Below are 72089 nucleotides of genomic sequence, written 5' to 3' on the forward strand. Positions count from 1 at the left end.
CAATTCGAGGTAATCCCTGCTGGAGCAATTGTGATATTTGGAGAAACCCAAAGCAGTTGTAATACACCACATTACCATATCAAATGGTCAGAATCCTCCGGAGCCTCCTTACACAGTGGACAAGCTTTATCAACATATAGCCTTCGCTTAATAAGATTGCCAAAATAAGGCACATAATTATTGAATAACCTCCACATATGTATTTTCACTTTAGTTGGTAGGTGAAAAGCCCAAATTAAGTTGTAAAAATCCTTGTACTTCTCTGCTGTAGAAGGGTTGTAATCAGTATTTTGTAATTTTTCTGTAACTAAAACCCTATATCCACTATTCATGAAATACTCCCCAGTGGCTTCGTGTCTCCAAACTAGCATATCATGAAATCTGGAGCTAGCAAGAGGAATATTGAAAATGCGTTTCGCTTGGTCTCTATGAAAAAGTCTACAGATCACTTCCTTATTCCAGGTATTTGACTCAACATCAAGGAACTGGTTCACAATAATCCAATAAGGATTTATACTCCAAACTGATAATCTACTACTTCCAAGACCAGGCAGCCATGGATTATTCCAAATATTCATACCTTCACCACTACCAATGCGCCAAATTAACCCTTTTGCAATCAGATCCCGAACACTACTAATACTCCTCCAGGTAAACAAAGGTAAGAACCAACTTTTGCTGACAAAATATTTGAGAATGGATAATAACGGGCTTTTAAAACTTTTTTTAAAAGGCGACTAGGCTAGAAAGATAAACACCAAACTTGTTTTGCTAATAAAGCTTTATTGAACAAAAAAAGATCCTGAAATCCTAGCCCACCAACAACTTTGGGTTTACACAACGCACTCCAATTACTCCAATGAATGTCTTTAGTTGATTTGTTATTAGACCACCAAAATTTATTCAATATACCCTCCAACTCACGACATAAAATCTTCTGCAAAGCAAAACACTGCATAACATATACAGGTAGGGGTGAGAGCTCGATAGAATCGAATGAAAAATTTCAAGTTAATCGAGTTCACAAATCATATTTTATCATCCTAATTTGATTTGAAATTTTCTCGAATCGAGTCGAGTGTGATGGAATTTGAATCGAATCAAATCGAATATATTTGTTCAAGTTAAATTTTAAAAAATAATTTTGGGTCCTTGTAACCATTGTCACCCATCGTAACAAAATTTGTTTACCTTAATCAAAATTTTTATTAACTTTCATCACCTCATAATTTATTTATTAATCTTTTATATACGGGCTAGCTTCTTTTCTTGCTTAGTTGTTTCAATTATCTTGATTCTTGTCACTATGTATTTTGGAATTAAAAATATATTAAATGTAAAAATGTGATTTTTAATAAAAGTTATTTTAAAGATAAAATGTGAAATTGATACCAATATAAAATTTTAACATGAATATTTAATGGCATAATTAATAATTCAATTTGAATATAAATATTCAATATGACAAAAAATTCAATAATATAAATAATATAAAATGTGAAATTTAATTTAATAATATAAATAGTAGATATAAATAAAATTATTACTATTTATGTTTAGTGATTTTTTGGATAATTTTGGTTTTTATTTGAGAGTAAAGGGTGAGAAGTAAAAGTTTATGGGGAAAATAAAAAGTTTTGAGGAATAAAAATTTGAGGGAAAGTAAAAAGGGGGAGTAAAATTTTGGAGGAAAAATATTAAAAAAAATTGAGGGGGGGACTGGTTTGGGGTAGATGAAAGGTGGGATGGGAAGGAAGTAAAAATTTTAGGGGGAAAGTGGAAGGGAGTAAAAATTTTGAGGGAAAATAAAAAGTTTTTCGGGTTTTGGGGAGTAAAATTTTTAGAAAAAGTAAATGGGAGAGTAAAATTTTTGTGGGAAATGGACTTTGGGTAGATTGGGGGTTGGGATGGAAAGGGAGTAAAAGTTTTGGGGAAAAAGTGGGAAAGAGTAAAAGTTTTGAGGGAAAAGTAAAAAGGTTTGGGAGTTTGGGGTAAAAATGTAAAATATTATAGTTTGATATTCGAATTATTCAAGTTATTCGAATTCGAAAACTCAACTCGATTCGAAGTCGAGATTCGAAAAAAATTCGAGTTGACTCGATTAACTCGAATAACTCGATTCGTTTAAATCGAAATTCGAATTTTTTTCAATTTTTTCGAGTCGAATCGAGTATTTCTTACCCCTATATACAGGAATTGCTTGTAAAACTGACTTAATGAATACTTCCTTACCCCCCATCGAGAGATAACGCAAACTCCACCCATCAATTCTTCTTTTGAACCAGTCAACAAAATTTGCAAAAGCCCACAACTTCTTTCTTCCAACCATCATTGGCAGACCCAAATACTTTTCGGGGTTTGTACCTACATGGACACCAAAAGTGTTGGTAATTGGCTCCCTTACATTAGACTCCACACTTGCACCAAAATAAATAAGCGATTTATCAAAGTTAACCTATTGCCCTGAAACCTGCCCGTACTCTAGAATAATGCTTCCAACTATATTTGTTCCCTCACACGAGGCATCACCAAAAAAAATACAGTCATCTGCAAAAAATAGATTATTAATCGAGAGCCTTTCCCTTTCAATTGGAGCACCCAGCATCAGATCTTTCTGTTTTGCATCATGTAGTAGTGTAGGAAAACCCTCTGCACAGATTAAGAGTAGATAAGGACTGAATGGATCTCCTTGTCTCAACCCTCTCGAAGGTGAAAACCAATCGCTAATATCCCCATTGATACCCACAGTATAGGAAACAAAACAGATGCACCTCATAATGAGAATAACCTAATCAGTATGAAAACCCAACCTAAGTATCATTCTAGCCAAAAAATCCCACTCAACACGATCATACACTTTACTCATATCGAGCTTAAGCGTAAAATTCCCTTTTCTACTTTTCTTTTTCATTTTAAGGGAATGTAAGACCTCATAAGTGATTAAAACATTATCTGAAATATGTTTTCCTGGGATAAAAGCCCATTGGGCTTTATTAATACAACATCCCAACATTGCACTCATACGCTTCACCAAGACTTTCGCAATAATTTTGTAAACCACATTACATAAACTTCTAAGTCTAAAATGTGAAAGATTTTTCGGTTTCTCAACTTTAGAAATTAAAATAATATGGTTTTTATTAATCTCACCCATTTCAATCTCACCTTTCAAAACAAACAAGCAATAACTAGAAATCTCAAGTCCAATAATATGTCAAAACCTTTGATAAAATATTGCTGGAAAACAATCGATTCCCGGGGCCTTTAGGGGTGCCATCGTTTTAACTATATGCCCAATTTTTTTATTAGTGAAAGGTTTGAGCAGCTCGTTATTCTTGCTCTTTGTGATCCGTTTCTCCACTAACCCAAGCAACCTTTCATCATCATCTGTCTCTAAGGCCAAGGACAAGTTTTCAAAATACTTCAGAGTAATCTATAACATCTCTTCATCCTTTGAAACCCAACGTCCATCCTCCCCTTCTAATCCAATCATCGGACTACGATTTTGGCAAGTAACAGCTACTTTGTGAAAAAAACTTGTATTTCGATCCCCATTTTTCAACCAGTTGACTCTATCCTATTGTTCCCAAAAGATCTTCTCTTTATCAACCTCCAAATTAAGGCGTAATTGAACATCTGAAATTTCGGCGAAAACCTCATCAGATGGATCCTTAAAATCTATTCGGGTTTTCCTTTGCTCCTGGCTCCTTAAGCGACTCCATTATTGGAATTGTTGTCCCACTTTCGCTAGCTTAACCGGAATACTAACAGATGAATCAGCTCAATTCCTTTTTACTTGCTCTTCGAAATATTGTTCTAAAAACCATCTAGCCTCAAAACAAAAAAGCTTGGCCCCATATCTTTTATCATCCCTTCGCTTTCCTATTGTATCCAAAAAAATTGGACAGTGGTCCGAAAAAGTATGACTTAAATGCTCCACTTGATAGCCTAAAAAAATATTCATCCATTCCAAGGTCATGACTCCCCTATCAAGTCTTTCCCTTATATTAGTTGACAAGAATCTTCCTCTCTCCCATGTAAACCACTTACTAATGAAACCCAAATCATTAAGCCCTTAGTCATCCAAAATGCTTCAAAACTCAGCCATCGTCGTTCTGATCTAAGACGTTCACCCTTATTTTCAAAGGAACTTTTGATCTCGTTGAAATCCCCAATCACAAGCCAAAGGACCTTTTGATCATTTCTTAATTGTCTAAATAGCTCCCATGACCTCTATACCTACTTCGTTCATCAGGATTCCCATAAAACCTGTTAACCTCCAAGATTCTCTACATTCATTATCATGAATATCAACATCAATATGGTAATGAGAATAACTCTTAAGCATAATCAAAGAGTTACCTTTCTAACCCAAAGATAAACTTTATTTTGATCTAATTGCCCCTATATCAATACCGTTTTCAAAACCACATTTCAACCTAACCATTTCCATCTTATTCTTTTTTTTTTAATTTAATTTCGTTTCCATAAGAAACAAAATCCTAGGATTAATGGCCCTCAACTTATTTTTGAGCCTATTAACAGTCCATGGTCTCCATAGTCCACGAACATTCCAGCTTAGAAGTTTTATTGCATTCAGCTGCCCCGCTCTGTAAAGCTAGCCATTATATCGTGAAAACCTCCTTCAATATTATTCCCCAAAGAAATTGTCGTATCACCCACTACCCGTTGTCGTTTCTTGCCTTCCATAGAAAGTAGTGGATCATTTTCCTTAGTCAACATTAGATCCATAGGCCCATTATCACTATCAGCCCCATTTAACTCCTTACTGTTCATGTTTCTCCAGTTGTCAATCCCTTTAGTTAATATCTTTTGTCCAGATCCTACAGGAATAAAATTCAGATTTAGATATGATTTCTCCATATCAACCCTATTGTTACGCCCAGTATCCTTCTCTTCCCCTGAAATTCGGCCTTTAGTGTCTCTTTCCATATCCAACTATCTACATTCTGAACCGTCTGCTTCACAGAGCCATTTGCTCACAGTTGCGTTTCGCCGTCGCACCACTACACACAATGAAATATCCAACCCAAAGACTATTTTTGAAGGCTCAATTCAGGTCTAAAACGGGCAAAAAACTCTCCCCATGACCGAGTTTACCATAGATAAAGCAAAATAAACTCAGTTTCTCATACTAAAAACGAGCATAGACAGTCTAATCCTTGCCAATCTGAATCTTTTTCTTTCTTTTCAATGGAATTGTCACATCCAAACGAATCCGAGTGTAAATAAATTTTTTGATTCCTATTGTTAGAATAGATGTATCATATTCAATAAACTGACCCAAAAAAATCGCAAATTGTTTGGCCATTGTTTCCGTCATCAAACCTGGAGGCAAATCATGTATTTGGACCCAAAACTCTGATAAAAATAACGGAACTCATAGCAGATCTTCCCCCATTTGAATTTTGTGAAGGATTAGTATATGTGTAACAACCCAAAATCCGTGAGCACCAGAAAAGTGTGTTATCAGGCCTCCGTCTTAGTGAAATAAGTTCGAAAATAATTATTAAAAATATTTATGAGTCTAGTAGTGTGTTTAATTAGGTTTTAATTAAGTAAATTTAGCTTAATTTAGAGTAATTAGTAAAAAGGATTAAATTGAATAAGGGTAAAAGTTTAATTATAGACTAAAGAAAAATTAGAAGGACTTAAGAGGAAATTAAACCATTTCCTATAGCTGAGGCGGTTTAACGTGGAAAATATCAAAGATTTTATTGATTAAAAAATATATATATATTTATTTAATAATTAAGTATATTATATTATATTATATTATATTATATTATATTATTGTTATATATAAAAGAAACAAATAAGTTAAAAGAAACAGAATGAAAGCAAACGAAACAGAGAAGAACAGGGGAGAAAGAAAGGAAAGAAGAAAGAAAAGGGGAAATAAGGTTTATGAAGATTGGAGTTAATTGGTAAGCTCAATCAAGTCCTTTTCTCATAATTTTGATATTTTAGAAGTCTTAAAACAAGTTTTTGATGAAATTAAGTTGTTAGTTTGGAAGGTCTTAGGTTTTTAAACAAAGTTCATGTTGAATAAAATGATGAAATAGGGGTTTAATTGAATGAAATTCAAGTTAGAATAGATATAAGGATTGAATTGCAAAGTAAGCTATAAGTTTTGTGTTTTAGGAACTAAATTGAGGAAAATTCGGAATTAAGAAAATATTTTGAAAATTTAATAGTTAAATTTGAGTTTAAATGAAATTTGAATAGGAATAAGGTGTGAATTGGTGTTATAAATTTGGTTATTAACATTTTACATCAAAACAGTTTTGGGAAGTAGCAATGGTCTGACTTTGAAAATTCACTAAAAATTTTATAACTTGAACTAGAGAATGAACAAAATATGGAATTAAAGCTTATTGAGTCTAGTTTCTTATAGTAGAAACAGTGTAAGCAATTAATTGATGAATCAAGAGATATTTGAAATTTTGTTATACTGGTTCGGGGTGATTTCGAGATGCCGTGTTTTAATTTTGGAAAATCATTAAAAATTGTACAAAAATTATTATGGAGTGTAATTTATATATGTGAACTCCTTAATGAATCTAGTTTCAAAATAAATAAATAAGAACCTTATTCGAGTTCTGTACAATGAGATAATTTATTTTTAGTAGAGAGAGGTCAGAACTGTCAAATGAAATAACAGGGGAGTATTTAACGAATAAACTGTACTAAATGGCTAGACCAAAAATTCTGAAAATTTTATGCTTAGAAGATATATGAGTCTAATTTTAAGAAAAATTTACGGATATTAATTTAGAGTTTCGTAGCTCAAGATATAAATAATTTAGTAACAATGACTCAAGTAGACAGCTTAATGGTGAAATTATATATATACATTAAAAATGGTTAAATTTGCATGTTTAGGCTCATGAATTAAATTGAATCATGTTGTATTGATGATTATAAATTATTATTTTCATAGCCAACAAAGAACCTGAAGCATCAGCATCGAAAGGAAAGGAGAAAGTCATCAAGGACTAAAACGGGAGAATTACGGTGTGTATTACTATAATTCGAATTTTAATTATTATTGATTGCTGAATTTTTTATTGTTATGTATGGTAAGTAAGACTTGAGGTAAGTATGTGAAATTGATATGAATATTGAGTGAAAATGAAAGTGATGCAAATTGAATCAAATTGAATTGAATAAGTGAATTATGGAATATGTAATTATTTGAAAAGCGTATTGATTGAAAAATGATTGGTGATTTGAATTGTGAATTGAAAGTGATATAGGATTGAGAAAGTGAATTGAATACCCTATTAACTAGTCGGGCTGAGTCGGATATAGTTGGCATGCCATAGGATTGGAAGTGTTCAGGGATACTTCGACCTCGAGTCGATGAGACACTGGGTGTCACTATATTTCTTCGGATAGATTCGATGAGGTACTGGGTACCAACTTTACTTCGGCTAGGCCGATGAGACACTGGGTGTCAACTATTACTTCGAACTATCCGATGAGGCACTGGGTGCCATATTGGTGTGTTTGGTTGGATCCGTGTATCCGCCAAAGTCCAAGTTACGTTAATAGGGTGAAAAATTGAAATGTGAATTTGAGGCATTGAAGCGAGAAAAATAAATTGAATTATGAATTGAAATTGGAATTGTGATAATAAGAGAAAAGTATGAAATGTATATTCATAAGTGATATAAATTTAAGTTTGAGAAAATACATTGATTTATGAATTAGTACATATGACATTAATTGTTAGGTATTTTAATATTTATGTTTTTACTATTGTTGATATAATTTGAATTATGGTAATATCACTGAGTATATCCATACTCAGCGTACGGTTGTTTCCGTGCGCAGGTTAGTAGAAGTCAAGTGTCCCGGTTCAGCATCCAGAACATTCCCGACTCCAACACAAATTTGGTGATGTATATTTTTCTTTTGGGTAAAGGTGGCATGCACATAGGTGTTATATAGTCACTTGAATATGCATATTACTTTGGGTAGTGAAGGTTGAATTATAAGATTTAGATGGTTAAATGAAATGGTAAGAAAAGTATATGATATTTTGATACATGAACATTAAGTTGTTAAATGAATGAAGTTTTTAATCAATTTTGAATGATGCTATGATAGTTATTAAGTTGAAATTATGTTAATGATATAAATATTAGTTATATGAATGTGAAAATTGGTGCTGGTTGTTTTAGTTTGAATTTGCGGGAGGTTTTAGGTAAAAATAAGCGAAATGTCTGCCAAATTTTTATAAAAAAAATTTAGAATATTCGAACAAGTCCCGTTCTACTTTTAATACGTGCTTGAACTTTGAGAATTCAAGATAGGGACTCAATTATTATATTATACTATGAAAATTTTTAATAATTGTAAATTATTAGTAAATTGTCCGATATGTCCAGAATGCCTCATAACCTCGTTCCTAATAGTTTGGGGTTAGGAGGTGTTACAATTGTTGGTATCGAGCTATCGTGTTTAGCGATTCTCGGGCTAAATTGGGCTCGAAGTAAGTTTAGAAGTACATGCCACCGTCGAGTCGAAATTGAGTCGGGATTTTGGATGCTAATGTATTTATTTGATTTTGTTTTATAGATAAAATGTCGATGAAAGAATAGATAATGTTGAACAGAAATGTATCTTGGAAGTCGAGAATTAGAAGAAATCAATCGCTACACCTAGTGTGAATCCGTTAAATAATTAATCTCCTAACGTAGGGAGAGAAAGAAATACCTCACAAGTGTTAAGAGATATAGCGATGCATTACAGCATATAGTGAGAGCTATACCTGCTACTACATCTGTACCTACTGTCAGACAGGCCCCGATTAAAGAGCTACGAAAATATGGTGCCACGGAATTTCAGGGATTAAAAGGAGCTGATCCATCTGTTGCTGAAAATTGGATAGAAACAACAAAAAGAGTTTTGCAACAATTAGACTGCACCCTCCGAGAGAGTTCGATATGTGCTGTATCACTGTTACAAGAAGAAGCATATCTCTGGTGGGAATCTGTGGTTAGACATTTGCCGGATGATCAGGTAACCTGGGACTTGTTTCAAAAAGAATTTCAGAAGAAGTATATTGGGGAACTGTACATCGAAGAGAAAAAGCAAGAGTTTTTAGTGTTGAAACAGGGGAATATGTCAGTATTGGATTATGAGCGAGAGTTCTCTAGATTGAGCAGGTATACTTTAGAATATGTTCCAACCGAGGCTGATAGTTGTAAACGATTTTTACGAGGACTACGAGATGAAATCAAGATTCAATTGGTAAGTCTCAAAATTACTGAACTTGTTGATCTGGTCGAGCGAGCAAAAATGATAGAACAAGTACTGGGCCTGGATAAAAAAATCAAAAATTGGTAAATCAGCTGGGAAACGTATGGGAACTACTAGTTCTAATCCATTACCGAAGAGATTCAAAGAATCAAGAAGTGACTAGAAATCTATTTTAGTTCGCAGAGAGGTGGTAGAAGCGAGGTAAATGAGATGACAAGAACTACTAGCAGTGTGAGAGGTCCATCTCGAGGTGTAGAAATTCCAGACTGTGAGCACTGCGGAAAGAAACACAGAGGAGAATGTTGGAAAGTAAATAGAGGTTGCTTTAGATGTGGTTCTACAGACCATTTTATCAGAGACTGTCCGAATACCGATAGTGCTGCACATGTATCGTCACAAAGATCGTGATTCATCGCTAGAGGCGAGGGTCGTAGAGGTAATTCGGCTTTTAGAGGAGGTGCTTGGTAGAAGGAGCGTTGATATTGCTACTCAAAGAATCTGAAGCAGTACCACTAGAGCTTATGTGGTCGAAAACGAGAAGAAGGCGAAGCACATGATGTTGTTACGGTATATTTCTATTGTATTCGAGCCTATTTATGCTTTAATTGATCCGGTTCGTCACACTCTTATATAAATTCAAAACTAGTCGAATCGGGAAATTAGAATCAAATGTCTAAAGTTTTTATAGAAGTGTCTAGCCCTTTGGGACAAACGGTGTTAGTAGATAGAGTATGTCGGAGGTTCCGTTAATAATACATGATAAAATGTTTCTTGTGGACTTGTTGATCATGCCTTTTGGTGATTTTGATATCATTTTGGGTATGGACTGGCTATATGAACATGGGGTAGTTTTGGATTGCTATAAAAAGAGGTTTAGTATTCAGACAGATAATGGGGATAGAATTGAAGTGAATGGCATCCGTACCAGTGGTTCGACACGCATTATTTCAGCGATGAAGGCTAATAAATTACTGCAGCGGGTTGTCCAAAGATACTTGGCATATGTTATTAATTCGATTCGGTTGGGAGTCGGTCAGTCAAATTAGGATATGACGTGAGTTTCAGATGTATTCCCAGAATAATTCTGGGCTTACCACCGACAGAGAGGTTGAATTTGCTATTGAGGTGTATCCGGTACAACACCAATTTCTATACCTCCGTGTCGAATGTCGCCCATCGAGTTGAAAGAGTTGAAGGTGCAGTTACAAGATTTACTAGATCGTGGATTTATTAGACCAAGCATTTCACCACGGGAGTTCGGTGTTGTTTGTTAAAAGAAAGATGGTTCTATGCGGTTATGCATTGATTATCGATAGTTGAATAAAGTGACGATCAAGAACCGGTATCCGTTGCCTCGTATAGATGATTTGTTTGATCACAAGGAGCTTCATATTTTCAAAATTGATTTGAGATCCGGTATTATCACCGAAGGTGAAGGAAAGTGATGTGTCTAAAAGCGCTTTCCGTACTCGTTATAGCCATTATGAATTTTTGGTAATGCCATTTGGATTGACCAATGCCCCACCGCTTTCATGGATCGATGAACCGTATTTTCCAGCCGTTGCATAGATCGGTTTGTAGTGGTTTTCATTGATGATATATTGGTATATTCAAAGACGAGGCGAACATGATCAAGATCTTGAATAGTTCTACAAATTTTACGAGAAAAACAATATATGGAAAGCTCAAGAATGCGAGTTCGGTTATCGAAGTGGTATTTCGGGACATGTAGTATCTGCAGATGGAATCCGGTTGATCCTAAAAGATCAAGCAATTATTCAATGGAAGACGCCAAAGAATGTATCGAGGTACGCAGCTTTTTGGTTTAGTTGGGTATTACAGGAGGTTTGTAAATGGATTCTCAAGATAGCACTACCAATGACTAAACTATTGCAGAAGAATGTTCCTTTTATTTGGGATGATCAATGTCAGAAAAGTTTTGAAACATTGAAGCGAATGTTAACCGAGGCACCAATTTTGACATTGCCAGAATCGGGTAAAGATTTTGTAGTGTATAGTGATGCTTCTTTGAATGGTTTGGGTTGTGTATTGATGCAGGATGGGAAGGTAATAGCCTATGCATCTCGTCAATTGAAATCACATGAAAGGAATTATCCCACTCATGATCTTGAGTTAGCAGATGTGATTTTGCATTGAAGATTTGGAGACATTATCTTTATGGTGAAAATGCTACATTTATACTGATCATAAGAGTTTGAAGTATCTTCTTTCTCAGAAGGAATTGAATTTGAGACAAAGGCGTTGGATCGAGCTTCTGAAAGATTATGATTGTGTTATAGACTATCATCCGGGAAAAGCTAATGTTGTAGGTGATGCATTAAGCGAAAAAGTCAGAATTGAATTAAGAGCAATGTTTGCATGGCTTAGTATCAGTGAGGATGTGAGTCTTTTGGCCGAATTGAGAGTAAAACCGGTAATGTTTGATCAGATTAGATCAGCTCAGTTGGAGGATAACAAATTATTGAAGAAAAGAGAGATGGTACAGAATGGCACAGCAGAAAATTTTAGTATTGATGATTGTGGATGCTTGAGGTTTCAAAATTGGATTTGTATTCCAAATACTTCTGAGCTTAAAAAGTTGATTCTACGAGAAGCTCATGATAGTTCATTTGCTATGCACCCCGGAGGCACGAAAATGTATCGAGATTTAAGAGAATTATACTGGTGGCCAGGGATGAAAAGAGACATAGTAGAATTTGTAAGTAAATGTTTGACTTGTCAACGGGTAAAGGCAGAACATCAGGTTCCTTCTGGATTGCTTCAGCCTATTAATATTCCTGAATAGAAATGGGATCGCATCACGATGGATTTTATTACGGGATTACCGTTGTCAGCAAGGAAAAAGAATGCTATTTGGGTGATAGTTGATAGACTTACCAAGTCAGCACATTTTATAGCAGTCAGGACTAATTGGTCGTTGCAGAAGCTTGCAGACGTGTATATTCGAGAAATTGTTAGACTACATGGCATTCCGATATCAATAATTTCAGATCGAGATCTTCGGTTCACATCGAGATTTTGGAGACAGTTACATGAGTCGTTGGGTACTAGACTTAGTTTCAGTACAGCTTTTCATCCCCAAACTGACGGACAGTCCGAACGGGTAATTCAGGTACTAGAAGATATGCTTCGAGCTTGTATTATTGAGTTTGAAGCGAGTTGGGGCGATATTTGCCACTAGTGAGTTTGTCTATAATAATAGTTTCCAATCTAGTATTGAGATGGCTCCGTATGAAGCGTTATATGGTCGAAAATGTAGATCACCAAGTATGTTGGACGGAGTTAAATGAAAGAAAAATAATTGGGCCGGAATTGATTCGTGAAACAAGAAGAAAGCAGATCAAGAAGATTCAACAGAGATTAAAAGCAGCTTTTGACAGACAAAAATCTTATGCTGATCTGAAACGTCCGGACATTGAATATTCATTGGAGATAAAGTGTTTCTCAAAGTTTCTCCTTGGAAAAAGTATTAAGATTTGGCGAAAAGGAAAGTTAAGTCCTCGGTTTATCGGACCATATGAAGTTATAGAGAGTTGGACCGATTGCTTACCGATTAGCTTTACCTCCTAATTACAACAAATTCATGATGTTTTTCATGTTTCCATGTTACGAATGTACCGATCGGATCCATCTCATATTATCTCTACTAAAAACATTGATATTAGACCAGATCAGTCATATGAAGAGGAACCGTTCAAATACTAGCTCGAGAAGTGAAAGAATTAAGAAACAAACGAGTCCTCCGGTAAAAGTACCGTGGAGAAGCCATAGTGTAGAAGAAGCAACGTGGGAGCCAGAGGAAACTATGAGATCACAGTATCCTCACTTATTTTCAGGTAAAATTTCGAGGACGAAATTTTTTAAGGGGGGAGGAAATGTAACAACCCAAAATCCGTGAGCACCAGAAAAGTGTGTTATCAGGCCTCCGTCTTAGTGAAATAAGTTCGAAAATAATTATTAAAAATATTTATGAGTCTAGTAGTGTGTTTAATTAGGTTTTAATTAAGTAAATTTAGCTTAATTTAGAGTAATTAGTAAAAAGGATTAATTAGGTTTTAATCAATTTTAATTATTATTGATTGCTGAATTTTTTTTATTGTTATGTATGGTAAGTAAGACTTGAGGTAAGTATGTGAAATTGATATGAATATTGAGTGAAAATGAAAGTGATGCAAATTGAATCAAATTGAATTGAATAAGTAAATTATGGAATATGTAATTATTTGAAAAGCGTATTGATTGAAAAATGATTGGTGATTTGAATTGTGAATTGAAAGTGATATAGGATTGAGAAAGTGAATTGAATACCCTATTAACTAGTCGGGCTGAGTCGGATATAGTTGGCATGCCATAGGATTGGAAGTGTTCAGGATACTTGACCTCGAGTCGATGAGACACTGGGTGTCACTATATTTCTTCGGATAGATTCGATGAGGTACTGGTACCAACTTTACTTGACTAGGCCGATGAGACACTGGTGTCAACTATTACTTGAAGTATCCGATGAGGCACTGGGTGCCATATTGGTGTGTTTGGTTGGATCCGTATCCGCCAAAGTCCGAAAGTTACGTTAATAGGGTGAAAAATTGAAATGTGAATTTGAGGCATTGAAACGAGAAAATAAATTGAATTACAATTGAAATTGGAATTGTGATAATAAGAGAAAAGTATGAAATGTATATTCATAAGTGATATAAATTTAAGTTTGAGAAAATACATTGATTTATGAATTAGTACATATGACATTAATTGTTAGGTATTTTAATATTTATGTTTTTACTATTGTTGATATAATTTGAATTATGGTAATATCACCGAGTATATCCATACTCAACAGACGGTTGTTTCCGTCTTGTGAGTTAGTAGAAGTCAAGTGTCCTGTTCAAAGATCCGAACATTCCGACTCCAACACAAATTTGGTGATGTATATTTTTCTTTTGGGTAAAGGTGGCATGTACATAGGTGTTATATAGTCACTTGAATATGCATATTACTTTGGGTAGTGAAGGTTGAATTATAAGATTTAGATGGTTAAATGAAATGGTAAGAAAAGTATATGATATTTTGATACATGAACATTAAGTTGTTAAATGAATGAAGTTTTTAATCAATTTTGAATGATGCTATGATAGTTATTAAGTTGAAATTATGTTAATGATATAAATATTAGTTATATGAATGTGAAAAATTGGTGCTGGTTGTTTTAGTTTGAATTTGCAGGAGGTTTTAGGTAAAAATAAGCAGAAATGCTGCCGAAATTTTTATAAAAAAAAAAAAATTTAGAATATTCGAACAAGTCCCGTTCTACTTTTAATACGTGCTTGAACTTTGAGAATTCAAGATAGGGACTCAATTATTATATTATACTATGAAAATTTTTAATAATTGTAAATTATTAGTAAGTTGTCCGATATGTCCGGTAATGCCTCATAACCTCGTTCCGGTAACGGTTTGGGGTTAGGAGGTGTTACAATATGATTATTGAAAAACCATGGAGTTCTAGAAAGCACTCTTTGAACATCAATGTCATGAAAAAATTGAAAAAGAAACATTTTTTTCTCCAAAATCTGAAATACAAATCCCCCCAATAGGACACCAAAGATCAGCCATGGTATTGCCTAAAGATGGAAAATGAACAGCACTATCAGTCAAGCAGCGTTCTACTTAACTGAATTTATAATTCTGATCCACCATTGTAGCCTCCTCATGAAACTCATCCTCCTCCTCATCAATTAAATTTAGATTAGTAAGTTCTTCCTCCATCACTCAAAAACAAAGAAAAAATGTCACACCAAAACTTCGAAGAAGAAAAAGGAAGAAAGAAGAGAAAACCCCATGTCAAAAGACAGACAAAACTTTATTTCAGACTCATCAGATATCACTTTAAAATAGCGTCGATCTTATTTCGGTCACTCTTAAATTTTTTATTTTATTTTTTTAATCATTCGCTTTAGTCTATTATTCTCATCATCTTCTATTTTGACCTTTTTTGATCTATCATCTCTGCTATCATTTTCAATCTATTACAAATATATTTAATTTCACCTTAATTTTAATAATATTATTTATAATATGTATCTTATTTCATGCTTTTAAAGATAACATATAATATTAATGTAATTAAAATAAAAATAAAATACTTTTAAATATTATTAATTACAGAAAAATAATCTATATAAATAATTACATACGGTAAAATTATATTTTAATATATTTAATTTAATATTCCTAATAATAATTTTGCTTTCGTAGTATAATTTATCTCCCTACCATCACCAGTTCACCATTACTATGTTCATCCAAATGCATATATAATCATTTATTTAAATTTACCATTACAATATTCAAAACAGCAACATAATTGAGTAAAATTGCCATTGTGTCATCAGAAGGCTTCAATGGAGGGAGAGAAATCATCGGCTATGCAGTATACCAATAAATTTTGCACAAATGGAACAAGAAAGCTAGCACTAAAAATATTTATTAATGAAAATAGGGCTCAACCGGGTTCGAACCGGTGACCTCTTGATCTGCAGTCAAATGCTCTACCACTGAGCTATGACCCATCTTTGACAATTTTGGTAACTAGTTTTATATATTGTATATTTTAACTTAAAAAGAACGAATGACTTTTCTACTGCATTACTACGTTTGCTATCACTGACACAATTCAATTGGTAACCGATCATAAATCAATATATATGTTAGATTATGAAATATTAACAGGTGAAGTTTTTTGTAAAATATAAAATTAAAGTGATTAAATTGAGGTTTTGTAAATGTTATTATAGCGGGTTTAAAATATTTTTTTATATTGTTACTTTTTTAATATAAGAGCTTTTTAGTTATTTTTCAATTTAATTTGTATTCAAACTTAATTAGAAATTTAAAATATAATATAGATTTGTTACTACTTAAATACAAAAATATTTTAATTATTTTTAATTGAGTTAACATATGATTGACTTATGACGTTAACTCAACATACAAAACATTTTTTAGTTTTCTTTTTATATTATATCTTTCAATAATATTTTAACGGAAAATGACACCATTTTAAAAATAGGCTTATGTCCTTGGAAATAGAACAAAAATCCTTTATCGCTTCTTTATGTCATTGCAATTTAAGTTTTTTTAAAACCAAAAACATATAATGGTAAATAACCCAACATAGAGCTTTCACAAATGGGGATTCCTGCAAAGTTAAGATTTACTTTTTCATGGAAATCACATCAGAATTAAGGACCAAAGGGGATTTTTATGTCTAACACATTAATCTAAATTTAGGTAATATTACTTTTAGTCCTAGTTTAACAATATTTTTCAAAAATATTTTTAAAAATTTAATTTCGAAAAAGTGTTTGAGAAAAGTAAAATATTTTTGAAAAACATTCTTAAACTAACCTAAATCAATGTTATCCATCTTAAACTTACTAGCGTTCCTTCTTTTGCTCTTTAGATTAATACTGCCTCATTGGTTCATTTTTTTAATTTCATGGACATGGAGAAGTCCCTTGCATCCTTCTAATATTAAAAATAATTAAATGTATTATTATTGTATAACCAAAAGTTTTCTGAAAATATTAAATTGTATACTTTTTTTTTCAATTTTCCTTGTATTATAATAATTAAGTTTAAGAAAAGTTTGGAATTATTATTGTAATAATTGATTATAGTAAAAAGTAGTGATATCAAAGAAATGATTATTGTAACAATTGAATATTAGTAAAAAATATAAACCTACATAGAATTAGATCTAATCATAGGTTAGGTAGATGCAAAATTTTAGGTATATTTTTAGGCTCGGGTGTAGTTTGACCCAAAAATGAGTCTAAAATTTTGCTTTAAGTTTGGCCTAGATTAAAATATTAAACTTGAGTCCGACCCAACTCTCTTGTAGATACATTTTTTTATATTATTTTTATATAAAATAAATTTCAAAAATATAATACATCAAATACACTAAAATATTAAAATAAATATTTCTTAACAAATTAAAAATACATTAAAAAAGTAATGACCCGATAGTCGGGTAATTGAAAAGTGTATTTTGGTCTCCATTTTCATAAACGGAATTATAAATATTTATTAAAAATATTTACGAAATCAGTTGTGTGGTTAATTAAGTTTTGATTAGGTGAATTTGTTTAAATTAAGAGTAATTAAGTATAAGGACTAGATTGCATATCGGTTAAAAGTTGAATTATAGAATAGAAAAAATTAAGAGACTAAATTAGTAAATAAACCATATCTATAACACTTGTATAGTAAAAAGCAAATACAAGTGTATGGTAATTGTAAAATATATGTGTGAAAATATTATACATATACTTGTAATAATTATATACATTTACTTATTATTTAAGAAATTAATATAATATAATATTATTATAATAAAATAAAATATAAAAGAAACAAAACAAAAAGAATAAAAAAGAAATATAATAGCAAACGAAAACAGGGATAAAGGAAAGGGAAAGAAAGAAAATTTGAGATTTCAAGGTTTAAAGTTTGATTGGTAAGTCAATTTAGTCTTTTTTTTGTAATTTTAAGTTTTAGAATCCTAGAACAAAATATTACTTGATTTATGTTGAAATTTTGAAAGTTAATCGATTTTTAGATGCTATTCATGTTGAATAAATTGAAATATTAGAGTTTGAATTGATAGAATTTTAAGTTAGAATTGAGAAAAGAATTGAATGGAAAAATAAATTATCGGTTTTTAATTAATAGGACTAATTTGAGAGAATTTTGAAATTAGGGTTTATGGTAAAATTTGAAAGTTGAAATTAGTCTAAAGTGAGATTTGAATGAAAATATGAAATTAGTTTCAAATAAAATAAAGTTAATTTTGATTAATGGATTAAGTTGAAATGTGAGCTAAGGTAAGAAATGATGAAATTATTATATCATACATGTTTATTTTATTAAATAGTATAGGAAAGTCATTTGATTGTTTTTGTTTTCCTAACATATAAATGTTATATGTTTTATATGAAATTGAAGAGAAAGAAAAGAAAGGAGAGGACATAATTGAAGAAAAAGGAAAAGAGAAGGCTAAGGAGTGAAGGAAGACATTATCTCAACCTTTTTGTTGTAAGTACTACAAGATTTTTAAATTATTTCTATTTAAATGCTTATATTGTAGTATAGAGATACTTAGAAATAAAAATATAAAATATATATTTAAATTTATAAATAGAAAAAAAATAGATTATAGAATTATGAAATTTGTAAAGAAAATTATAGATGGAGAATATAAGATAGTATATTGTTTGAACATTAAGTAATAATGTTGTGACAAAAGTATATATGTGAAAAAGGTGTGATATTTGTGAATTGTGAAATGTGTACTAAATTTAATGATGGAGAAAATGAGAAATCTTTTTCAAAATATTTAAATGTATGAAATTCAGTTTTAATGCCTAAGTAGACGGAAGTTAGAACTATTAGGATATTAGTGGCATGCCATTAAGGAACTCAAGCACACTCTTTGATTATTAGCACATCTGTGCTCTCTGTATAGTATTTTAGTGCTCTCTGTTCATTAGTGCATAATAATGCACCTCTGTATTTGTTCCGTATATTCGGTGTATTCTATAAAATCTACTTTCGGCCAAGAATATGAGTTGTGAACAAAAGCAAAACATCAATGTGTTAAGGTAAGTTTTATAACTTACAAAAAGATAAATTAAATTTTATTAATATAAGGCATAGCTAAAGAAACTTTTATGTGTGTAAATATGTATTAATAGAATAGGTTTAAAATATTTTATTAGGATTTATTTACCTATTTATTCTTTTAGTGCTTACTAAGCCTTCATCGGCTTAACGCGTTGAATTTTAACGCGTAGGTACAATTAAACTCGAAGAGGTAGAGTCGGGTTAGAAGATCTCTCATCTCATCACATCCTCAAGAGCTTCAAAAGTAGGTACCATATTTTGAATTAAAATAGCATGTACATAGGCAGTCCAAATGTGTTCCCATGTATTAGGGACTAAAATGTAAACTCTTGAAATTCTATCTATTTTGAGTTACTTGAAGTATTTTGGTATATATGAAATGAATTAGTGAAACTATAAATATGTTTGCAAATATGGTTGGTAAGTTAAAATACTATGTACAAATGTTTTAATTAAACAGTATCTAGCCATAACCGTTTTGGCACCAAATGTAATAGTCTTATACCGGGTCTGTACGATTGGACCGGGTATAGGGTTGTTACAAAAAAAAGTCTTTATACTTAAATAACACTAAGATAGTTACAACTTAGATAGTAAATGCCTCTAAAATAGTAACAAAATTAACAACAAAACAAGAATTATGTAATATCAGAACAATAACAACAAAATAGTAGCTATAATAGCAAAATGACAGCAAAACAACAACAAAGCAGTAACAGAAAAAAATTTTAGGTTGATTCGAGCCAAGCCCAAGCCAAAAATCCTACCTAAGGCCCGACCAATTTAGAGAATGAACTTTGTTTTTTGTCCAAATCCATTTTTCGGGTTTATGTTATTACCCAAACTCTCTCACTTTTAATCAAGCCTTTGAGCCTAGGCGAGTAGCTCGGTCCATGATGAGATCTAGATATAACTTAGAGTTGAAAGATTTTTTTAATGTAAATAAATAAAACTAATGTTATGTTAATGAATGGTTTTAATATATTTTGAATAATTTATTATAAATAAGAAAAGAAAATAATATTAAATACGGAAACGAACAATACTGGACTAAGATTGCAACACTAAAAAAGCGTGATTAGTGTGTAAACATAAATATTTAAAAATATTAAAAGTAAAATGATGTAAATGAGAATTAGATGTGTAATTTTTAATTGTTATGAATATCTTATTAAGTGGATGTCCATCATGATTAAGATAAAGTTTTGATATACTTTAAATTGTAATAGTTATGAGAGTTAGATCTCTACATCTTTTATACTTCTTATGCCTGTAAATATAGACTCTGATGAAGTATTGTAATCACCCCTTTTGATCAATAATTACATTCCCTATTGCTTTCATATATTCTTTGTTCTTTATTCTCTCCATCTTTCTTTATTTTATAACATGTTATCAGCACGATCTTGCTCAAAGTGATAGTTCCTTTTATCGACGATTAAATTTATCCTCCATGATTTTCAATTTCTTTGACGGCAAGATGCAAAATTTTTACAGGAAGTTTCTTTTATTTAATGTTTTATATTTGATTATTATTTTCAATCTTCTTTCTTTTTTCATTATATGTTATCATTGTTTTGATTAATTTATTTTACTTTTTGGTTTTAAGGATAGTGAAAGATTTGATACCGTTATTTATATGAAATCAGGAATATTTTCGAACTAGTTATCTATATGAAATCAAGAATATTTTCGAACTATCTCATACCTTTTAGTGATGACGATGATGTTAAAGATCTTCAGGTATATTTTACTATGTTTAATTTATTGTTTATTATAATTGGAGACTAATCATGACAACATGCATAGATAGATTTTGATTTGAAACCTCACGCATGTTTGTGATGATAATTATGAAATAAAGAATCTATTGGGATGTTTATAAGTCTATCCTACTAGATTTGTTGCATTCCCCGAAATGAATGTAAACATAAAGAAAATAAAAGATATACTAATGGACCACTAAAAGTGGGAACATAATAATAAATAAGAGAACAATGAGAGTTATCAATATAACTCTTTAAAGGGTAAAGATAACTTATGTTATCAATATGTGATATGAAATATTATTGGCCACATATGTGGTGTATGCCCAAATATTTTGTTTCTGTTAATATTTTTTGAGGAAGGATATGAAAATGTAGGGATGAATTATATCATTATAGATAGGAAATATTTATCTTATTTGGTATTGAAACAAATAAATATTATTCCAATATTTGATAGTACAAAATTAGTTGAAAGCTCTAGAAGAGCTAATATATCACTATCTAAAAGCACAAAATTTGTGATGGTTAATAAAAGTTATTTGTAATGGATCTCATATTGAGATTGCGAATGGGGAAAAGATTATATTTCATATGAATAAAAAAAGGGGATTGAGTTATTAATTTATAATATTTATGATATTCTTTTGTCATCATCCCTATTAAAGGGTTGAAAGCAAAATATTTGATTGTGAAAGATCTACTCATGAGCAATAGAATTTAATAATTCTATCTAAAGCTTATTATGGTTGCATGCATATAAAGTTGCAAGTATTTTTTAAAAAACTGTGAGTATAACTCTACAGTATTCAGAATAAGTTCTCAATTAAAGTTACGTGGTAAAATATTATTGATGAGAACTTGCAAGAGAGAAAACTTATGTATGAAAAGTCATTGGTTATGTAACTGTTGTATACATGGAAAATAAGATCCACTCTCAAAGTTCGCTATTAATAGATTTTTGGGCATTTGAAGATTTTGGCATATTCCCTAAAGCGAATACTGCATATAATTATTTGGAAATTATATTTATTGACTTAGTGGCATTATAGAATTCATAATGATTTAGACATTTCCAGTAGTAAATGTCATAATAGTATTTAATGTGGATACAAAATAAAAGAATGACAATAAAATTATCAATTTGTTATAATTTAGTACAATTGAAACACATGTTAAAGTAAACCAAAAGTTTACTAATACAAATGCATTTACTACTTTGCATGACCGGCTAGACTATCTTGGATCTAATACGATACGAAAATTAATTGAGAATTCATATGGACATCCATTAAACAACCAAAGATTCTTTAATTTAAAGAATTCTCATTTGTTGCTTGTTCTCAATAAAAGTTGGTTCTTATAAACTCACTAGCTAAAGTTGAGATTTAATATCTTGCATTTCTGAAATGAATATGGGCCTATTCATCCACTATATGGATAGTTTTGATATTATATGATTTTGGTAGATGCATCTACAAAATAATCACATGCGTTATCAACTCACAACCTGTTGTTTGTGAGATTGTTTGTTTAAATGATTAATTTTAGATTATGCAATTAAAACAATTCATCTTGCTAATGTTGGTGAGTTTATATCCCAAGTTTTCAATGATTATTGCATGTCAATTGGGATAAAAGTTTAACATCCTATAGCTCATGTTTACACACAAAATGATTTAGCTAAATTGTTTATCAAATGCCTCCAACTAATAGCTAAATCATTACTTATGAGAACAAAACTTTCTAATTCAACATGAGATTGTATTGATTTAAATGTTGTACACATCAAACCAATAAATTATAAATACTCCCCATTGCAATTTATTTTTGGTCAAGAGCCAAATATTTCCCATCTTAAAATTTTTAGATGTGCGGTATATGTTCTAACTGCTCCACCACAACACACAAAGATGGTTCATAATAAAAGATTGGGCATGTATATTTATATGAGTCTCCTTATAATATTTTTGAGCTATTGATTTGAGATTTAATTATGACATGAGTTGTCAGTTTTCCCAACATTGGAGGGGAGAAATAATAACTTATAATGAGTTAGGGGAAGAGTAAATTGAACCAGAAGTTCAATAAGGATAACTCATTACAAGTTAACTATTAGATGTATTTACAAGTTATATAGATTGATCAGTTTCAAAGATGAAAAATTCTTCTAGATGGTCATATAGTGGAGGCGAGTGCTCCAAAAGATATCCGAGACATAACTAATAAGTAAAACTTCAGAAGAGATTTAGGTACCTGAAACTGAATTTTAAAATAATGAAAATAAGAGATCTCGATAAGTTATGTCAATTCGAGAAAATGTGGAACATATAGATATAGAATAAATTGATCAAAATAGAAATACGCAACTCAAGTACAATTAAATTTGTGGAGTTTTTGGACCAGTAGTCCAAATATCTAAAGGTATAAAGCCAATGAGGGTACAAATGAAATAGTTTTGCAAAATCGGAATAGAAATATAAATTTTTTTGCTAAGTACTGGTATTGGTTATGAAAAGATATAATATTCTTTTGTGGTGGATGCAATAACCTTTAAGTATATTATTAAATTGAAAATTCATAAAAGATTTAACTTGCGTCTAATGGTTTTTGTTACAATCTTTTATGAATCACTATATAATAAAGTTTATATTAAAATTTTGAAGGATTTAGGATGCTAGAAGCATATTGAAATTCTCGAAATTGTTCATTTATATGAATTGAAATAATTTGAACATATGTGGTAAATTTGACTTAGTAAATAGTAGTTGAAAGATGATTATAAAATGATCCAAACTATCTATTTGTATTTTTATAGAAGAATCATAATTAAAGTTTGTTATGATTATTGTTGAATCTCCTGAAGAGATCAAAATATATTTCCCCAAATTTCCCTCACTCATGACTTTTAAAAGAATAGTAATATAAATGCTTAGCAAATATATTCAAATAGTTATTTGAAAAACTAGTATTCAAGATTGAATACATAGAATATGATAAAAATATGCGATGTTTTCATGAGGGGAGTAAATACGCGTTGTACTCTTTTTCCCTTAACCGAGGTTTTGTCTCATTGGGTTTTCCTGGTAAGGTTTTTAATGAGGCAGTATATTATGTATATTATAGATTGTGTACTTTTTTCCCTTCATTAGGTTTTTATCCCACAGGGGTTTTTCCTAATAAGGTTTTAACGAGACACATTATCTACTAATAGACATCCAAGGGGGAGTGTTATGAATATCTTATTAAGTGGATGTCCATCATGATCAAGATAAAGTTTTGATGTACTTTAAATTCTAATAGTTATTAGAATTAGATCTCTACTTCTTTTATTATACTTCTTATGCCTACAAATAGAGAGTCTGATGAAGTATTGTAATCACCCCTTTTGATCAATAAATTACATTTTTATTGCTTTCATATTTTCTTTGTTCTTTATTCCTCCATCTCTCTTTATTTTATAACATTGATAACTTATATATGGAAATAAATATTAAGAAAGAACTTTAATTGCATATATGATGAGATTTAGTCTTGAAATATACGATATTTTAAAAATGGTAAATTTGGGTCTTGTATTAAAATTCTAAAAGGCATAAATATATTAGTGATACACAATAAAATTAAAAATTAAAACCAAATAAACATCCCAAAATAAAACAATTAGTTAAATTAAAAAATATAAATAAAAATATAAATAAATGAATAATAATAGTAACATATTTTAAATGAATAATAATAGTAACATATTTTATATAAATTAAAAATTATATTACATCTTGATTAGAATATTTAAATTAGTGTAAAATTTTGAATGTAATGAAAATAATTATTAAACAAATACAAAAATAATGTAATGTAAATTAAAAAAAATAGCATGAATATAAATGATACAATATAAATGAAAATGAATCTACTTTTCTGATTTAATGGTTGGAAGGGAGTTAAGGGTAGAAGTCAGCTAAACTTAAGCAGTAGGTAAACCCTTGAACTTTGGAAAAAAAATCAATTAAGTCTCTTCGTGAAAAACATACTCAATTGAGCCCTCAAACGTTAAAAAATAATCAATTAAGTCTTTTGACCAATGATTTTTGTTGTTGACAGTTAATTTGCTTATATGGCCATTAACGATTACTAAGTTAGCCGCAAAAATAAAAAATTCAAAAATTATAATTATTTTGGTAAAAAGACCTTTTTAGTCTCTTTAAAAATTTTGAGAGCAAATTGGTCCTTTTAGGAAAATTAGACCAATTTATTCCATGTCAATTTCGAAAGCGAGTAACTAAAGACAACTACCATGGCGCTAATGTCTTACATTAAGTGTACATAAATTTGATTGGTATAATAACACTTTTAACCCTCAATGTTAACATATTTTGTCAATTTGGCCTAATTCAACCTCAATTTTTACACATTTACATAAATGTTACAAGTTAGATTTGTTAAATCAATACCAAATTAATAGAATGTGTAAACTTTGAGAGCTAAATTTGCTATTATATCAATTAAAATAATGTACAATTGATGAAAAACATTAACGTCGTGATAATCTGTCCGTAATTGCTTACTTTTGAAATTGATAGAGATTAAATTGCTCTGATGTTTCTAGTCAATCTGATGGTCTCACATAGTAATCTCTTATAATGTCATGTGGTAAAAATAATTTTTTATATTTTTTAAATTTATATTTTCCAGCACAATGAGAGGCTAGTATGTGGCACTAGTGAATTAGCTAGTAATGCCATATCAACACAATTTAATTGATGGAATACATATTTGAATAAAAAAAAAAAAAGAGAAGAGAAGAGAGAATTTGGGGACAGGGCAAATCGGTCCAAAGAAAAGTAAAAGACATTGTAAAAAACAAAATAAAAAGGGATGGCAGTGCAGTGGCAGATATGGTGCAAGGCAGAATCAAGTGCTGTCAGATTCAATATCAACCAGTTTATTCTTATTAATCATTATTCGCAGTTTAAGATTACAGTAATTCATTTTAATATAACGACAAAATTAATTTATTATTCTTCAAAACCATACAAATTCACTCAAAACAAACACCCATTTTAACCTTTTATTTTTCATTCACTTCTTCTCCAAGTTATTCAAAACCTTATTGTTAGTATTTATACTAGATATATATATTTATATATATTAAAAACATACCATTTTATTTTATTTTATAATAATAAAACTAGATGAGAATTTAAATTAAATGTGAATAATCCACTTATATTTATGTACTCCTGTAAGTTTGTAAAATTAATATTTTAATAATTTAATTTTCATATTTCATATTTATCCACCTAAATCATATAAAACAAAATCAATATTTTTTTAATTAAATTATTGATAAATTAAAATTGTTTAACAATGTTTAACATAAAATTTTATATATTAATATAAATAATATAATTATATTACTATATTAAATTTAACTTCTTAATTAAATTAATGTTATGAGTCAATTAAATAATTATTTAATTAATAAATATTATTACAAGCTTTTGACCTAAATATTATAAAAAATATTATTTAAATAAAATATGTTTAAAATTACTTACCAAAACAATATAGGATGAAGATTTGAGATCCCAATGTAAGAATTTTTGTCACCTCAAGATTTCAAGTTAGATATAAAAAATAAAAAAATCTAAATTATTGTTTAAAAGATAATATTTTAGTAAATAATTTTGGATACATGTAATTTTGATAAAATAATAATTATTTTTATAATATTTTAGTAAAAAAAAGAGAGCCTATTATTACAAGAATTTTTATATAAAAATATTAAAATCAAGTTTAACCCTAAAATAAATTTACAAACTTGAACCTACTATGCTATAGTCCCTAAAACCATAAATATACCATTTCAGTGTAATAAGCCAGTCTATATATATGAAAAGGAAAAAAAAGAAAAAGGGAAAGAGAGAACAACGAAGGAGAAAGAGAAACGAAAACACAGCGAAAAACAGTGAGACAAAGGATTCAGAAAAACACAGAGAGAGAGAGAGAGAGACAACTCATTACCTTCAAACATAATGCAGGAGTTGCCATCAACCACCACAACCATACTCCTTTTCGGAGTCTGCCATCACTGAACTTCCCTTTCCACCTCTTTTCCATTGTCCGACGGACCGCCGAAATGCCGTCGCATGCGGCGTTTCAATTGGTTTTCTCCAGGATTTCATCTCCAACATAGTTCTGTTTAACAAAAAATAAAGGGGAAAAACTTTCTTTCTTTTCTTTTTGTATTCAAATCTGGAAGAATATATTGTGGCCGTCCGATTCTATTCTCGACAATGGCGATGAAAGCATGGATGGTGGTAGAAAAAGGAAGGAGGATCGTACGGACGGCGATTTTCATGGTGGCTATGTTAGCGTCGCTTATAGGATCGTCTCTGCCGTTGCTGGTGGCGTTAGGCGACATCATGGTCCCTTTCCTTTTACTCTCAAGCTTCACGTGCGTCACCTGCTACAGTTTCAACCAACACTTTCGTCTTTACGCTTTCAAAAACTCCTTAATCGATATCCCTCTCGTTTCCATCCTCAGATCTATCATCATCACTTGTACGATCGCTCTCTTTCATTGTTGACAAGAATATATATATGAAAGGAATCATTATACATTTTCTCATTTTGTTTATGTTTATGTTTATAATTTGCAGGTGTATATTCGATGTGTGATGGCCCAGCATTATCCCATGGACCTTATGCAGGAACGGTTACTTTATGCGCATTTGTTTCGATTATTCTACTTTCAATTAAGGCGTGTGTTTTTACGGTGAATTCTCGAATAGAGGCAGAGGCATCCTCGTCGGCTTATTCGTTGACAAGCCAAAGGCTTCATTGGAAGAAATCGTGGGGAATGCCTGTTTTATTTCTTTCATCAGTAGTTTTCGCACTTGGTCACACTGTAATTGCTTATAGAACAAGTTGCAGAGCAAGGAGAAAGCTTTTGTTTCATCGAGTTGACCCTGAAGCTGTAAGTTTTCGAGCTTCCTTTTATTTTCTTTTATTTTTTTCAATTTCTATTTTGAGTTTTTCATTGTATAAAGTAGCCATTGGGTTTTTCAGTTAGTGTTCTTGTTTCACAGAGCAATTTCTTTTTCTTTTTTTTTTTCTAAAAACAAAAAAGCTTGATTTTACTTGATATAACATAATTATGTTGCGATTAAAAAAAAAATTCTCATTCGTTTCTATTAATTTTGCTTCCTGAATAAAAAAAAAGAAGCAACTTTTGAAGAATAAAATGCGTTTTTACGCTAGTATGAAATGATAATGTTAGAATTGGTTCTGCATTATAGTTGTCTTATTGTTTTTCTAGCAATTATTTAGGTGCAAAAATTTAACTACAAAGTGAAGTAACTAAATGAATACAGAAACAAAATTCAGGCGTTTTAGGAGTTAATTTCTACCTTTCATGGCTTTTGGTTCCTTAGTAGGAATATTGATATTTTATTTTGGATGTAACATTCATGTTATTGCAGGTTCTTTCTTGCAAGAATGTTTTCTCTGGCTTCCAGAAGGTTCCACGGTCTCCCACTCCCTCTGCAGGGAAAACTCCAAAAAGTGATAGTGAAACAAGGCGAAAGCCTTTTGGGCAACCTCATGATGAACGGGAACTCCCTGCTAGATTACTTGCTGACATCGATAGCTTATTCATTGCACTGCAAGGGCTTACCATTCATTACAAGCTTTCCTTTCCTGGTTCACCCCCTAGGTCTTTGTCATCTACTACCTTTCTTGAACCTAAAGTTACTTGCACACCGCAAGTGGCTACCGGAAAGCTAAAGCTTGATAGGCAAGCACTAAGCTTGTCAATAAAAACGCAATCTCACCATCTTCAGAGGAGCTATAGCAATCAATTTCACAGCTCTTCTCTTTATGCTCCACTGTTGGATGGTTCCCCAAATTCTCCTGTTCGTTCTGAAGATATTCCTGTTTTCAGGCTTGACGACTCAGTTGCACAGGTTGAGACAAGTCATTTGAACTCTGGCACTCTACAACAATATATAGAGGCAAGTGGTGAGCTTGGTATCATTTTAGTGCATGGTTTTGGAGGGGGAGTCTTTTCTTGGAGGCATGTAATGGGAGTGCTTGCTCGCCAGGTTGGTTGTTCAGTTGCCGCTTTTGATCGGCCTGGTTGGGGATTGACTTCTAGGCCTAGCCGGAAGGACTGGGAGGGAAAAGAGTTGCCCAATCCGTACAAGCTTGAAACTCAGGTTAGGTTTAACACTCTTTTGGATGCTATGTGGTAATTTAGGAGTGATATGCTCTTGTGGCAGGAAGGATGCATTACCAGATTAAATGCTTAAAGTGTTATATATATAATTGGGAAGTTTTTTTTTTTTTTGGTTTATAAGCACTTCCTATTGCTGTAGGCCTCTCCTAATTTATTGATCTGCAGTTCGCTGTATCTTTTAATATATTTCTTGTCAGCCTTTTGATTTAATCAGTCAGAAGTACTTAAGTATTATTACCTGGTATTTTTCAGGTTGACTTGCTTCTTTCCTTTTGCTCTGAGATGGGGTTTTCTTCAGTAGTGCTTGTTGGCCATGATGATGGAGGCCTGCTTGCTTTGAAGGCTGCACAAAAAGTCCAAACTTCAATGAATTCGTTCAATGTAAGCTCTCATGATGTTCCTGTATCAATTTGGATGTTTTAGACAACAAAAGCGTATCCTACTTATTCGCTACTGTGGCTAGTTTTTTACCGACACATCTACATTATTGGCACTTTTGCGATTGTATAGCTACTTGAAATAGTGACACAAGAACGTCTCAGGGTTGGCTATGGTAGACTAATGTTTTGTTTCCCACAGTAGACTGTCAGAATAAACAAAAATGATCTATTTATGTTGAGCGTGGAAAAGTAACAAGTATTTTGGTTCAATGGTTTTACTTTTAGCATTTTCCAGGAATCTTACCTTTTTCTCCTTAAACTTTACTGCAAGGGTCATTTTGCAAATTTGGCCGGTTGTCAACTTTAGCTTAATGCCTTTAAGCTCGGTTCTTACTTACACCGTTTGGTTTATTTTGTGCTTTACTCAGATTACAATCAAAGCAGTGGTTTTGCTAAACGTTAGCTTGTCAAGAGAAGTTGTTCCCGCCTTTGCAAGGATACTCTTGCGCACTTCACTTGGGAAGAAGCACTTGGTTCGTCCGCTTCTGCGAACAGAAATCACACAAGTGGTGAATAGACGTGCATGGTATGATGCAACCAAGTTAACAACGGAAGTTTTGAGCCTCTACAAGGTAAATTTCATATAACCTTTCTAGTTCGATGTTTCTGTTTGTTTACTAATTTGATTTGTTGAATTGATCATCTTCCTTCATTCAGGCCCCACTTTGTGTAGAAGGTTGGGATGAAGCACTTCATGAGATAAGCAGGTTGTCATCTGAAACAATCCTTTCACCACAAAATGCAACATCACTGCTAAAAGCTATTGAAGAGATGCCGGTATTAGTCATTGCTGGTGCTGAAGATGCCCATATTTCTCTTAAATCTTGCCAGGCCTTGGCTTCAAAACTTGTAAATTCTGTAAGTAGTCTGCAACAATTTATATCCTCTGCTCTCAAATTGAAAGATCTGGCATACAGAAACTTTACTCTAAACTCATTTGTTCAGTGTTCTTACACGTAACATGTTTACCATTTCTGGGTTTTGTTGCCATATTACGAGCCAGAATTGCTGATACTCTTTGAATTTCTTGTTTATGAACAACGAACTAATGTCCTGTTTCATGATGTTGCTATGCAGAGACTGGTTGCAATATCTGGATGTGGCCATCTACCACACGAGGAGTGCCCCAAGGCATTGCTTGCAGCCATCTCACCTTTCATACACAGATTGCTACATAAACCAGAATAGCAAAGTCAGTAGGACACCTCTTTTTTTAACTTGCATTACCATCGGTCTTATCTCTTTCTTTGGGCTTTCTATCTTTTTTCTGTATTTTTGTTTTTCCCTTTTCTTTTCAAGCAGTCTTTCCCCAAAGGATGAGATAAATCAGACCCTCTTCTTTTGGGTAATTTTGATGTGTTCTGAGACTCACCCTAACCCTAATTCTCTGGGGTGCTTGTAGAGCCTGTATTTTTTTTAAATTTTTTTTTATACTGATGTTTGTTTTAACAGTCCTAGGTATCTGAGTGGCAAAATGGCATATAATTGTACATTTATGGAAATTGATTATGAATGGCATTTGAGCATTGTGTCAAAATTCAGAGAGAGTTTGGATTGCATTATTTATTTTTGAATGTCCTAACTAATTGTACGAACCAATTTAGGTATATGCTGGGATTTGGATTACTCTTATTTATGCTTGATTTTGAGTTTTTACAAAGCTGATTGAAGTTGTCAAAAACCATGGGCTTTAAGTAATAAATGGAATAAACACATACAGAAGGACAAGAGAGAAAAGTTTGAGTAAAGGAAATGATTGTTGTATTTATTTGGATACTTAATCAGTAACAAATTGATTTTCATTTATGAACCACCTCAACAAGACCTGGAAGGCAACTTAGTCCCCTTCTAAGGGAACCCGAAGAAGAATTGTAAATTGAAGCCACCTGAATCAACATAATTGCTTTACTAAAAAGCTAGTATCCCCACATTTTGTGCAGGCAAAAGACAGGTCTCTAAAACATTTTTCGGAGGGCAACGCTGACAAAGGATCAAGTCAATAAATTACTCTTGTAAAGAACTAGATAAAGATCTAGGTAATATTCAACAATACAAAATAGAAGGAAATAAACTGAATTGAATGAGAGAACTAAATTTCTTTCTCCTGTATTCTTTTGAATCTATCTTATCTTTGTACATTGTTAACAATGAGTATATATAGAGCTTTGAATAACTGCTGTTCAACAGATTGCTAGCTGTATTGGCTAACTGACTAACTGCACCCTAAACTAACTCATATGATCTCTCTAACAATTCCTTTGAGGACTTGTTGACAAGTGATTTGTGAATGTGTGGGATAACACCACCGCCTGCTATGGTTCCCTTGATCAAGGTCATCACCCCGGATAGCAAGTTGCAGATGCCTAGGTGTAATATGCTTAACGTTCTGCATTACCTGCCAGTTCTAGCACTTGTGCAGTCAGGTACTCCAGCATTTACACAGCAGCTCTTGCTCTCACTCTTCCATTTACTTTAACCCTTCTCTTCAGCAATCGGTGCACCCGACCCACAGGGAACTATAGCGTGTATACGTAAAACAATAAGAAGCACTGGTTATAATTTTGAACTTGCGATGAGGACTTTCGCTTCTCAACATCGGTCAATTATTTAATATTACCTTATAATCAATTTAATTGCCCAAACAATTTCAATTTCAACTGAAATCTTATTTGATCAAGTCCATTTTGAAATCTTATTTGATCAAGTCCATTTTAACCAACTTATACTCTTTTCTACACATTATTTTTGTAATGACAAGTATGATTAGCTTTGAGAAAAAAACAGAAATAACAAATAGAAAAAAATAATAGTGTTTAGATGGTTTTTAAGTATAAATTTTAAAAAATTTAGTTGCTAAACAGTAGCAACCTTCACTTTTATTTAATTTAATTTATAATTAATTTTGAATTTTATGATCTAAAAATAACTATTTTATATTTAAAATAATGAAGTAAATTAAAATTCTCTCTATAATTAAAAAAACAATATATAAGAGTTATTGATTATTATTTCTTATTTAGATTCTATTTAATTAAGTGTTGAAAATTAATATTTTCAGCAAGGTAATTTTTTAAACGACTCTCACCTTTCCTTTCCCTCTTGACGGTTCGACGTCATTTTTAACTTTTGATAATTCAATAGTAGAAACAACATCAGTTTACATCCAATTAACATTTAAATACAAAGTCAAACACATCTTGTATTTTATTCAATTTAATCCATGTCACACCCCAATTGGCGAGTTGGTCTGATTTGTGAGACTATGTTGGCAAAGATCACCTAAGTTGCAAAGCTTAGACCTATTGATGATGGTAACTTGTGGTGAAGTGCTTCGTAGAACTTCACCAATACAGTAGAGTTCCACTTCGCAATATGACGAGTTCTTGATTGTGGTGCGAACCTTATGAGATAGACTTTCCCACTAATAAGATCGCCATCTGCATTTTTGGTGTCACTACTAAAGTAAGCATGATAGCTCGTGGGACATGTTTAAGTCACCTAACATCCAAGTGGAGGCAATGTGTCAGTAATTAGGACACTTGGAGAGCCTCGTAGGATGTGATTAATTAGTGCAAGCGTGAGAGAACGAGTAATGATTAGAGATAATCCCGATTGAAATTTGGACGTGAGTTATTTATAGATAAGATAACGTGATAGCTAAGATAAGATTTCTGGTTCATCTTTTCTGCTAGACTTTATTATCATCAATGAAACCAGGAGAGTTCTTTGTTAACAAAGGTATTAACTGTTAAAGCTTAGGAGAGTTTCTATACCAATTGTCTGCTGGTAAATTCTTAACCCTTCCTTTAACCTTTATCAAATAGGTAGAAACTAACATAATAGAGGCTTGCTAGGATTTCTTTAAATATTAGATAAAAAGGAAATTTCTATCTAGAAACTATTTGCATGTCTACATAGTCTTGTTATATCATAAAACTTTGGCAATTTTTTTTGTTTAAAGAAGTTTTTTTTTTTAGCTAAAGAAATGGGAGAAGGTTCTAGTATTAAAGGGAATGAACTAGAACAGTAGATAAAGCTTTAAGTAAAGTGTCTTGTTGAGTTCCTTTATACTTTGAGTCTGGTATCTATGTTAATTCGTTTAATCTTTATCACTGTACAACTAGGTAAGTGGCTCTGTCCTTCGTTTCTGATATTCATGTCTAATGAAACATATTCAAAGAGTCAGTACATGCAAGATTATATACGGTTAAATAGACCCAGAAAACCTGATATTTTCATGGCATGAGTACTCCTTCCTTGGTGCACAAGCTTCGTATCCAGACCGGTGTAAGAAGGCAATGGAGGATTGTCATGTATAATGATAAAGAAGATACATGATAAAATATTTTACCTCCGATATGACACTTTGATTCAAACTATGACTGGTGAAAACTTAGTTTTGCGGGGGAACACATATCTATTCAAATAAAGAGGGAAGTTAGGAGGATACAAAGGTGATGTTTGTTTAATAGCTCTAATGAGCGGATATGAAATACAAGAAAAATGAGTTCTTTAGAACCAAGATCATAAGCTAGCACAAGGAAGGGAGTACATAAGAAAAAGGTGCATGTGGTAGTGCACGTTGCATGAAAAGTAAAGTCAGTTAGTCATAAAAGGATAGTCCACATAAGTGGCATATCTACGGAGCAATTGTGCCTGTAACTGTCATATATGAGTTTAGAAACCAATGTTATCCGTCGATAGGCTAAGTTTGATTGTGGTAGAATCCGCCAGTTGATCTATGGATAAGAGGGATGTATCCGCCAAATGTGGGGAACTAGTTCGTTAGTTTGAGCCCTATTCTTTAATGTTTGACAATACTATTGGTGGGATTTATTTCCCCAGGAACTCACTAAGTTCTCACGAACTTACCCAGTTTCTTCTTCCTTTCAGGTTCTTAGGTTGAGTGTGGTGATTGAAGGGATGTAGTTAGATCTGCGGCCATTTGTGAGCCTTCTTGTCTTCGTGGGTAACATGTATTTGCTAGGGGGTGGTAGGACAACTGTTAGATATCACCATTTAAAACCATTAATTTGTACTTGAAACGTTATTTTGAACACTTTAAATGTTGATCGGTAGCCTCATTGGCTTATCTGTATTTTTTTATTTATAATAAACTACCGCAAAAGGCTATTCCTTGTGTTTTTAAATCTTTAAGTGTAGCCGGGTATAATTTTAAATTTTGCTTCCAAATAAATTTAGTCTTAAATTAACAGATTATCGTGTTGAAAAATGGGTACCCGCCAAAATAGACAATTGTTACAAAAGTAAGAATGGTGTGTGTCCAATGGGCTGACCTGTGGCTCTCCATTCTCGGATTCAATGATTGGGTTGGGTGTGGGGTGTTGCAGTCCCTATATTCGGGATATGTGTATTTTTCGATATCTAGCATCGGATCAGAATTTAATTTCACATTCTTTCATTACGGATTATATGCTTTCTATTCATAGCATAATTTCATAACATATTTTATTATTCAATTTAGTCCCTAATATTACAAAATCATCTAACAAGCTTAATCCAATTTCCAATTTAGTCTTTTTTACAATTTAAGCTTACCAACTATCAATTTCAAGCCTAATTCATCAATTTCTTAATAATGAAAACTTGCAAAAAACTTAATAATTGAATAAATTGATATATGGACTAACTAAATCAAGCTCCCATAATCATAAATTTATAAAAATTATAAGAAAAAAACTTGATTACCTTAGTTTATTGCTTGGCCGAATGTTGAATGAAAACTTTTCTTTCTTTCAACAATGGTGGACGGTGTAAATGAGGAAAATAATGATGGTTTTATTTTTTGTACTTTACTTTAATATTTATAATATGATTAAACCTTAATTATGGTTTATTATACTTTAATTAACTAGTAATTAAACCACCATCACCATTCACTATCTCATTATTAAAAATGGTTAAATAACCATTTTAGTCTTTTAGATAATTGTTATATAAGTCTCCAAGCTTTTCTAAATTAAAATTTAATAGTGATTAGAATTTTACAATTTAGTCCCTAAGTTTTAATTAACTATTTTCTCATTTAAATTACTTAATCGAACTTTATTATATTTTCAAATTAACTCCGTAAATATTCCTATTTTATATTTAAGAACTCAGTTTATGAAAATGAGGTTTTAAACTGCATTTTTCGATACTAATAAAAATTAGATTGTTACATTCTACATTAAGTGAGAAGTAGTTACCTACCTACTTCTCTTATTCGGACACTTTTTTGTTCAAAATTTTATATTAAGTGAAAAAATTACAATGATTATCAAATACATTTAAACTAAGTTTGAATCTTAGAGTCAACATTGTTAGAAAGGCATTAATTGAATACCATCCCCAGCTCGAACAAGATTTTACGAATGAGGACACCTGTGGTTTATGCTAAAAAAAAGTCAAACACATTTAAAATATTAAATGCTTAAAATTTTCATTTCAATAATTTATCAAATACACCCTTAATAAAAAATAAATTCAATTATTTTTATTTAATTCTATTTCATTTAAAATCATATTATCTTTTATAAAAGATCTAATTATATTCCGTATTTAATTTGAAACAATATGCCGTAACTTAAATTCAACATTTAATTTGTCAATTTATCAAATATAGTCTTAATTAAAAGTTAATTTTTTAGAAATATTTATAAAAAAGACTTTAAAATTTTATCAAATAATGTCCAAAAATCATAAAATACCTATTTTGTCAAAATAAATTAAAATATCAAAATCTAAAATTAATAAAAAACGATAATTAAAATGAATTGAATTATCTTGAACAGTTAAAAAAAAATCTAAAAATTCAAACGAATCTAATTGAATTGATCCTAAGTATAAACTTAAATGATGAGAGACAGTTGTGAAGGAAAGATTAGCTCATGAAATGCATGGCAAAGCTTCCCATACATGACCTATATGCCATAGGCATCAAGATATAAAATCTCAACTTATGTAGAGTAAAGCCGAGTTAGGTCAACAAAATTAGATTGAAAAAGACGTGTTATAATTTTACATAATCAAAAAGTAGAAACCCTTATTTGCAAAACTGAAAAGATGCCAAAATCTGTCACTACTAGACTATATAATGAAGGTCTCCTTCAAAAGTGTTTTCCATGTTTTTTCCTGCTCTCAAACTACCCTGCTATATATATCCTTCATATGTAGATATATTTTCCATTTTTTCTTCATATTTAGCGATCAAAATTTGCTTACTTTTCCATATCCAAACATTTACATCACATTAGCAAACTTATAGCTAAAATTTCAAACCCTACTTTGCATCCCTTCTTAAGAAAATAAAAAAGCAAAATATTTTAATTTTGTTTTTAAGTACATAATCTCTGACAATTGTGCTATAGTTTAGTTACGTAATATAACATAATTAAATAATTGCTTTCCATTTTAAAGAACTTGATTCAAAGGGATCAAATTAGGATTTTTTTTCTATTTTCTTTTTTTAAATTTCTATTGCTATTGTTGTTAATTTGGAGAAATGGAGAAGAAAAAGGTGGCTTTACCGTTAGTGTGCCATGGGCATTCAAGGCCGGTTGTTGATTTGTTCTACAGCCCCATTACCCCTGATGGGTATTTTCTTATCAGTGCCAGTAAAGGTGTGGGTTTTATTTTTTTGTTGTTGATTAAATTTGGGGTTTCTTTTGAATTTTATTTTAGTGATTTTTTTTTGGTATAAATCAGCTACGTATATGAATTTAGATGCGGGAATGTCGAATTAGGTTTGGGGTTTTCGTTTGATTTAGTCTGTTCTGGATCATATTGATTTTCAGCTTTGAATTTATTTCTTTATACTGTTTTGAACTGCCTTTTTCTTTGGTGAGTCCGTTCACTAATCATTTTAGGCAGATACAATATTGAAATGTCATTGCTTTGCGCTGACATTTAGCTATTATTTATTCGTAAGCAAGTATAAATTACCATTGCTATGTCACTTGAAATGGTATGATCATTTTGAAGCAAGAATTCTAGTTTGTGGTTGATCAGGTTGTTTATGGGATTTGTTTTAATGTTATTGTTAATCATCTCTCCTGTCATAATCCATTTTTATAGGTTGTCTTGGCATAGTGATTCGGTAATTTCTTGCCATGTTGGCATCTTCTAGTTTCTATTTTTTTTCTGAGAAGCCATAGCAAATGACAGTGATTATGTTTGCATTCTGGTGATGTTGATTGATTCCATTTAGCTTCTTGTTTATCAACTCTCTTTCTAATGATGCATTGGGAATTCAGACTCCACTCCAATGTTAAGAAATGGGGAGACTGGAGATTGGATTGGCACATTTGAAGGGCATAAAGGTGCAGTATGGAGCTCCTGTCTGGATACCAATGCATTACGTGCTGCATCTGCCTCGGCTGATTTTTCCGCGTACGTAATTTTTGTTCAGCCATAGAAGTAACTTTTATTGGGGGAAGAAATTTTTATTGTGCAAAGGGATACCAAATTCCACCGTTCCAACCTATTTTCTCACACTTATATATTCTATTAAGCACTCACCAGAAATTAAAGGGACCTCATCCTTGTGGATTACCATACTCTCTGTCCCTTATCAACTAGTTGTTAGGAGTATGGTTAGTGAGGCCCTGATAGAACTTGGTGGCAATTTTTGTACTTAGTAGGCTCAGTTCTTGGGTTGTGCTAATCAATTTTATAACTGGAAGGTATCAACTACTAGATTTTTCAGATATCCCTTCCAAAATGGCAAAATTACCAAAGTGTTTGTCTTTCTTTCATTTGAGGTCCATGCTTGTCTTTCTAAATATAGGAAATTGGGAATTACATGTGTATGAACTATTAAAAGCTGATATTGATTTTCTTCTTCTTCTTCTTGTTCTAACACCTCTCACCCGCACAGACACTCTCATAGTGTCATTTTCAGTGAGGATAGTTGGTTGAAAAGTGGGACTCATCATTTTCCTTCAATATTTCCAGGAAACTATGGGATGCATTGACTGGAGATGAATTGCACTCATTTGAACACAAGCATATTGTTCGAGCATGTGCATTTTCGGAGGTTGAGCTTAATTGTTTTTCCATAAGAATATTTTTCCCTAATCATAAATTTGCATTTAATGCTTAAGCCCATTGCAATGTTATTTCTGATTATGATGTTCTGGGTAGCAAGTATTCTATCAGATTTGTTTCTCATGGGCAATTTTATTTTTGTGATTAAATATCAGCACTATTTCTTTCTATTTAGATATTATTACAAGAAGGTTGTATTTCTTGAGATGCCAGTGGTTATGCTTTCAAGGTAGCATGTGTATTGACCCAATATAAGCAAGCTTCCAAAGCAACTGACTTTGAAAGAACTGCATTAATCCAATGGTTTGAATTCTTATTTTGAAATTTGTCTACGTTTCTTGTACTATTGAATATATTTTGCATACTTTCATAAGCTCATCTTTCTTTTTTCTATATGTTATTATTCATGTGTCTCTTTGGCACTTAAATCATTTGCTAGGTCCGATTGTGTATCCTTTTCGTTTGATAGACTGAAGTTGCCAAAGTCATTTATGTGAGCTTTTGCGGTTGCTTTTTCTTATTCATGAGACCTTTACAAATTTTAAAATTTGTTTGTACATAATACAGGATATTGAGTTTAGATTGCAATTAACTTCCTGAGGCTTGCACTCACATTCCTGCTTCATTAATAAATATACTCTTCAGCTGAGGATAAACTTCTTCTGAGTAAATTGTCATTTTTACAGGATACACATCATCTACTCACGGGTGGAGTTGAGAAAATTCTTCGAATATTTGATTTGAATCGTCTTGATGCAGCACCAAGAGAAGTGGATAATTCTCCTGGTTCAGTTAGAACTGTTGCATGGCTCCACAGTGACCAGACCATTTTAAGTTCTTGTAGTGATACTAGTGGTGTTAGGTATGAACATGTTCTATAGATGTCACCTTTGCATTTTTTTTCCTCTGTGGTTTCTATAATTACGTTAACAAGTAAGGAGCTTGTTTTAGTTTAGATATTTCGTTTGCATCAGTGTCATACATGTCTTGAATTAGTGTAGCATCACTCTAGGGCTTTGAGATAAGGTGTTTGATGGGTAGAGTGTAGAGTATTATTGGCTTGCATTGAGCACTTGAGCTAGCTTAATGAATGTATATTGTTTATTAATTTTAAAAGTCAAGCTTGAACATTTAAGGGCATTTTTGCAGGTTATGCATCCTTGTTTCCAAACATTCCTTGGGTTCAGTTTAATCAGCCTAAGAAAGTGCTGGTGCCAGAATTTGACATTATAAATTGTTTAGTATAGGGCCATATCGAAAGTTTTTGAAAGTAAGAAAAAGAAGTAGGTGATTTTAGTTTAGGTTGTTGGTAAATATTTCACACAAACACGTTATATGTATGTATATTGAAAACCATGTCTTCCGTATTTGATTGTACGGTGTATTCTCAAACCTTTGATGCATAAAATAAATTACAGATTTATAGGAAAATGTCCATTTAGCATTGATTTTCTCGCAATAATATTATTGTCTAAATGATTTCCTGAACCTTGTACGTGTATAGGTTGTGGGATCTGAGAAGCGGCAAAATTGTTCAAACACTTGAAACAAAATCACCCGTCACTAGTGCTGAAGTGAGTCAGGATGGTCGCTATATAACCACCGCTGACGGATCTACTGTTAAGTTCTGGGATTCAAATCAGTAAGTTTTAAGCTGGTTTGTGCAAAACTTTATTCTTTTGGCACCATGGCTGCTGACATTTGTATTTGCTCTTATTAGTTTTGAGTTGGTGAAAAGCTACGACATGCCATGCAATGTAGAATCAGCTTCATTGGAGCCAAAGCATGGCAATAAGTTCATTGCTGGTGGAGAAGATATGTGGGTGCACGTGTTTGATTTTCATACTGGAAAAGAGCTTGGTAGGTGCCCCCTATGATTGGGTTTCCAAAAAATAAAATAAAATAAAGGCTATATGTTTGGGACTTACATATTAGCTATGCCAAATGTGGATATCTTTGAATGCTACACAAAGGAGGATTGCAACATGTTTCCCAGTATACCTTGCAACATACTCAGATAAATATGCTGCAAGTCATAAAAAAATATCTAAAAACCGTAAAGGATGGTTCCCATCGAAGCAGATGAGTGTAGTTTGTGAAACTGGTTGTGTGATGTTCTTTTCTACTGGTTATCAATGTAGGTTGCAACAAGGGTCACCATGGTCCTATCCACTGTGTACGTTTTGCACCTGGAGGGGAATCCTATGCTTCAGGATCTGAAGATGGCACCATTAGAATATGGTTGACAAGTCCAGTGAGTCGTGAAGAGAGTGATGCAGTACCTGGAAATGCACCAAATCCAAAAGTGAAGGCTGTGGCTGATGAGGTTACCCGTAAGATCAAGAGTAGCCTTCATATTGGCACCGCATAGACGCATGACATAGTATTAAAGTTGTAGATGACATCAAGTGTTCGTTTTCAACTTTGCTTGCCAGGTTGTAGGATTATGGGTATGAGTATTTCTTGCTTTGTTTTTGGGTACTGAAACATATATAGAATTTTTGTTTTTTTTTTTTTTGTTTACTCTCAATGGAAATAAAATGAACTCTCCTTTCAAATTGCCTTGTATGTTTGTTTCGAGTTTGATTTTCGATCTTTAAAAACTTGTGAACCTTTTGGTTTTCTTGAAGGTGGCAGATCAATGGATGCTGTTGAACCTGATACTTGTATGGAAACCATAGGCTAAAGTCCCTTTTCTTTTCTTTTTAGGGAATATGAAATCGTATAGGAAAACAATATTTTGAACAGTTGGAAGCCATCGGATTTCTGCAAAAATACAAACTAAATAATCTATTGAATGTAAAATAATTGATAAAGAAGGAAGGGCACATGAAAGCTTAAGACTTTTTTAATAATATGATAATGATCTATTTTCACATGTTACAGCTATGTGTTTTTCCGTTTGACTTCCTGTTTGCTACTCTCATCTATTACGACTTTTCATTTCTCTGCAAAACAATCAACCAGGTTTCTCCTCTCTTGTCTAATCCACACCAATGTCACCTTTTCCGACTGATATGATTCCTAACATACTTTGTCGGCTTCCAGTGAAAACACTACTCCGCTTCAAATGTGTGTCCAAACCATGGGGTTCTCTCATAGATGCCTCACATTTTGTCAAAAGTCATCTCCATCAGTCCTTGAAAACCAACAACAATGTCAAGCTTTTCCTCGACAACGGTGCAGAAATCGACGATAATGCCTATGCGGTGGATTTCGACTCTCTCAACAACTTGGTGCAATTTCCTCGTCCATTTACAGCTGAAATCACCAAGTACCGTTCTAGAATAATCGGTTCTTACAATGGATTACTTGCTGTGTACCATCGTGAAGGAGGCATCGCTCTATGGAATCCATCAACAAGAAAATGTCATTATTTGCCAGCCTTGGATGAAGATATAAGTATGGATCATGACACCATCCCCGGATACAACTACGACAACAGCACCATACTCGGATTTGGGTATGACAAGATCACCGAAGACTATAAGGTGGTGAAAATGCTGAGATCCAAGACCCAAAACTGCTTCAAAGTTACGATTTACGGCCAGAAATCCAACACTTGGAGGAGGATTAAGGATTGCCCTTACGACATACCTATTAACTACAACGACGGGGCATACGTAAACAATGCCATTCATTGGGTAGGGGATGAAATATTGTCAGGAAGAAACGTGATATTTGGTCTTCATCTTAACACCGAGGAGTACTTCGAAGTCCCTGAAGGAAAGAGGAGCTCCGAAGACAAGAAATGCGGCGCTTATTATTGCGAGGGCTTCAGCTACATGAATGTGGGAGTGTTGGGAGGTTGTTTATGTGTTTCCCGAGATTTCTCGAGTTGTCCAATCGAAGACCACGTAAATATATGGGTGATGAAGGAGTATGGAGTGAAGGAGTCTTGGACTGAGTTGCTTTATCTGTCGAGAAATCAATGGGTGACCAATATATTTCACACCAGAGCTGTAGGGTATGCCAGGGATGGCAATAAAGTATTGCTGGATGACGGTGGAGGACAACAGCCTGCTTGGTTCAATCTAGAGGATGAAAGTAGCCACCTTCTTTGTATTCCAGGCGCACCCCAACTTGTTTCTACAATCATCTATGTTGAAAGCCTTGTTTCTGTTTCTTGAACCCATTAATGCATCTAACTTCATCATGTCAATTTTATTTCGGTTTCTTTATGCAATTACTTTTATTTCCATGAAAGTGCCCCAGGATCTTATCAAATTAATCCCTCAATTGCTAAATTTATCAATTTAACCCCTATACTATTTAAAAAAATCAAATAAATTCAATTTTTTTATTGAAATTCATTTTAGTAATTTAGTGTTACTTTTGTTGGATTATTTGTTTTAAGAATTATTGAATATGTTATTATTGTTATTGCATTTGGTTAAATATGTTCTACATATAAACCTATGAGTCGTATTAAATATTTTTGGATTTTTGTCATTAGGAATTGTTAAATTTATTAGAATTATTTGTAATATTCAAAATTTAATATTTAATAGCTTCAAGATGAATGAATATTTTGATTAATGATGGAGTTAGATTTCAATTGGATATGACCTTTAACATGAAATTTAAGAGTGATGCATTTTTAAGTAAAATGGAAAGGAGGATCCTAACAGAAACCCAAGCTGAAAGTATTAAATGGATATCCAATATAAAATATAGATTTTCAAGTCCAGCAGTGGGCACAATCATATGAAGATGGCCAATGCTACGGGTGTATGACAACCAACCTTGTGGAGATATAAACGGGGTTATGAAGTTCACATGTTATTTGCCCATTACGACAATGGTTGAAAAGAGCTACTATTGGTGTATGATTAGGGCTACATCTTCTAACGTGATTGTTGCTTCATCGTAGGGAAAACTGAAATTAAAAGTTTCTTCACTCCACCTTTCTACTAAGACTACAAGCAATGACGACCGAATTGGCATATTAGGTAATTCACCAATCTTCAAAAATCTCGATACATCTAAATATTCTTTAAGCTGATCTTATTCTTCATTTGGATAATGTATATTTTATCAAATCCAAAAATTTCTCTCCTCAACCTAATTAAATGACAACAAAAAAAAAAATAAAAAATTACTACTAAAATTAAATATTAACAATGAATACATAATTGAATCGAATTTATGGTAAATAAAAAGAATTGGAGAAAAAAAAATCAAGGGAGGGGTATTTATAGGCACCGTAAAAAAGTTAACACCTATGGGGCCGACATACAATTCAATACATTCATGAAGGTAAAGTGATGAAAATTTAAAACAAATTAAATTTGACATTTGCGGGTGTCCAACTCTATTCAAAGCATTTATTAGAATACGATAAATAGTAAAAATTCAAAACAAACTAAAATGGACATCTACTAGTGTAGAGCTCCATTGAACACATTTATCAGCATTAAATTTTTTAAATGGTTAAAATAATAATTAAAAAATAACTTGATATTGATAGATGTTAATGTCAATTTGTTTTTATTTGGGTTTAACTCATCAAATGCAAATATATTACATATAACTCAATAGCAATGGGCTTTGACATATTAATAACAATTTTAAAAATTCAGAGATCATCATTAAATACAGGTACATTGATTTATTTTATAATAAACTTAACACTATAGATGTCCAAATCCTTTAATCATTTCATAATAATTACCCTGATTTTAGTGGATAATGAAAACTTAGTAATACAATATAATTAAAAAAACTCTTGACATTTATGAGTACCGAAGTAACAAATCAATATTGGATTTTTTTTTTTTTTTTGGTCCATGTTCACTTTGTTGCCAAATTCAGAAGTGTTTCCATTCCACACTTGAAGTAAAGTTTATATGGGGCCAAAGATATACCTTCCGTGACGACTCCGTCAAGTCCCCACTTGCAATTCCTCCGACAACTTACCTTAAAAAGTGCTCTCCATCAAATACAGTCTCCGCGCCTCCACGTGTTCGATCTTATCCTCTTTCAAACCTTTTCAATCTCCTACACCTGTTCCTACCCTAATGCCTTTGTGACCTACCTAGCAAATGGTCAAATTTTTTAACGTTATCCTCCAAATACCGTCAGATGGCTAGATATGACATTGATGCTAACCTTTTTATACCGCAGACGATAATCTCTCCCCCACCTCTATCCAGAAGAATTAATAGTGGCGATTTCTCTTCCCCTTCATTTACCAAAAACTCTGAAAAGTTCAATGGCGAACGCTCTTGCATTCTCTTTCTCAGCCCCAATCCGGGCCTCATCCGAATCACTTAAAAGGCCCGACCCGAGTCGTAAGAATCCAGTTTCTTCATCCTCATGGTGGACCCCAATCTTCGGGTGGTCATCCAACCCCGATTACCTCAACGATAGCAATGCCGGAAACACATCGGAGACGAAGCCGAGATGCAGATACACACTGGGGAGCTTCACGGAGGAGAAAGCGAGACAACTCCGAAAGAAGACGATGGAGAACTCGTCGTTTCACGATATGATGTACCACTCGGCAATCGCGTCTCGACTGGCGTCGGATATCTCCGGGAAGTGATTGAAGGGTAGTAAGGGTAAAAATAATTTGTCGAAATGAAAATGTATCCTTCACCGTCGTTATTGTTCGTTGGGATTTTGGGCAATGTTTGCGTTAAGGACAGACATTGTACTTTAATTTTGATTTTAGAACGTTGATGAACGGTGATGCATTATCTTTTCTTTCTTTCTTTTTTGGGTACAAATGCCTTCTCTTTTCTGACTTTGATCTTTTGAAATTCTGACGTTGTTATACTTTTTTACCGACGTGGAAGGCAGTTTTCTTTTAATAATCAGGATCTACTTTAGATATTTCCACGTCAGCATCTGTCTACCTCTTTCATTTTCTATCTTTTCACAAACGTCAAATTTATATTCATTAAACTCTTCATAATAAATTTTATGTATTTTTCTTCACATACATACATATATATATATCATAATTTTTTAAATAAAATAGATTAAATTAAAAATTATTTAATGAAATAAATCAGTTTCAATAAAAAGTTAAATGCTCTAAATTTATAAATATTTAATTATATTTTAAATTTAAATTAAAAAATTATAAATATTTTAAAATAAAATTATTTTTAAAACATAAAAACATAAAATTTATTTGTTAAAAATTATAGTTATATTTATAAAATGAAATAAATTACTTTTAAACTTAAAAATAAATTTGAAATTCGAAAAATGTTTGAAATTTTAAATTATACACAACTTATAATATATTTTAATTTTTAAAAAATGTAGAATAATCACTTTTTAAAATATTAAAATAACTCTAGATAAAAATTAAAATAACTAAATAATAAGATAATATAATTTAATATTTTAAATAATTTGTTTCTAAATTTTAAAAATAACATTATTTTAAATATATATTTTTAAATGGTGGGTCACATAAATAGGTAGAGAGTCTGAATGGATTTTCTTAGAGCAACTTTACGGTTTAAAAAGTTGATCCCTTCTTTATCGTTGTGAGGGAATTTATAGGAAATGTCATTTTATCCACTAACGTGACGTGACAAGTTGTTATGGCCAAGTGAACCTCTCATTGCATTCAAAATATGTTCGCACTTGAGGAGTGTTTATACCTAAAAAGCTTGTGTCTCAATAGCCGGTGTTTATCCCATCATCTAAGAGTAAGAGAGCTTGTCAGAAGTGCTTATCTAGCGGATGGTCTTGAAAACCAAAAGGTGTCGCTCTTCTAGTCGCGACATGTGGTCAACCAGGACATTATCTTAAATGAAGTCAAAGGGAAGGTCAATATTTTCCGTTTTGTTGACATGTGCTCAGATAGTGAAAGATATAACAGGAGTAATTAGCTTTGGATTAACACTTGAGATGACTGACTTTAAAAATTTTGGCTTGAAATGACAAATTTCAAGATGACTAATATATTAAAAATGCCCTTAAATAAGCATTTGATCTATTATTTTTATCCATGAAAAAGCCTTTGATATTAATATTAAAATAAAAATATTTTTAAAATATTAAATTACTTTGTATTTAATATCAATGTGAATTTAATGAAAATAATTTATTAAATAAAAAATAAAATAACGCTTTTTAATAACATTTTAGATTTTTTTTATATAATGTCTATAACTACTCATAGTCCCTCCCTAACCCTTAAATAGGAGGATAATATATTTCAACGCACTCGAACTCATGTCCTCCTGTATTGGCAATAATGCTCATGCCAATCAAGGTAAGTCTCAATCGACACATTTCAAAAAAATTTGGAAGCACACACTTAAATATTGTTTTTAAAATTTTGATTGCTTTAACAATTACACTAATTAAAATAATAACAAAAGTCTGTCTCTGTGACACGCTTCTCTCTATTTGTCTGTCTTGTTTTTTTTCTTCTTGGTGTTTGGTTTGTCATTGTTCTGTTTTTATTCTCTTGGAAAGCTGGTTAAGTGATTCTGTTTATGGAGGAAGGAATAGCCAATCTAAAGCTAATGGACGAGGAGGAAGAAGAGTTTAATGAGGAAACTGTTATGGTGGAACGGAACTATCAATATTGTTTGGTTGGACACTGCTTAACCAACAGCGTAGTTCATTTTCCTTCTCTTCGCAACACTATAGCCGATCTCTGGCATCCCATTGGTGGGATCTGTATTTCAGATTTGGGGATAAAAGATACCTTTTCCAATTCTTTCATGAAGTTGATATTAAAAGGATGATATCTGGTACGCCATGGTTCTTCAATAACCATTTACTTATTCTGCAAAAAGTTCAAAATGGAGAAGATCCGTCAAGTATCTTGTTAAATTTGATTGATTTTTGGGTTCAAATACATTATTTGCCTCTTGGATTAATGATGGAGGCGATGGTTAAGCAATTTGGCGATTTTATAGGACAGTTTATTGAATATGATCATGCTATTCCGATGATGGGACTTAGAAAATTTATACGTATTTGTGTTCGATTGGATGTGTCCATGCTGTTGAAAAGAAAGAAAAAGATTCGAATAGGAAAAGATGTCAAAACCCTTTTTTAGGGGTTTTGGAAAAAATGGGGTCGACTATTTAAAAAAACGAAAATGGGAGTCGCCACCAATCCTTTTAGATGTGGTTGGATCATCTTATAAAACGTTTTACTTATTAAAAATTGATTTTGGTCTACGAAAATTCAAGAAAACGGGTTCGGGAGTCGATTACGTACGAGGAAGGATTAGCACCCTCGTACCGCCCAAAATCGGTACCGAATTGATTATTTATTGTCCTAATTGTCGAAAATTTTAAAGGCTTTTTAAAACATGATCTCTTTTTAAACTTTGAGCTTTAAGTTGAAACTCGAGATTCTTTTGTTTCGAAAGAATACAAACATCACATCCAGCACATTAGGACACAATGCTCTAAATTCTCGTAACCAAAATCATCCCATGATCTTGAAAATTTATCAAAAGGATATTTAGTTGTTTAATCAAACGAAAAATCGCAACTCAGCACGTTAAGGCACTATTTTCCGAACTTCTAAACACCAAAATATTGCCTTATTTCTTAAAAATCTTTTAGATAAAATATGGCGGTTGAAATGAAATATACTTTTTAAAACAATGATTGGAGCCAAAATGTTGTATTATTACATAAAAAACAATTCACTTAGAAGATACCCAACATATTAATAATTAGCACTAACGTAAAAAATGACAAATTATACAAATAATGTAAGTAATATAAAATATAAAACATAAAACATAATATTATGAACATGAATAAAATAAAACATTCTTTCAAAAAAAGAATAAAATAAAACATAAACGTTTAAACGCTAGAAAAATATATAAGAATAATATAAGGTAGGTGACATATACCAAACAATTAACATATATACTATAAAAACCCTTTTTTAAAAAAATGACTAAAACAAAGATAGATAATTTATGATAAAATAAATAAAGCATATATTTTATAAAAACTTTAACTACAAAGAAACACATATAGGGGAGCACATATGTAATAATATTTAAAAATATACATTTTATAAAACAATTTAAATATTATATAAAATACTAATTTTAAAATAATATATAATATAACAAATCAATATATATATTTATAAATAAAAACATATTTAAAAGTTAGCGATATAAAATTTTATATTTATAACAAATTACTTTAAAATATTATACAATATACAAACTGTAAAATAATATATAATATATACATTGGGGTTTTTAATAAATAAATATAATACATAAAATTTAACTATGATATACCAAAAAAATCTTTTTAAAAAATATATTATATAGTAATAACGTACAAATTTTTAAAATGATATAAAATATAATAAAATAGCATAATATAAGTAATAAATAATAATAATTTATATATATATATTAGAATAATTAGGAATAAAGCGGAAAATAAAAACTAAATAAGTGAGAAGAATTAAAATCTAGATTATAAGGATTAAATTAAAATAAAATAGAATTTAATTTAAAATAGGAGTATAATGGACCAGATTGAAAACGCTTGCTACACATAGGAGCTCGTTGGGTAAATATACCTTAACCCCAAAACGGCACCATTCCAGTGTTTGCGCTTTAAAGGGCTCAAGGATCAAGTTGAAATCGAAACAAAATCACTGGGCCAAAATTTAAGGACGAAATAAACTTAATTTAAAAGATAAAAAATGCGGAAGGACTAAAGGGACAAATTTCCCTTTTATCAAAAACGCGCGGATCCTCTCCGGGTTATCGAGTCAACACGCGGATCCTAGCCCTAAACGACGTCGTTTTGGTACTTATTGAATTAAGTAAAAACGACGTCGTTTTCATATCATTATACAAGTTATTTTTTATTAAAAAAACATTTGAACTTAGTCCTTAAAAAAAAACTTCTGAAAATCCTCTGAAACCTCCTCTTTTCCGGTTTAACATTCGGCCATCGGCCCCACGAGCATCCACCACACGCGCCTCATGTGCCACCATCGGGGCGGCCACACACGGTGGCCTAAAAGTTAAAAACACTCTTTTTCGAGTCAAATCATAGGTAATCTATTCCTTTTCCCCTTTTTGACGATAGTTTGTATAAAAAAAATTCAAAAGAAACAAAAACGTTGGGTTTCCTTTCAATAAATAATAAAAAAATTGATTTTCGATAGTGTATTTCACTGTTAGCATAGAAAAACCAAGAAGAAATTATCAAAACTGAAGCAAAGATTAAACAGGGTTTGTAGATGTAAATCACCTCTGTATTTTCCTGATTTTTATTGTATATGTGCATGTAAGAAAACGTAGTCCATTACATCGTTTCGATTCGGGCTTTTATAGCCACTGAAAATCAACATAAAATAATATTTACAATATTTGATTTTATTTCTTGCTATATTTGTATTGTCTCTGCTGTTTCTTTCCTTTTGCAGGCGAGTGAAGACCCGGTGACGAGGGATTGGCACGCCGATTGCGGCGCGAGATGAGGCCTGGTGTCGGGGTGCTTGCGGCGCCTAGGGTTTCAGAAAACCTTAGGTCCTCTGATTCTGTTAATGGTTTGGGCCCTTTGGGCCGTGTTTATTTGTTGGGTTAAGAGGTTTAATGGGTGTAACAAGGTAGTTGCTTAGGTCACGAGTGAAAAAGGGTATTGGGTTAATGGGTATTTTGGTTTAGACTAATTGGGCTGTAAAATGTAACCGAGTTTTGGGTTATCAGGCCTTTAGGCCTGTTTATTGTAAATTCAACATTAACAGGGACACTTTATTTATTTAATTTGGTTTATAAATTTTTGTTTATTTCATTTCACGGGCCTGGGCAAAAATGGGTTCCTACAAAAGAAACGATGGTTTATGCTCGTTTTCAGTATGGAAAGTTGAGTTTATTTTGTTTCATTTGTGGTAAATTGGGCCATGGTGAGAGTTTACCCCTATTAACATAACTCAGACCTAAACAGATACGCGGTTCCAACCCACACACCGGGGATAATATACAGTGTTTCATCGGCCGAAATCGAAAGACACCGTAGGGTAACAAGATAAGATATGATCATAGTCGGTACAAAGTACCTCTTGAAACGAATCCAAGCGATCCACAATTACTCGACACATATAGTGTCTTATCGACACATAGTCGGAATATCCCTGAACACTTCCAATCCTATGGCATGCCAATTGTATCCGACTAGCCCGACACTGTTAATAGGGTATTCCAATCATTTCATTTCCATATAGAAGTAGTAACAGTTTCCATCATACCATTCATTATACATTTTAATTATTAAAAATAACAATTACATTGTATTAAAATATTAAGCATAGTTTATAGAAATACAAACCGAAATTCTCGAGTTTATTCGATATCCTCGTTCACTTTTTCCTTCCTCTTTTTCGATGACGTTTCCGGTGCTACGTTGGCTACATAAAATTTAACATCTAAAATTATCAATATATGTTATTTAATAACACACTCTTTAATTTTCCATGTAACTTTTACATAAATTCCAATTTAGTCCTTCCACCATAACCATTCTTTTGTTCAAATAACCTTATAGTTTTCATTTTATACCTACTTTAAACAAGTTTCAACTCTTAATATTCAATATAAAACATCTATTCTACAATTTAAACAATTTAATACCTACTATAACAAAACTTATATCTATCTTTACAATTCAATCCTTCTCCCACTTCTAACTTATATTTCCATCAAATTACACTTAATTCTTCCATTTATTCAACTTAATCAACATCTAAAAATTTAATAACTTTCTAAATCTCAACATAACTCAAATAGTATTTCTTCTTAGGATTTCATAGACACTAAAATTACAAGAAAAGGGATCAAATTGACTTACCAATCAAGCTTGAAACTCTAAAACCCTAATTTTTTTCTTTTTTCTTTTCTCCTTTCTTTTTCTTTCCTATTTCGTTCCACTTTGTCTGTTCTTTCTTTCTTTTCTATTTTATTTCTTTATTCTTCTATTATATTATATTATTATTATATTTTAGTAATTATTATTATTTACTTATAATATAAGTAAACATATACTTATACTACACATGTATGTATTATACTTTATACACATGTAATTAATTTTACCACACATTTGTCACTTTAAGGCTTATTTGCTAATTTAGTTTCTTGACTTTTCTATAGTTTATAATTAAACTTTCACACTTTATTCAATTAAATCCTTATACTTAATTAATCTTAATTTAGCTAAATTTTCTTAGTTAAAATCTAATTAACCACACTACTAAATTCGTAAATATTTTTAATAAATATTTACGAACTCATTTTGAGGAAATAATGACCAAAAAATTTAATTTTTCAATACCCGTAAACTTTGGGTCGTTACATTTCTCCCCACTTAATAAATTTCGTCCTCGAAATTTACCTGAAAAGAGATGGGGGTACTGTGCTCTCATTGTATCCTCTGATTCCCACGTTGCTTCTTCAATATTATGACTTCTCCATAACACTTTCGCCAAGGGAACTCGTTTATTGCGTAATTCCTTTACCTCACGAGCCAGTATCTTAACCGGTTTTTCTTCATATGACAAATCAGGTCGAATCTCTATATCTTCAGTTGAAATCACATGAGATGGATCTGATCGATATCTTCTTAACATAGAAACATGGAAAACATCATGAATCTTCTGTAATTCAGGAGGCAGAGCTAAACGATATGCCACTGTTCCAATTCTTTCTATAATCTCATACGGTCCAATGTATCGTGGACTCAATTTACCCTTCCGACTGAATCTCAAAATTTTCTTCTAAGGAGAAACTTTAAGAAATACTTTGTCTCCAACTGAGTACTCAATGTCTCGTTGTTTCAGATCTGCGTACAATTTCTGCCTATCGAAAGATGTTTTCAATTATTCTCGAATCTTTCTAACAGTGTTTTTTGTTTCTTGAATTGACTTTGGTCCAACCACTTTTCTTTCATTCAGTTCCGTCCAACACACTGGTGATTGGCATCGCCGACCATACAAAGCTTCATACGGTGCCATTTGAATACTTGATTGGAAACTATTATTATATACAAACTCAGCTAATGGTAAATAATGTTCCCAACCTGATTCAAAATCAATGATACAAGCTCGGAGCATGTCTTCTAAAATCTGAATGACTCGTTCTGACTGTCCATCAGTCTGTGGATTAAAAGTTGTATTAAAATGAAGTTGAGTACCAAAATACTTATGTAATTGCTTCCAAAACCTCGACATAAACCGTGGATCTCTATCAGAAATTATTGATTCTGGAATACCATGTAACCTTACAATTTCTCAAATATACACCTCCGCAAGTTTCTGTAGTGACCAGTCAGTTCTAACGGCTATAAAATGAGCTGATTTCGTAAGTCGATCAACAATTACCCAGATAGCATTCTTTTTACTTGTAGACAGTGGCAGCCCAGTTATAAAATCCATTGTTATTCGGTCCCATTTCCATTCAGGAATATTAATGGCTGAAGTAAACCAGTCGGAACCTGATGTTCAGCTTTAACTCACTGACATGTTAAACATTTAGCCACATATTCCACTATATCTCTTTTCATACTTAGCCACCAATACAGTTCTCGTAAATCACCGTACATCTTCGTTCCTCCGGGATGTAATGCAAAATAACTGTCACGTGCTTCTCGAAGTATTAACTCTTTCAACTCTGAAGTAGTTGGAATACAGAGTCGATTCTGAAATCTCAAACAATCATTTTCGTCAATACTAAACTTCCCTGCTGTACTGTTTAGTACCATATCTCTTTTCTTCATTAATTTGTCATCTTCTAACTGTGCTGTTCTGATTTGATCAAGCATTACCGGTTTTACTCTCAATTCAGCTAAAAGACTTCCATCATCAATAATGCTAAGTTGTGCAAACATTGCTCTCAATTCAGTTACAGCTTTTCTACTCAATGCGTCAGCTACCACATTAGCTTTACCCGGATGATAGTTAATAACACATTCATAATCTTTTAAAAGTTCTATCCACCGACGATGTCTCAAATTCAATTCTTTCTATGACGGAAGATACTTGAGACTTTTATGATCAGTGTAGATATAACATTTCTCACCATACAGATAATGTCTCCAAATATTTAGAGCAAAAATCACCGCTACTAATTCCAAATCATGAGTTGGATAATTACGTTCATGGGGTTTCAATTGTTGTGAAGCATAAGCAATTACTTTTCCACTTTGCATCAGTACACACCCAAGACCATTTAAAGAAGCATCGCTGTACACAACAAAATCTTTTTCCAACTCTGGTAAAGTCAGTACTGGTGCTTCTGTTAATATTTGCTTCAACATTTCAAAACTTTTTTGACACTGCTCATTCCAAACAAACGGGACATTCTTTTGCAGCAACTTTGTCATCGGTAAAGCTATATTTGAAAATCCATTCACAAACCTTCAATAATATCCAACTAAACCAAGGAAATTACATACCTCTGATACATTTCTAGGAACTTTCCACTGAAGTATGGCTTCAATCTTCTTTGGATCTACTCTTATCCCATCTGCTGATACTATATGATCAAGAAATACAACTTCCAATAACCAAAACTCACACTTGTTTAATTTTCTATACAATTGCTTCTCTCGTAATATTTGCAAAACCATTCGAAGATGTTGTTCATGTTCAGTTTCAAACTTCGAATATACTAAAATATCATCAATAAAAACTACTACAAACTGATCCAAGTACGGTTGGAAAATCCGATTCATAATATCCATAAAAACAGCCGGAGCATTTGTTAACCCAAATGGCATCACCAAAAATTCATAATGTCCATACCGTGTACGAAATGCTGTCTTCGGTACATCACTCTCCTTTACCTTCAGCTGATAATATCCCGATCTCAAATCAATTTTTAAAAATACAGAAGCTCCCTTTAGTTGATCAAATAAATCATCAATGCGAGGTAACGGGTATTTATTCTTAACAGTTACCTTATTCATGTGACAGCCCTAATTTGACCCTAGTCGGAATGTGGTTTCGGGACCACAAAATCGAGTCATAAAAATTTATTAAAAATTTATTTAAATATATTCAATGTGTGATAGTGCATTTGTGAAAATTTGGTGTTTTAATTTAGTCCTATGAATGTGAATTTTACTGAAAGGACTTAGTTGAGAAACTTAGAAAATATGATAGGTAAATATTGTAAGGACTAAATAACTACAAAGTGTGAAAGCTTGGGTTTGCATGTCAAAATGCCCAAAAATCTAATAAGTGGCCGGCCAAGTAATGATGCCCCTCCACTAAGTTTAATTAATTATAATATTTTGTTATAAAAAAAAAGATGAATAAAGAAGAAATGGAAGGAGAGAGAGGGTGTTCATCTTCTTCTTCTTCCAAAGCCGAAACAAAAGAAAGAAACCAAGGCAATTCGGCATTTTCTTCTTGCTAGTAGGAGGTAAGTTTGAAGTGTTGGGTTAAATCTTTTTATATGTTTAAGTTAGTTTGTAAAATGCATTTTGGCAATGTTAAAATAATAATAATAATTCAAACTTCTATGGTGGTTTGGGCACTAAGCCGTATATCAAGTGCTAGAATTTGGGGTTGTTTTAATGTGGTATTGAATAGGTAGATGATGGATTGGATTTGAACTTGTTGAACTAGTAGTTGGGAAATTCTTTGTGCATTCGGCCATAAGGGGGTTTAAATGGAAGGTCCATTTTAATTGTTATGTCCTTGTATGAAAAATGGTTTATTATTAAGGCCGAATGAATCATGATAGATGAGTTGAAATGTAAAAAAAAAATATATATGTTATGAGATAATTTGAGTAATTGACCGAAACATGGGAGAGGGGGTAAGACTTATATTTTCATGTTTTAGGAGTGAAAGATATAATGAAAATGTACTAGGTTTAAGGTGCATATTTTAGTCTAGGTGTTGTGGAGAATTCGGTTAAAATAGTTGGTATATGAATGCCGAATTTAAATTATGATCATGGGAGTGATTATAATGGGCATTAAGATATTGAATGTATGAAATTAGAAGTATACGGTCAAAGTTTCTATAAGGTTAAACCATGTGTTAAATGACAAAATGATGAACAATTGTTATTTTGGTAGTGATAATATATTCGGCCTTGAGGCATTAGATGAACATTAGTTGAAGTTTTAATGTCTTGAACACTGACGGTTGTAAGACGTAGTGAGAATCATTAATATTATTGGATATAAATAGCTAGCAAGGCGATTAAACTAGTTACTTTATTTATTTTTAGCTCAAGAACTTAAAGGAGGGGAATCAAGCAAGGGCAAAGCGAAGAGTATCGAGTAGCCGATTGGAACTGTTTTATCCAACACAAGGTAAGTCTATAAGCAATTAAGGTTGGTTATTCTATACATAATTGGTATATACATATCATGAAGAAATTACTCTCGTTTACATATTCTTTTGATTGAAAGGTGGGTGGCCGATTATATTTAGTTAATTAAATCAATCACTTTGTTATAACGAAATGACCTTGGCACTATGTGTGCGGATTTGAATGGCACTATGTGTGCAGATTTGTATAGCACTATGTGTGCAGATTTATACGGCACTATGTGTGCGGATTTGAATCGTCGATATGTGTATGGATTATTAAGGCACTATGTGTGCGGGTTAACTTGGCACTATGGGTGCAAATTTCCTTGTGGAGCACTGTGTGTGCGAAATCGGTTGTTGATAAAATAAATACAGGAACTAAAAGAAGAAAAAAAAAACTATTGTTAAAATAAGAAATGGGAGACATGAAAATTGAAACATATATGAGTGAATGCATCTATTTCATCATATTTAAATATGGGAGGAAAGAATTAAGGTATTCGGTTATATAATACTTTGATTTAATAGTAATAGTTGACTAGTAGTTGAATTGATGATTTAGATAATATATGGACCTTTTTAGTTTCTATTCCGGCACACTAAGTTAATTGTTGCATTTTATTGCTTACGACTTACTGAGTTGAAAACTCATTTGGTGCTTTTACTTGTCTCTTATTTAGATTTCTTTGACCCATTTTGCGTGCTTGGAACCATCGTCGAAGTCATCACACTAGCTTGCAACATTTTGGTACCCTCTTCTTAGTTGATCTAAATGAACATTTCGGCATGTATAGGCTAATATGTATTTTGTTTGAACTTTGATATGTATACTTCCAGCCATGCGAATATGGCTTAAATACTAAGTTTGAATTTGGTTATGTTTAATCATGGTATAATTCGTCTTGGTTATGATGTGTAATGCTATTAATGAATTATATATATATACATATGTTTGAGTGTTGAAAATGCTAAGAAATATTGATTATGTGTTTTTGGGGTGGTTCGATTATGACACATTTATATAGGTGATTAATTGTAATTTGGCTATTGTATTTGATCTTAGTATTTAATTTGAGATAGCATAATGGTTCGTCTGGTTATGTCTGAACATAATATAAAATCGTATGATATGGTTGTTATAAGATGAACTTAATGAAATGAAGATGATAGAAGTAGATGCATGAAAACTTTTGAATAAGTATTCGGTTTGGTAATATGTCGTAACCGATTCCAGCGATGGAAACGGGTTAGGGATGTTACAATTCAACTGTTGATAATCAATACACAACCGTATCAAACCATATTCCTTTTTAACGAATAACACTAGGGCTCCCCACGGTGATGTACTAGGTCGTATAAACCCTCGGTCCAATAAGTCTTACATTTGTACTTTTAGCTCCTTCAACTCAGTAGGTGACATTCGATATGGAGGTATTGACACTGGATTTATACCCGAGTATACTTCAATCGCAAATTCAACTTCCCGATCAGGAGGTAATCCAGGCAATTCTTCAGGAAACACATCAGGAAATTCACATACAGTCTGAATTTTACTGCACTGACTCTCAGTTGAATCGGAGTTAATAACATGTGCTAAGAAAGCAGCACATCCTTGGTAAAGAAGCTTACTAGCTTTAACTGCAGAAATGATTCGAGCTGAACTACTAGTCCTTATACCATTTACTTCAATCCGTTTACCCTCTTCAGTTTGGACAGTAAATTTCTTTTTATAACAGTCAAAATTACTCCATGTTCTGACAATCAGTCCATACCCAATATAATGTCAAAATTGTCGAATGGCATAATCAACAGATCAACAGAAAAGATTCTATCTTGAATCATCAACGGACATCTTCGACATATTTGATTTACTAATATAGTTTGCCCCAATGGACTATACACTTCTATCGTTACTCCAGACAGTTCAGATTTTAAATTTCCCGTCTCAACTAGTTTTGTATTAACATAAGAATGTGACGATCCTGGATCTATTAAAGCATATACGGGTTCTGAATGTAATAAGAATATACTTGTCACTACATCATGAGCATCACCCTTGTCTCGAGTTCTTACAATATATGCTCGGGCCGGAGCTCTTACTTTAGATTGTTGGGTAGCATTTTCACTAGTTCTTCTAGTACCTCATCTAGTAACTAGACCACTTCGGCCTGATCCTTGACCTCTTAAAGCAGATTCAGATCTTTGTGATACTATTGGTGCTGACTTACCAATCTTCAGACAATCCTTAACAAAATAATCAGTGGATCCACATCGAAAACAACCCCGAGTTAACTTTCTACATTCTTCTCTATGTCTGTTTCCACAATACTCACATTCGGAATTTGATGAGTCCAGTGGGCTTCGACATCGCCAATAGATCTGATGGTTTGTCTCGTTCGACTTCTGTCTCCTCTTTTTTATCTTGAACTAGATCTTCTATTACCACGAGATTCCCTCGATCGTTTGAATTGCAGACTTGAACTAGCAGTTCCAGGACGTTTTCCAACTAAACGGACAGTTTCGGACTTTTTACTCTTCCCCAATACTTGCTCAATCATTTTAGTTTTTTCTACTAAATTTGCAAACTCTGTAATCTGTAGAGGCATCAATTGCAGTTGGAATTCATCTCGCAGTCTTCTTAGAAATCGCTTGCTTCTGTCAGCTTCAGTCGGTACAAATTCAGTTGCATATCTGCTCAGTCTCAGAAATTCCTGTTCATAATCCACTATGGACATATCTTTCTACTGCAACATTAAAAACTCCTGTTTTCGGTCTTCTATATATGTCTCTTCCAAATACTTCTTCTGAAATTCCCGTTGAAAGAATTCCCAGTTTACCTGCTCTTCTGGTATATTCTGAATCACTGATTCTTACCTTATGTAAGCCTCTTCTTGTAACAGAGAAACAACACATACTAAACTTTCCTGTGGTGTGCATTCTAATTGCTTCAAAATTCTCTTGGTATTCTCTAACCAATTTTCAACTATTGTTGAATCAGTTCCCTTTGATCCCATAAATTTTGTAGCTCTATACTTTCGCAATTCTTTAATAGGGGCTCTTCGGGCAGCAGGGGTAGAAGTAGTAGCAGGCATACTTCCTTCCGCTCTTTGAAGAGCTTCAACAATCATTCTAAATATTTCTGTATTATCCCTTCTAGTATTCGGTGGTTAGTTACCTACCGGGTTTATACTTGGGGTTGCAGATTCAGATTCATTTACATCATATGATTCATCTCTACTATACATTTCTTGATCAGTACCCTCGATACTTTTGTTAGACATCTTTTACACACTATAAAATAGAATCAAGTTATTAGAATATATAAATCAGCATCCAATCCCGACTCAAGTTTAACATAGAAATGACATGTACCTCTAGACTCAATTCCAAACTCTATTTAGTCCTAGAATCGACTAAACTTGAGTAGCTCTGATATCACTAAATGTAACATCCTTTAATCCAAACCTGTCGCTGGAACAGGGTTACGAGGCATTACCAGAATTATACACTAATAAACGAACAAAACCGAGTCATAAATCTGTATTTCAACTTAATATTTCTCAAATATCATCTTTAAGTCCCCAGTATGGACCTACGAGGCCCAAAATATGCTTAGGAAATGATTTATGACTATACTGGGAACTTTGGAAACTTTTTCTTGAAAATAGGGGCACACGCCCGTATGGCCTGGGATATGCCCGTGTGGCCTGCCCGTGGGCTCCCATGGCCGTGGGGCCAGCCCGTGGGTAGATCCGACTTGTTCACACGGCTATGGGACTAACCTGTGGGCAATTCTGACTTTGCCACACGGCCTGGGCATATGCCCATGTGACTTGGCCGTGTGAAAACATGATTTTTGACTATTTTTAAGCTATTTTGACATGCTAAACACATCTAATTCATGCCCAAACATTTACTAATAGTTCTTAAATCAAATATCATTCATTATACCATTTAGACTTAGCAAATATTCATTCATTCTCTTCAATACCTCTTAAAGATTATGTACCACAATTCATATCGAAATTATACTACATTATCATACTAGTCAAACTCATGTAAGTTTAACTTCCAAAATATGCATATTTCACATTAAATGTTTCAACATCTTTCATCTACATTCATATCATTTATAAAATAAAATCTTATCAGCCTAGGTACATGCCATTTTACAAAAGAAAAGTACTTCACCACTTTGAGTTTGGGATTGACTTGAATGGCTGAGTCCTTAACTTTCTTTCGTACCTAACCTGCACACGGAAACAAACCGTACGCTGAGTATGCACTCAGAGGTATTTCTATAAACTAATACTTAAACAATAATAAGCTATGTATATACATTGTAACTTAAGCTTTATTTTCATAATCTTAATAGCTTCACCCCTTACATTCATTTTACATCTCTTTCCTGTAGTTAAGCAATTTATATATAAATATTTATATTTCATATCATTCAATAACTTAAACACTCGTAAATCAGTCACAGTCACTTAATCGATATCAGATAGTCTTCAGTACTTTCATTTACCCCTATTAACATAACTCGGACCTAAACGAATATGCGAATCCGACCCACACACCGGGGATAATATCTGATGTTTCATCGGTAAAACCGAAATACACTTGTAGGTAACAAGATAAGATAAAGATATGATATGATCATAGTCAGGTACAAAGTACCTCTTCAGAACGAATCCGGAATAGTCACAGTACTCGACACATATAGTGTCTCATTGACACACAGTCGGAATATCCCTGAACACTTCCAATCCTATGGCATGCCAATTGTATCCGACTAGCTCGACACTAGGATATTCCAATCATTTCATTTCCATATAGAAGTAGTAATAGTTTCCATCATACCATTCATTATACATTCTAATTATTAAAAATAACAATTATATTGTATTAAAACATTAAGCATAGTAGAAATACAAACCGAAATTCTCGAGTTTATTCGATATCCTCGTTCACTTTTTCCTTCCCCTTTTTCGATGACGTTTCCAGTGCTACGTTGGCTACATAAAATTTAACATTTAAAATTATCAATATATGTTATTTAATAACACACTCTTTAATTTTCCATGTAACTTTTACATAAATTCCAATTTAGTCCTTCCACCATAATCATTCTTTTATTCAAATAACCTTATATTTTTCATTTTATAACTACTTTAAACAAGTTTCAACTCTTAATATTCAATATAAAACATCAATTCTACAATTTAAACATTTTAATACCTACTATAACAAAACTTATATCTATCTTTACAATTCAATCCTTCTCCCACTTCTAACTTATATTTCTATCAAATTACACTTAATTCTTTCATTTATTCAATTTAATCAACATCTAAAATTCAATAACTTTCTAAATTTCAACATAACTCAAATAGTATTTCTTTTAGGATTTCATAGACACTAAAATTACAAGAAAATGGATCAAATTGACTTACCAATCAAGCTTGAAACTCCACAACCCTAATTTTTTCTTTTTCTTTTCTCTTTCTTTTCTTTCCTATTTCGTTCCACTTTGTCTATTCTTTCTTTCTTTTCTATTTTATTTCTTCATTCTTTTATTATATTATATTATTATATTTTAGTAATTATTATTATTTACTTATAATATAAGTAAGCATATACCTAAACTATATATGTATGTATTATACTTTATATACATGTAATTAATATTTACAACACATTTGTCACTTTAAGACTTATTTGCTAATTTAGTCCTTTAACTTTTCTATAGTTTATAATTAAACTTTCACACTTTATTCAATTAAATCCTTATACTTAATTAACCTTAATTAAGCTAAATTTACTTAGTTAAAATCTAATTAACCACACTACTAACTTCGTAAATATTTATTAGAAATATTTACGAACTCATTTTTCGAAAATAATGATCCAAAAATTTAATTTTTCTGATACCCGTAAACTTTGGGTCGTTACAGTTTACGTGGGAGCGAGGGAGATTTTTGTCAACAAATATAAGGGAGAGGCTTGATCGAGGGGTTGCTTCTTTGGAATGGTTGAATCTTTCTTCGAACTACCAAGTGGAGCATTTAAGCCATGCATTTTTGGATCAGTGCTCTATTCTATTGGATACCATTGGAAAGCAAAGGATAGAGCAGGCTAATGGGATTAAAAGGTTCCGTTTTAAAGCCAAATGGTGTCTTGAAAACTCTTTTGAGGAGGTGGTTAAAAGAAAATGGGACTCATTATCAGGAAGTGTGCCGAACAAGCTTGATATCTTGGGCCAACAGCTTTATCAATGAGACCGGGCCAAAAATAGGGGGAAAAAAAGTTGGATTGGTTTAGAAGAAAGGTTAAACAACTTGTATAGCTAGGATCCTAGCAATGAGATTTTAGCTAAAATTCTGGACGTTCAACTGGGTCTTAATTTGGAGGTTGACCAAGAAAAAGTATTTTAAGAACAGCGAACCCGTATTAATTGGCTGAAAAATGGTGATCGGAATACAAGTTTTTTCCATAAAATAGTTGTGCAACGACATAATAAAGGAAGGATTAATGGTTTGGAAGGGGACAATGGTAGTTGGGCTTCTACGACAGAAGAGATGCTTCAACTTGCTGTTAAGTACTTTGGTAATTTATTCTTGGCTTCGGAGGCGAGTGCAGAAGATCGATTAATCGGGATTGTGGAGATATGAATTTATACGAATATGAATATGGAACTACTCAAATAGTTCACTAAGGAGGAGATTGGAGCAGCTGTCAGAGATATGGCACAATTGAAGGCTCCTGGTAATGACGGTTTTTCTGCTATTTTTTTCCAGACGTATTGGGACATTGTTGGGCCTGATATTGCTAAATTTTGTTTATCTATTTTAAGTGGTGAATCTGAATTAGGAGAGATTAACAAAACACACATTATCTTAATTCCTAAAGTTGAGAAACCAAGGAATTTCTCTTAATTTAGACCTATAAGTTTATGTCGCGTTATTTACAATATCATTGCCAAAGTCTTGGTGAATCGTATGAGTAGGATTTTGGAATGTTGCATTAACGAAGTTCAAGGAGCGTTTATCCCAGGAAATCTTATTTCTGATAACGTGCTTATTGTTTATGAGGTCTTACACTCTCTTAAAATGAAGAAGAAAAGGAAGAAAGGTAATTTTGCGCTTAAACTCGATATGAGTAAAGTGTACGACCATGTTGAATGAGACTTTTTAGCTGGAATGATGATTCAATTAGGTTTCCATGCTGACTGGATTGTTCTTTTTATTAGCTATTCTATGTGCCTCAATAGGGATATGAGTGATTGATTTAAGCCGTCGCGAGGGTTAAGACAGGGCGATCCTTTAAGCCCTTATCTATTTCTAATTTGTGCTGAGGGATTCTCTACTTTGCTTACTGAGGCCAAATAAAAAAAGGTTGATGAGAGGTGCTCCTATCAGCAGGGAAAGATTATCGACAAACTATTTGTTCTTTGCAGACGACTGCATTCTTTTTGGGGGACGCTTCGAGTGAAGGAGCTAATGTGGTCCGTAATACTATTCGGGAGTATGAGATGATTTCAGGAGAAAGAGTAAATTTTGATAAATCCCTTATTTATTTTGGTGCCAATGCGGAGTCAAACGTCAAAGAGATAATTGTTAATCTTTTAGGGGTTCGGGAGGCTTCAAATCCAAAAAAGTATTTAGGCTTACCAATGATGGTTGGTAAGAAAAAGAATTGGGCTTTTGGTAATTTTGTGGACAATTTCAGGAAAAGAATCTCAATGACTGGAATGTGCGACATCTTTCTATGGGTAGTAAGGAGGTTTTTATAAAGTTGGTTCTTTAAGCAATACCGATTTATGTCATGCAGTGTTTCTCTTTGCCGAAAGAGCTATGTCTTAAATTAGAAGGGATTATGAACAAATTTTGGTGGTCAAATTCTAAAACTACTAAAAGTATTCATTGGAGTACATGAGACGTGTTATTTAAGCCGAAATGTGCTGATGGGCTGGGTTTTTGAAATTTGTTTTTGTTTAATAAGGCATTATTAGCAAAACAAGTGTGACGTATATTATCCCAACCCAATTGCCCTTTAGTTAAAGTATTGAAAGCCCGTTATTTTTCGTTTTCAGATATTCTATCAGCAAAGGTCGATTCTTACCCTTCGTTTACCTCGAGGAGTATCTGTGGGGCTAGAGAATTGATTGCAGAATGGATTATTTGGCGAATTGGCAATGGAAACCATGTTAAGATTTGGAATGATATGTGGCTCCCTAGTCCAAAAAATAGTAGATTATTATTCCATAATTTTATTCCTCAATTGAAAACTGTGAACCAATTAATTGAGTCAGAAACCAATACCTGGAATAAGGAGCTTCTTGGTAGTTTTGTTGATGAAGATCAATTAAAGCGTATCTTTGCCATCCTGATTAATAGCGATGGTTTGGAGGATATGGTGGTTTGGAAGCATGACGCTATTGGGGAGTTCTCTGTGAAGAGCGATTATCGGGTACTACTTATAGTTCCTAATACAGAAAATTACATGGGTTTCTATAAGATGCTATGTGTAGCGATGTAAAAATTTTGCTTTGGTCGCTAGTTGAGGCGATTTATTGGAAATTTGAAAACCGACTTTCGATTTTATTAAAAAAGGGAGTCGCCACTTATCCTTTTTCCTAGGTGTGATCGGACACCTAATAAATCCTCTTTTTTAAAAGAAAATTTATTTTTTAAACAAAAAGAAGGCTGAGTTTAGGTCTACGTCAAAAGCCAGAGTAAAGTTGGGTTCGGGAGTCGGTTACGCACGAGGAAAGTATTAGCATCCTCGCGACACCCAAAATTGGTATCTCGTTAAACATGTGTTGTCTTAATTTTCAACAATACGAGTTCAATTTAAATTTTAATGGTGATCCGATCAAAATACGAGAATTTTTAAAATTTCGGTTTCGTTTAAGATGAGCGTTCCGTTTTTTAACACGAGCCGTTGATATTCACCCAACATAGCGATGAAATCACAGACTTGATGTTAAAATCGGTACATTGCCTTATTTTAGAATTAAAAATGAAAAAAGTTTCTAAAATGATAGTAAAAAGATCTAAGAATATTATTGTAAAAATGCGAATAATGATGTGAATAATAAAAATATATAAAATATAAAAATTAAAATATCAAAATATTAGAAAAATAATAAATAATATTGACAAATAAAAATAATAAAAAATAAAAAAATAAAATAGAAATAAAAAGTGTACATAATATATATATATATATATTAGAAATAGTAATGATGTTTAAAAACAATACTATTAGTAATACTACATAAATATGTACATATATATTAAAAATAAATACATAATAATATTAAAAGTATGCACATAATATATATACATATGATGTAGTTATTGAAAATATGTACATAATACATGTAAAATATATACATCATATAGTATTAAAAATATAGTATTTAAAGACATGATATATACATCTAAGAAATAATAATAATGTTAAAACAATTATTAATAATATTACAAAAATATATACATAATATATTAAAATATATACATAATAATGATATTAAAAGTATATACGTAATATAGTATTAAAATACATACATAATATAGTTATTAAAATATATACATAATATAATAAAATATATGAATAATATGATATTAAAATATATACATAATATATAAAAACATAATATTTAAAAATAATATACATAATATAATATTAATACATATATATGTAATATGGAGTATAATATATATATATTAAAAGAATATATATATGACATACGAATATATTAACAAAAACAATAACATTAAAAGCTATTAATAATGCTATATAATATATATATATATATATATATATAAGTATTAAGTAAAAATAATAATAATGAGATGCTAATAAATAAAAAATATAATAATAACAGTAATAAAATATAATAGTATGAATAATATTAAAATTAAAATAAAATAATGAGAAAAAATGAAAAAAAAGGACGAAATTGAATTGAAAACGAAATTTTTTAGGCGAATTCGAAATAAAAACAAAAAGAAAGGGCTTATTTGAACGCGCGTGAAGCTACAGAGGGCCAAAAAAGTAATTTACCCGAGCTCTTAAAACGACGTCGCTGAACGGAGGACCAAATCGCAAAGCGCGATAAATTTCAGAGCCAATTTAAAGGAAATAAAAACCTGATTGCAAAATATAGAAAAAGCCGAAGGACCGCGTGCACAATTAGCCCCTAAGAGCAAAAACGCACGGATCCTGAGTAGGTAGGGTCGGGTCGACCCGATCCAAGGCAAAACAACTTCGTTTTGGGGTTAAAAGGTAGCCCCCAAAACGACGTCGTTTTGGGAGGCTATAAAAGGGCTTTTTTCAGCAAAAAAAAACTCATTTGTGCTGCTGGAAAGAAAAAAAAAAGGAGAGAGGGGAGGGGTGGGGCGATTTCCGGCCTCAGGGCCGGTCACCGTCCCGTTGTAGGACTGTCGCCGGCAGCCGCCGCCGGCCACGGTGTATGGTGGCCGGAAAAGGTAAAAAATTTATTTTTTTATTTTTTTTATTTTTTAATATATATATATATTTATATGTTTATGAGTAGGAAGAAAAAAAAAAGAAATCGATTCGAAATAAAAAAAATCACCTTTGTTTCTGATTTTGATTTTTTGTTTTCTGATTCTCTGATTTTGGGTTCGTTCTTCTGGTTTGGTAATACTCTATCACTATTTTTGTGTTTTGAAAACAGAATGTATGTATTTTTCAATTGCCGAATCCTTTACACTGTTGTTTTGGTGGCTTTTATAGCATTTACAAAATGTTTTTCTATTATTTTTGTCACTTCCTTTCTTTTCTTGCAGGTGCAACTTGCTGATGAGACAAAGGCGGTGCTGCAGAGCTGGTGGTGCAGAGGGCAGTTGGTAGTTGGCTGAAAGTCAGGGGGTTCGGTACTGCAAGCTAGGGGCTAGGGTTTTTGTTTTTTCTGTTTTGGGTTTGGTATTGGGCCACCTGGGTTTAGTTTAATTAGGGATTAGGCTTCGGTTAAAATGGGTTAGCTGGGCTAATTGGTTTTAGGTTTTGTTTTAATTGGTTTTCAAATGTAAATCGATTTTGTAAAATGTAAATGGGCCATTCGGATTTAAGTTGTAAATGGCGCAAAATTGGGCTATAACAGCTGCCCCTCTTTACTCATTGTCGTGTCACGAGAACAGAGTTGTTGTCGTGTAACGAGAATAGAGTAAAGACTTTTAGGAAAGACCAATTTTGCCCGGCCTCGTCGAGCTTTGACCTCTTTGGCGCTTCTCTTCTTCAGGTAGTCTCTTTCCAATCCACTGCATCCTGTAGCTTTGGTTTAATCCGCTGCATCTTCAAAGGGATAGAACTTGTAACTTCAATCTACTCGCATCTTCAGGGATGTAGGATTTTTTTTCTTCGATCTGATTCACTACAATTTCAAGAATATAAGATCTACAACTTCAATCCGCTCTTCTATCGCTTCAGTAAGATAAGGTTTGTGGTCTCTTCTTCTGCGACTTCAGAAAGGTAAGATTTGATATCCTCGATCAGCTCCACTGCAACTTCAAGAAGATAAGACTTGCAACTTCAACCTGCTCCACTGCAACTTCAAGGAGGCAAAATCTGGTGTCTTCAATCATCTCCAATCTTTATTCTTTATTGAGAAACAAGCATCGAAAATAGATCAGCCTACGAACCTAGTGTGTGACCTAGGACTTAACTCACCTCTAGCAATATGAGTTGATTTTTTTTTTTGAAAACAGAAATTGGAAATACCTCGGCGTGTGACCCGAGGCTCAACTCACCTCTCGTAATATGAGTTGATTTTTGAAACACATAAATTGAAAAGCAGAAATTGAAAATACCTCAGCGTGTGAGCCAAGGCTCAACTTACCTCTCGCAATATGAGTTGATTTTTTTGAAACATAAATTGAGAATACCTCAGTGTGACCTGAGGCTCAAATCAGCTCTCGCAATATGAGTTAATTTTTTTGAAAAACATAGTTTGAAAACAGAATTTGGAAATATCTCGGCATGTGAACCGAGGCTCAACTCACCTCTCGCAATATGAGTTGATTTTTTGGAAAACAGAATTTGAAAATACCTCGGCATGTCCGAGGTTCAACTCACTTCTCGCAATATGAGTTGATTTTTTTGAAACATAAATTGAGATTACCTTAGTGTGACCTGAGGCTCAACTCACCTCTCGCAATATGAGTTGATTTTTTGGAAAACATAAATTGAAAAATAGAATTTGAAAATATCTCGGCATGTGAACCGAGGCTCAACTCACCTCTCGCAATATAAGTTGATTTTTTGAAAGACAGAAATTGAAAATACCTCAACGTGTCTTGAGGCTCAACTCACCTCTCGCAATATGAATTAATTTTTGAAAACAGAAATAAAAACATCAGAATACCAATGTCATCTGGTGGAACTTAGGTGTCTATTCCTTTGATTCAGTACAGCTATCATCACATCCTCTTGCTCTACTGGAGTACCTGTATATGTCATGCACGATGTTATCATGATGTGCACATATTTTTCATAAATGTCTTTATACCTACATGATTATGCTATGCGCTTTGGGCTTGTTTGTCATATATCCCTTTTTGTTACGATTTTTGTAATGACCTGCATTCATTACTTCGATTCTTGACTTTCTCCTCAGGCTTTATACCCATCCTCAAGCTTTTCGAGTAATCTGCGTTTCTTAGATATCACTCTTTTGCCCCCTGTTGAACTTTGTCCTTACTTTGAGACTCTTGTACTTATCAAATTCTTATCCGGGTAATGCTCAACATTTCTCTTATCTAGAGTATGTCATTTCACTATTTATCATTTAAATAAACCACATAATGAGATGCATGAAAATGGTCAGGTAGGGACAAAAGGGATACTTCACATTTATTTATTTCAAAGGTAGTAAACAAAGAAAGTTAACCAAGGATAGTAAAAGTATCATAAAGAGAAAGGGGATCACATTCAATAGATACAAATGCTCTAGATACTCAACACATGAACTCTTCCATGTTTCTTAATCAAGAATCCTTTTGAGTGTGGCTTCTTGTCTAGAAGATTTCGAGCTTTCAGAAATGCTTCAAATATTGTAGTCTTACCATTTGACCCACCGTTCAAATTGCCTTGCTCTTTTAAGCCCAGGTTTACTTCATTAGGACGCCCACTCAAGTTTTCATCCTAATCCTTTGTGTTAATCAAGACGCCCTTTTTGGGTTTTCACCTTAATCTTTTTTTTTTAGGCATAATATTTCTTCACAGCATCTGAATTCACTAGATTAGGTAACTCCTTCCCCTCCATCTCCGGGAGAATCAAAGCTCCACCCGAGAATGCATTTTTTACGACGTATGGTCCTTCTCAATTTGGTACCCATTTTCCTCCCAGGTCTTTTTGTATTGGAGAATCTTTCTTAGCACGAGTTCTCTTTCGTAGAATTCTCTTAGCCGTACTTTCTTGTCATGGGCTGCGATCATTCTCTTCTGGTACATCTGTCCGTGACAAATTGCCTTTAAACGTTTTTCTTCGATGAGGTTTAACTGGTCATATCGAGCTCAAACCCATTCTGCTTCTTTTAATTTCGACTCCATTAAGACTCGTAGAGAAGAGATCTCAACTTCGATGGGTAACACAACTTCTATTCTATAGACCAGAGAGAAAGGAGTTGCTTCCGTAGATGTCCGCACAGATGTGCGATATGCATACAAAGCAAATGGTAGCTTCTCGTGCCAGTCTTTATATGTCTCGGTCATTTTCCCAATAATCTTCTTAATATTCTTGTTGGCTGCTTCAACAGCTCCGTTCATTTTCGGGCGATAGGGTGATGAGTTATGATGCTTTATTTGAAATTGCTCACACACTTCCTTCATCATCTTGTTGTTCAGATTCAAGGCGTTATCTGAAATGATTCTTTCAGGCAATCCATATCGACAAACGATTTCTTTTTTCAAAGACCTACAAACTGCAGTCTTCGTCACATTGGGAAACGAAGTGGCTTCTATCCATTTTGTGAAGTAATCAATAACCACAAAAATAAACTGGTGTCCATTAGAAGCTTTTGGGGAAATTGGCCCTATAACATCCATGCCTCACATAGAAAAAGGCCACGGAGAAGTCATTACATTAAGGGGCGAAGGGGCTACATGTATCTTATCGCCATAAATTTGACATTTGTGGCATTTTCCTGCAAAACTAATGCAGTCGCTTTCCATCGTCAACCAGTAGTAATCGAGTCTCATAATCTTCTTGGCCATAGTGAAACCATTGCCACGCGTCCCACAGATTCCTTCATGGACATCTTCGAGTATTTTTCTAGCTTCAATAGCATCCACGCATCTTAGAAGCACTTGATATTTTCCTCTTTTGTACAGGATGTCCCCGTCAAGAGCAAATCCCACTGCCATTCTTCTGATTATTCTTTTGTCGTTCTCATTTGCTTGTTCGGGATACCTTTGATTCTTGATGTATTCTAAGATATCATAGAACCATGACCGTCCATCTAGCTCTTTTTCAATGCTGAAACAATATGCAGTGACCTCGTATATGCTCATTTGGAGAGGCATTATTTCTGTTTCTTTATTTGCTTTGAACATTGAAGCCAAAGTAGCCAGGGCATCGGCCAATTGGTTTTCTTCTCGTGGGAAGTAATTAAAAGTTATTTCTTTGAATTCTTTAATAAATCCTGCCACTAGATCGCTGTATTTAACTAATTTCGAATCTCTCACTTCCCAATCTCCACGGATTTGGTATATCACCAAAGCTGAGTCCCTATACACCTCTAAGATTTTAATGTTTCGTTCAATAGATGCACGAAGTCCCATGATACAGGCCTCATATTCCGCTATGTTATTGGTACAGAAGAAATTCAGCCTGGCAGTGAAGGGATAATGGTTCCCTTCTGGTGATACTAAGACTGCTCCAATCCCATGCCCCAATGTATTCGATGCATCATCAAAGCTCATCTTCCATGACTTCTCTTTGGATGAATCAAATTTTTTTCCTGTAATGCATATCAAGTCTTCATCTGGGAAATCAAATCTCAATGGCTCATATTCTTCCGTTGTTTGGGTTGCTAAGAAATCAGCTATTGCGCTCCCTTTTATCGACTTTTGGCTCACATAGACGATGTCGTATTCTGATAGTAGGATCTTCCATCATGCTATTCTTCCTGAGAGTGCAGGTGATTCCATCATGTACTTTATTGGGTCCAGTTTTGAAATTAACCATGTCGTATAATACAACATATATTGCCTGAGCCTCCGAACTACCCAAACCAAAGCGCAACAGAATTTTCCAATTGACGAGTACTTTACCTCATACTCTGTGAACTTTTTGCTGAGATAGTAAATCACCTTTTCTCTTTTCCCTGACTCATCATGTTGCCCCAGTACGCAACCCATTGAATTTTCAAACACAGTTAGGTACAATATTAACGGTCTCCCTGGAGTTAGCGGTACTAACACCGGGGGACTAGACAAATACTGTTTTATCTTGTCAAAAGCCACTTGACACTCCTCATTCCACTCTCCCGGATTATGTTTCCGAAGGAGTCAAAAAATTGGGTCACACTGGTTGGTAAGTTGAGTAATGAATCAAGCGATGTAATTCAATCGTCCTAAAAATCCTCTGACTTCTTTTTGCGTGCGTGGAGGTGGTAATCTTGTATGGCTTTTATCTTATCTGGATCAACCTCAATGCCTCTTTCACTGACAATAAAGCCTAGTAATTTTCCCGAGGTAGCCCCAAATGTGCATTTGGCTGGATTAAGCTTCAACTGGAACTTTCTTAGTCTTTCGAACAACTTCCTGAGGTTCCCAACATGCTCTCTTTCTCTCTTGGATTTGGCGATCATATCATCAACGTAGACTTCTATTTCTTTGTGCAGCATGTCATGAAACAACATCACCATAGCCCTCTAATATGTTGCCCCAGTATTCTTTAATCCGAACGGCATCACCTTATAACAGAATGTTCCTCACATCGTTACGAAAGTAGTTTTCTCCATATCCTCAAGAGCCATCTTTATCTGATTATATCCCAAGAATCTATCCATGAATGAAAACAATGAATGTTTGGCTGTATTATCCACTAATGTATCGATGTGTGGCAAAGGAAAATTATCTTTAGGACTTGCTCGATTCAGATCGCGATAATCCACACACATTCATACCTTGCCGTCTTTCTTCGATACTGGGACTATGTTAGCTACCCATTCTGGGTGCTTGGAGACTTGTAGGAAGCCAGCATCGAATTGTTTCTTACAGCATTTCAGGTCTCATTTGTCTTAGCTTCTATTGAAT

At 32.7% G+C, this 72089-nt stretch overlaps 5 protein-coding genes, 1 long non-coding RNA gene and 1 other non-coding gene across 8 annotated transcripts; 6 read left to right on the forward strand and 1 right to left on the reverse strand.

Annotated features, from left to right (window-relative positions):
• Positions 1 to 5847: 5847 nt before the first annotated feature.
• LOC128281486 (uncharacterized) lies at positions 5848 to 8115 on the forward strand. Its single transcript, XR_008271700.1, has 3 exons — positions 5848 to 5948; positions 6965 to 7038; positions 7861 to 8115. It is a non-coding gene; the product is annotated as an uncharacterized LOC128281486 (long non-coding RNA).
• Positions 8116 to 8409: 294 nt separating this feature from the next.
• LOC128282004 (uncharacterized) lies at positions 8410 to 9699 on the forward strand. The gene is made up of 3 exons (XM_053020234.1): positions 8410 to 8450; positions 8730 to 9282; positions 9475 to 9699. Exons 1-3 carry the CDS (start codon positions 8410 to 8412, stop codon positions 9697 to 9699), a joined length of 819 nt encoding a protein of 272 aa, XP_052876194.1.
• A 6107-nt stretch (positions 9700 to 15806) lies between these two features.
• Positions 15807 to 15878, reverse strand: TRNAC-GCA (transfer RNA cysteine (anticodon GCA)). The gene has a single exon. It is a non-coding gene; the product is annotated as a tRNA-Cys (tRNA).
• Positions 15879 to 26639: 10761 nt separating this feature from the next.
• Positions 26640 to 30981, forward strand: LOC108487353 (uncharacterized). The gene is made up of 7 exons (XM_017791670.2): positions 26640 to 27329; positions 27428 to 27744; positions 28250 to 28984; positions 29257 to 29385; positions 29813 to 30016; positions 30102 to 30302; positions 30522 to 30981. Exons 1-7 carry the CDS (start codon positions 27062 to 27064, stop codon positions 30630 to 30632), a joined length of 1965 nt encoding a protein of 654 aa, XP_017647159.1. The 5' UTR covers positions 26640 to 27061; the 3' UTR covers positions 30633 to 30981.
• Positions 30982 to 36568: 5587 nt separating this feature from the next.
• Positions 36569 to 41010, forward strand: LOC108487116 (uncharacterized). Of its 2 annotated transcripts, none has more exons than XM_017791358.2 (7): positions 36569 to 37066; positions 37700 to 37835; positions 38400 to 38481; positions 39179 to 39354; positions 39997 to 40134; positions 40213 to 40352; positions 40634 to 41010. In XM_017791358.2, exons 1-7 carry the CDS (start codon positions 36949 to 36951, stop codon positions 40861 to 40863), a joined length of 1020 nt encoding a protein of 339 aa, XP_017646847.1. In that variant the 5' UTR covers positions 36569 to 36948; the 3' UTR covers positions 40864 to 41010. The 2 variants fall into 2 exon arrangements, with proteins under 2 accessions (XP_017646847.1, XP_052875578.1); XM_053019618.1 differs by lacking the exon at positions 36569 to 37066 and adding an exon at positions 37266 to 37286.
• Positions 41011 to 41178: 168 nt separating this feature from the next.
• Positions 41179 to 42648, forward strand: LOC108487115 (F-box protein CPR1-like). Its single transcript, XM_017791357.2, has one exon. The coding sequence runs from the start codon at positions 41489 to 41491 to the stop codon at positions 42620 to 42622; it is 1134 nt and encodes a 377-aa protein (XP_017646846.1). The 5' UTR covers positions 41179 to 41488; the 3' UTR covers positions 42623 to 42648.
• Positions 42649 to 44587: 1939 nt separating this feature from the next.
• LOC108488440 (uncharacterized) lies at positions 44588 to 45310 on the forward strand. The gene has a single exon (XM_017792716.2). It carries the CDS (start codon positions 44707 to 44709, stop codon positions 45037 to 45039), a length of 333 nt encoding a protein of 110 aa, XP_017648205.1. The 5' UTR covers positions 44588 to 44706; the 3' UTR covers positions 45040 to 45310.
• Positions 45311 to 72089: the final 26779 nt, after the last annotated feature.

Source organism: Gossypium arboreum, chromosome 10 (genome assembly GCF_025698485.1).
Source record: "Gossypium arboreum isolate Shixiya-1 chromosome 10, ASM2569848v2, whole genome shotgun sequence".
Taxonomy (NCBI): Eukaryota; Viridiplantae; Streptophyta; class Magnoliopsida; order Malvales; family Malvaceae; genus Gossypium; species Gossypium arboreum.

Bases quoted from the DNA above. Each gene is read 5' to 3' on its own strand.
- LOC128282004 (XM_053020234.1), top strand. From the start codon at position 8,410: ATGTCCAGAATGCCTCATAACCTCGTTCCTAATAGTTTGGG. The intron at 8,451-8,729 runs GTTAGGAGGTGT...CTCCTAACGTAG, and splicing joins CTCGTTCCTAATAGTTTGGG to GGAGAGAAAGAAATACCTCA. The intron at 9,283-9,474 runs GTAAGTCTCAAA...TTTAGTTCGCAG, and splicing joins ATGAAATCAAGATTCAATTG to AGAGGTGGTAGAAGCGAGGT.
- LOC108487353 (XM_017791670.2), top strand. From the start codon at position 27,062: ATGGCGATGAAAGCATGGATGGTGGTAGAAAAAGGAAGGAGGATCGTA. The intron at 27,745-28,249 runs GTAAGTTTTCGA...ATGTTATTGCAG, and splicing joins ATCGAGTTGACCCTGAAGCT to GTTCTTTCTTGCAAGAATGT. The intron at 29,386-29,812 runs GTAAGCTCTCAT...TGCTTTACTCAG, and splicing joins CTTCAATGAATTCGTTCAAT to ATTACAATCAAAGCAGTGGT.
- LOC108487116 (XM_017791358.2), top strand. From the start codon at position 36,949: ATGGAGAAGAAAAAGGTGGCTTTACCGTTAGTGTGCCATGGGCATTCA. The intron at 37,836-38,399 runs GTACGTAATTTT...CAATATTTCCAG, and splicing joins GCCTCGGCTGATTTTTCCGC to GAAACTATGGGATGCATTGA. The intron at 38,482-39,178 runs GTTGAGCTTAAT...TCATTTTTACAG, and splicing joins GAGCATGTGCATTTTCGGAG to GATACACATCATCTACTCAC.
- LOC108487115 (XM_017791357.2), top strand. From the start codon at position 41,489: ATGTCACCTTTTCCGACTGATATGATTCCTAACATACTTTGTCGGCTT.
- LOC108488440 (XM_017792716.2), top strand. From the start codon at position 44,707: ATGGCGAACGCTCTTGCATTCTCTTTCTCAGCCCCAATCCGGGCCTCA.